The sequence below is a fragment of the Equus quagga genome, chromosome 4 (assembly GCF_021613505.1).
Source record: "Equus quagga isolate Etosha38 chromosome 4, UCLA_HA_Equagga_1.0, whole genome shotgun sequence".
NCBI lineage: Eukaryota > Metazoa > Chordata > Mammalia > Perissodactyla > Equidae > Equus > Equus quagga.
In genome coordinates this window covers 57,169,298-57,236,210 of record NC_060270.1, presented here as the reverse complement: position 1 = coordinate 57,236,210, position 66,913 = coordinate 57,169,298, and the positions used below count along the sequence as shown (strand labels likewise).

At 43.6% G+C, this 66,913-nt stretch overlaps 2 protein-coding genes across 13 annotated transcripts in view; one reads left to right on the top strand and one right to left on the bottom strand.

Moving 5' to 3' along the window:
* The first annotated feature begins 24,555 nt into the window (after positions 1-24,555).
* PPM1L (protein phosphatase, Mg2+/Mn2+ dependent 1L) lies at positions 24,556-34,199 on the top strand. Its single transcript, XM_046659842.1, has 3 exons — positions 24,556-24,643; positions 27,506-27,709; positions 30,867-34,199. The coding sequence occupies exons 1-3, from the start codon at positions 24,556-24,558 to the stop codon at positions 31,211-31,213; spliced, it is 639 nt and encodes a 212-aa protein (XP_046515798.1). The 3' UTR covers positions 31,214-34,199.
* A 19,001-nt stretch (positions 34,200-53,200) lies between these two features.
* B3GALNT1 (beta-1,3-N-acetylgalactosaminyltransferase 1 (globoside blood group)) overlaps positions 53,201-66,913 on the bottom strand; it is a 20,131-nt gene continuing 6,418 nt past the window's right edge. For 7 of the 12 annotated variants that reach the window (XM_046659313.1, XM_046659316.1, XM_046659311.1 and 4 more), the window contains exons 3-6: positions 61,179-61,244; positions 58,565-58,627; positions 58,271-58,361; positions 53,201-55,661 (exon numbers count right to left, since the gene is read on the bottom strand). In XM_046659313.1, coding sequence (XP_046515269.1) covers positions 54,625-55,661; positions 58,271-58,361; positions 58,565-58,573 — 1,137 coding nt within the window. In that variant the 5' untranslated portion in view covers positions 58,574-58,627; positions 61,179-61,244 and the 3' untranslated portion in view covers positions 53,201-54,624. Of the gene's footprint in view, positions 55,662-58,270; positions 58,362-58,564; positions 58,628-61,178; positions 61,245-66,031; positions 66,175-66,913 lie in introns of those variants that run through there. The other 5 variants (XM_046659318.1, XM_046659322.1, XM_046659323.1 and 2 more) reach the window with 5 other exon arrangements.

Here is a 66,913-nt window from a genome sequence, read left to right as displayed (position 1 = left end):
ATAAGTGGCACCTAGGTCCACGCCTGGGATCTGAACCAGTGAACCCCGGGCCACCAAAGCAAAGCATGCAAACTTAACTGCTATCCCACTGAGCTGGCTCCTGATTACTGTAGCTTTCTAGTAAGTTTTGAAATTGGGAGGTCTGAGTCCTCTAACTTACTCATTTTTTAAGATGACATTGGCTATTCTGGGTCCCTTGCATTACCATATGAATTTTAGGAGCAACTTGTCAATTTCTGCCCCCAAAACACAGCTGTCATTTTGGCAGGGATTGAGTTGAATCTGTAGATCAATTTTGAAAATATTGCCATGTTAGCAATGTTAAGTCTTCTAATCTATGAACATGGAATATCTTTCCATTTATTTAGATCTCAAAATTTCTTTCAACAGTGTTTTGTAGTTTTCAGTGTACAAATCTTATACTTCTTTTGTTAAATATGTTCTCATGTATTTTACTTTTTTAATACTATTATATATGGAATGAATTGCTCTTTAGCATAAGATATAATCCTTTTCATATGTTGTTGGATTATGTTTGCTAGGATTTTGTTGAGGATTTTTACACTATTTTCATAGAAGATTATGGTCTGTGGTTTTCTTTCTTACGATATCTTTGTCCGGTTTTGTTAATCATGGTGACACTAGCCTCAGAATGAACTAGAAATGTTCTTTCCTCTTCTCTTTTTTGGAAGAGTTTGTGAAGGATAGTATTAATTCTTGGCATGTTTCTTAGAATTCACCAGTGAATCCATCTAGACCTGGGCTTTTCTTTGTGAGAAGTTTTTTGATTACTAATTCAATTTCTTACTTAGTACTTATCTTTCCTTATTTACTTCTTTATTTATTTAGGCAGTTTGTATTAGGAGTTTGTTAATTTTATCTGGGTTATCTAATTTGTTGGCATACAATTGTTCATAGTATTCCCTTATAATGTTTTTTATTTCTGTAAGATTGTTAATTATGTCTCTTCTTTCATTCCTGATCCTAGTAATTTGCGTCTTTTCTCTTTTTTTTCCTTCATCAGTCTTCCTAAAGTTTTGTCAATTTTGGTGATCTTTTCAAAGAACCAACTTTAGTTTTTGTTGATTTTCTATACTGGTTTTCTATTCTCTACTTTTGCTCTAATCTTTATTGTTTTCTTTCTTCTTTTGGGTTTAGTCTGCTCTTCTTTTTCTAGTTTCTTAGGCTGGGAACTTAGATTTTTGGTTTGAGAACTTTCTTCTTTTTTAATATAGGCATTTATAGCTATAGCACTCTTTAGCTGCATCCCCTAGACTTTGGTGTGTTGTGTTTCATTTTAATATATATCAAAATATTTTTAATTTCTGTTGTGATTTCTTCTTTGATTATAGGATATTTGGTCATTGGTCATTTAGAATTGTCTTCATTACTCTTTTATTATTGAGGTAACATTGGTTTATAACATTATATAAATTTCAGATGTTACATCATTATATTTCAAATTCTGTGTAGACTACATCATGTTTACCACCCAAAGAGTAATTACCATCCATCACCATACACATGTGCCCTTTTACCCTTTCACCCTCCCCCCCGCTGCCCCTCATCATTTCTTTTTAATATGTGTTGAATTTCCCAAATTTATTCCTACTATTGATTTCTAATTTCATCCCTTTGTGGTCAGAGAAGATACTTTGTTGATTCCCACCCTTTTAAATGCATTGATGTTTGTTTTATAGTCTAATATATGGTCTATCCTGAAGAATGTTTCATGCACAGTTGATAAGAATGTGCATTCTGCTGTTGTGGGGTAGAGTTTTCTATAGATATTTGTTAGGTGTAGTGGTTTACATGTTATTCGGGTCTTCTGTTTTCTTGTTAATCTTCTGCCTAGTTGTTCTATATGTTATTTAAAGTGGGATTTTGAAGTCTCCATCTATTATTGTTGAGTTTTCTATTTCTCCCTTCTGTTGTGTCAGTTTTTGCTTCATGTATTTTAGAGCTCTGTTGTTACATGCATATATATAATTGTTATATATCCCTGGTGAATTCACCCTTGTCATTTTAAAACATGCTTTTTTGTCTCTAGTAATAATCTTTGTCTGAAGTCTCTTTTGTATGATATTAATAATATAGCCACTCCAGTTCTCTTTTCATTATTTTTGTATGCTATACTTTTTCCCCTTCTTACTTTCAACCTATTTGTATCTTTAAGTCTAAACTATTTTCTAGACAGCATTTAGTTGGACCATTTTTAAAATGCATTCTATCAATCTCTGCCTTGTGATTAGAGTATTTAATTCATTTATGTTTAATGTAATTACTGATAAGGTAGGATTTATGTCTGCCATTTGCTATTTGTGTTCCGTATGTCTTTTTGTTCCTGTTTCATCATTATTACATTCTTTTGCATTAACTAGGTATTTTCTCTTTTAATTCCTCTGTTGTTTCTTTTACTATATATTTTTAGTTATTTTCTTAGTGATTGCTTTAGAGATTACAGTTAACATCTTAAAAGTATATAGTTCATATTAATTTCAATTTTATACAAAAACTTTGCTTTAGTATAGCTCATTCCCTCCCCCATTCTCTGTGCTATTATTGTCAAATTACATTTTATGCATTATAAGCCCAACACAGTTTTATAATTATTGCTTTATGTAGTTGTCTTTCAAATTAGAAGAAAAAAAAGTTACAAACAAAAATACATTTATATTGTCTATTATATTTACCTATTTAGTTATCCTTATCAGTGTTTTTCATTTATTTGTGTGGATTCAAATTACTGTCTGTGTCCTTTCATTTTAGCCTGAAAGAGTCTCTTTAGTATTTTTTGTTTGTTCAGGGTCTCAGGTGGCAAATTTTCTTAGTTTTTATTTGGGAATTTCGTAATTTCTCCTTCATTTTGAAGGATGGTTTTGATGGATGTAGAATTCTTGGTTAACAATCTTTTCCTTTCAACACTTTGAATGTGTCATCCCATGGCCTCCTCACCCCCATTGTTTCTGGTGAGAATCAGCTGTTGATCTCTCTGAAGATGCCTTGTACATGATGAGTTGTGTCTCTCTTTCTGCTCTCACAATTCTCTTTTGGTCTTTGGCTTTTGACAGTTTGATTATGATGTGTCTTGGTGTCAGTGTCTTTGTTTTTATCCTACCGGGAGGTCATTAAGCTTCTATGATGTGTACATTAATGTTTTTAATCAAATTGGTAAGGTTGGGCCATTATTTCTTCAAACATTCTTTCTGTCCCTTTCTCTCTCTCATCTGCTTCAGTGACACCCATTGCACATATGTTGTTACATTTAATAATGTCCCACAGGTCTCTAAGGCTCTATTTTTTTTTCCATTCTTTTTTCTTTCTGTTCTTCAGACTGGATCATTTCAATTGGCCTGTCCTCAAATTTTCTGATTCTTCTGCCTGCTCAAACTTGTTATTGAATTTTTCTTTTACTATGCTTTCCATTCCAGAATTTCTATTTGGGTTTTCATAATTTCTCTTTATTGATATTCCTATGTGATGAGATATCATTCTCATACTTTCTTTTAATTCTTTAGACATAGTTTCCTTTATTTCTTTAAAGATATTTATGATAGCAGATGGAGTCTTTTTCTACAAAGTCCAACATCTGAGCTTCCTCAGGGACGGTTTTTTATTTTTATTTTGACTGATTTTCTCCCTGTGTATGGGCCATACTTTCCTGTTTCTTTGTATGTATCATAATGGTTTTTCAGTTCTTGCTTGTGTAGGGTCTTAGGATCAGGTAGAGGTAATACATTTTCAGGTCTTTCCTGGACACATAGTCCTACACATGCATGTGGTTTTCTACACCCCCAGGAATGTGTTGGAATTTCTCAAAGCCCACTATGGAGATCTCATTCCCCAAATCTTCCTCTTAAGTTTTTTGGCTAGTCCCTTGTTTGTCCCTCAGATAACTGTGATGTTAAACAGCTGCCACTGTTTTTAACTGATGCCCTGGGGATGGTGCTTTCCCACTGAGGGAGCTCTGAATCAGGTCAAATAACATCAAGTCTTGCAAACGGGCTTTTCCAGGGAGCTGCCAGACAGTTTTCTGGGGAGGAAGCTTTTTTAGAAGCTCCAAACTTGCTCTGCCCCTTCTAGTGGCTGTTAGGCTGCTAATTTTCACAGCTACCGTGGTTGCAAGCTTGCTCGTTTTCAAGGCTAACTACAGAGCTGGGGGGAGAGGAATGGAAATAGGGTGAGTTAAAATACACAAAGTTCATTGTTCTTACCAAGATTCAGCCTTTCATTTTTTGCCTTCAACAGAAACACTCCTTAGATTATTGAAAGCCTTGTTAACTTGTAGAATTCTGAAAAAGTTGATTTTGACAGTTTTTGCAAGTGTTCTCATTGCTTCATGGAAGAGCAGATTTTTGGAAGTCCTTACTCCACAATTCCAGAAATTCCCCATGTGTAGATTTTTTAAAATATAATTTAAATCTAACTGAAATCTCTTGAGATTAAGTTTCTTTTCTAATTCATTAGGAAATTGGTAGTTGCAGGTGTTTTTCTGCAATGTGATATTTTAAAGATCAAAAACAAAGTAAAAATTTAAAAGTTATTAAATGCATGGTAGGTATATAGACTTTTTAAATATTTTGCACTTATTGATGGAAATTCTCAATAATAAACATAAATAAAATATTTTTTAAAGAAATCGAATCAAGACTGGTTCTGCATATAGTCCTGAAGGAGCCCAAAGAAGGAACCCGGTGAGGAGGTAAGAGGAGAGGGCCTAAAAGTGCCATTAGATGTGCTTTACATTCGCTCATTAACAGATGGTCATTAACTGCCTCCCAGATGCAGTGGCCAGAGTCTACACCGTCCTGAAAGGAGTGGTCACCATTTGATGAAGGGTTGGACAACTAAGCTGGTGTGCATGGTATAGCTCCAAGAGACAGCTAGGTCCTATTTGCTAGGGGAACTTCCACAAAAGGAGGACCCTTAATCCACAGTTGGTGGGGAAGAGCTTGGAGGACTTCTCAAAAGAGGTGACATCTTAGCCAAGCTTTATAAAAGATGAATAGGAGTTGGCAGGAAGATGTTTCATGCAGAGAAAAGTGTACTTGACACAGCAGTTTGTAATGGATGGAGCTCAGGGGACAAAGGAGTAAGTGGTGAGAAAGGAGGCTGGAGGGTCACATAATTCATATTAAGGGTTGAGCTTAAATCCTGGAGTTGTGTTGCTCTTTGGAGAATTTTTGTTGCTGTTGTTTCTTTTTTTGTTTTTTGGGTTTTTTTTTAAATTTTATTTATTTATTTTTAATTGCAGTAACATTGGATTATAAGATTATATAGCTTTTGGATGTACATCATAATATATTTCGAATTCTCTGTAGATTACATCATGTTCACCACCCAAAAACTATTTATAGTCCATCCCCTCACATGTGAGCCTAATCACCCCTTTTGCCCTCACCCCCTTCCCCCACGGTAACCACCAATCCAATCTCCATTGCTATGTGTGTGTTTGTCATTGTTTTTATCTTGTACTTATGAGTGAGATCATATGGTATTTGACTTTCTCCCTCTGACTTATTTCACTCAGCATAATATCCTCAAGGTCCATCCATGTTGTCATAAATGGCCGGATTTCATCATTTCTTATGGCTGAGTAGTATTCCATTGTGTATAAATACCACATCTTCTTTATCCATTTGTCCCTTGATGGGCACCTGGATTGCTTCCAAGTCTTGGCTATTGTGTATAATGTTGCAATGAACATAGGGGTGCAGGTATCTTTATGCCTTTGTGTTTTCAAGTTCTTTGGATAAATACCCAGCAGTGGGATAGCTGGATCATATGGCAGATCTATTCTTAATTTTCTGAGGATACTCCATACTGCTTTCTATAGTGACTGTACCAGTTTGCACTCCCACCAACTGTGTACGAGGGTTCCCATGTCTCCACATCCTCTCTAAGATTTGTTGTTTCCTGTCTTGTTAATTACAGCCATTCTGACCGGAGTGAGATGATACCTCATTGTAGTTTTGATTTGCATTTCCCTGATAGCTAATGATGTTGAGCATCTTTTCATATGCCTGTTGGCCATTTGTATATCTTCTTTGGAGAAATATCTGTTCAGATCTTTTGCCCATTTTTTAATTGGGTTGCTGGTTTCTTTGTTGTTGCGATGTATGAGTTCTTTATATATTTTGGATATTAACCCCTTATCTGATATATGGTTTGCAAATATCTTCTCCCAATTGTTAGGTTGTCTTTTCATTTTGTTGATGGTTTCCTTTGCTGTGCAGAAGCTTTTTAGTTTGATGTAGTCCCATTTGTACATTTTTTCTTTTGTTTCCCTTGCCTGGTCAGACATGGGACTTGAAAATATGCTGCTCAGACCGATGTCAAAGAGTGTACTGCCTATGTTTTCTTCTGGAAGTTTCATGGTTTCAGGTCTTACATTCAAGTCTTTAATCCATTGTGAGTTGATTTTTGTGCATGGTGTAAGGGAATGGTCTACTTTCATTCTTTTGCATGTGGCTGTCCAGTTTTTCCAACACCATTTATTGAAGAGACTCTCCTTTCTCTTTGGAGAATTTTAAGATGAGGAAAGGGCAGCGTGGAAGGGCCATGAGCACAGTAGTTAAGATCCTGGGCTTTGGAGCCAAGGGCTGGGATCCTGTCTCAAATTCTGGCTCTGAAACTTACTATTTTTGTGATCTTGGATAAGTTGCTTAAGCTCTCTATGCTTCAGTTTCGCCATCTGTAAAATGGAGATAATATTATCTGCCTCATAAGCTGTTCTCAGCTTTAAATAAGTTCACTCATGTTAAACATTTAGAACTATGTCTGACCACATAGTAAGTGCTTAGCAATTACTAGGAAATTCAAGCAGTTTTTAATGTAAAGGTTAAATAATGTCTCAGAAAGATGGCTTTGGCAGCATTGTGGAGAGGGCATGGGGTGGGGGCCAACAGGTCTTTAGGCTGTGGGTGCAATCAAGGTGTAGGCCTAGGAGCAGCAGTCAGCATCTCCTGGGAACTTGTTAGAAATGCACATTTTCTGGGATGGTGCCCAGGAATCTACCGTTCAGCAAGCCCTCCAGGTGAATCTTATGTGCAGTCAAGTTTACAAATCACTGGTCTAGCTGAGAAGAAATGAGAAATTAAATAAAACATATGAAGGGCTCCCCATGCCCCAAGTATGAAACATGAACTGGTTTAAATAAGAAATCAGATGTTATTCCCATTTTACAGATGAAGAAACCAAGGCTTAGAAAGAGTAAGGTCCTTGCTCATTACCACACGGCTAATAAATGGTAACACTAGGAATCAGACCCAAAGCCGATGATTTTAACCACTCTGCTCTTCTTCTCCTAATCAGAACATAACAGAGAGGAAAGTGGGAATTTCACAGATGGTAAATTCCTGGAATTAGCAAGACTTACTGGATGATTAGCTATGGGCATAGAGGGAGGTGTCCATGTTGATTCCCAGGTCTTTGGATTTGGATTAGTGTTGATGCCATTCTCTGATTCAGGCTACAGGATTGAAGAAGCAAGTGTAAAGCAAAGACAGTTTTTTTTAGTATATTGAGTTTGACATCCTATAGGGAAAACAGAATGGGGGCAGGGGGCGATAGTTTGGACACTCAGGCTGGAAACAGAGATCTGCATAAGTATACAGGTGGGTGTGGCTGAAGATGTGGATCAAGTGAGACCATCCTGGGCAAGTACATCAGGAGGCAAGAAAGGGGACCAAGGGCAGAACCCAGGGGAACAGGTGGAGGAAGAAGCTTCTGCAAAGTAGACTGTAAAAAGACACTGAGCAAAAATAAAGGAGAAAAGGAAAAGAGGAAGGGCCTGGAAGTCCAGTAGAAAATCAGCTCAAAGTGCATGAAGGGAACTGGGTGAGCATCAGCAGTTGCTGAGAATTGCAGCCGTACTGCAAGACAGAATCTGATAACCATCCCTTCAACAGGGATACTTGACACCACAGACAAAAAGGCTCTCCCCAACGGCTGAATGTTAGGAGAGAGTGCCCCAGGCCTGAGGCAGTCATTAATAAAAACTTATCAGGATGCTGACAGAATGCCAGTGTGCATGCCCCATGGAATTTTAATTGGTGAGATTGTACTCCTTAACATGCAGCTCTGTGTAATAGCAGTAATCTTGATGAACTCTGGTCAGTGTGGATTCAGGGAAGTCATCTGTACTAATAGAAGCCTGGTGCATCACAGTTAATGGACTTGAGGTTTGTTATCACCCTCACAGTGCCGTTAAGCACTTACAGTGTTCATGATGCTTATTGCTTTCTCATCTCAGTTCTAGTGTCAGAGCCAGCATATACGCAAACAAAAAACCCTAACTGCATAGTTGACTGGCAGGTCGTGTGTGAAAGGGCAGGTGTGGATCAGAAGTCTCACACAGAGGAAATAGCACTTACTGAGTGTTCATTATGACCATCATCTTACATAGGTTATCTCATTTTATCCTCTGAGGCAATTATTGGAAAGAGCCAGACTTAGTGAACAAATAAAGTTGAGTTTCAGAGCACTAATAACTTTCCAGGGTCATACAACTGGTATGTATGAAGCTAAGATCTGAAACCCCTGCCCATCTTGCTCCAAAGCTCATTATTTCCATTGATGATACCAGATACCAAAATGGAATCAGTATTAAATCAGCCTGCATACCTTATAAGTATGTCATAAAATTCAAATAAATAAGCTATGTGAAAGCACTTTTAAACTTTGAGAAGAAAGCTATATGCAGACAGGATATTTTTAATTTCCACTATTAATATCAGAAGTGGTATCTGAAAATATAAAAGATGCTTCAAAATTATCTCTAAAAGTACATTCTTGTTAGTCCCCAAAAAGAGAATTTTAATATATTACCATTTTCTCTTGACTTTGCTGTTTGTCACTGTCTCCAAGAGCTCATTCTATACATACCACTTTGTGGAACCATCTTCCCCTCTCCCATCACCCTTAATATACACACCCCGTAGAATTTCTCCCTTCCTTGCTTTTCTGCTAAGATATAGAGCAGTACTGGTGAGACGAGCCAAAAGAGAGCGAGCCTTTAACCTCTCTGCCTGGGTGGCTATTTTATAAAAGGATGTGACTTGATTATATTCTTGATATCAGAGCCCCCTGCCACCACCCTATGGCCTCCCTGAGGTTCTGGGCAGCCACAGAGAAAAGACTGGGCCCAAGCTGCCCATAGGAACTTGGGAAACTTTCTTGACCTCATGACTGCCAATGCTAGGGGAGCAGACTGGGCTGTTTCATGCTGAGCTCAGACAAAATGTTATAGGCTCTCTCCTGTTTTCCATTTTACAGTCACCTCTCCATCATTTCCCTGTCAGCAGACTCCTCCTGTCACCCATACAGTCACATCTATTAAGAGGTGCAAAAGTGGGAACTTGGATATTTAGAGGACCACCAGTTAAAGTCAGACTTCTAGATGGGCCCCGGCTCCTAATACTTTTGTTTCCAAATGTGTTTTTCAAAGATACATATGTCCTTCTGCATATATAGCATCCATACCTCAAAATCCTAAGTTATATGAAATAAGAGAAAGGAGTCTCTGATGTACCTACTATATTCTAATCACAACACAAGTCTTAGAAACAACTTCCCTTAAGCTAAAAAGGAAGTTTTCCGGAGGCCATTCCCTTGGTATAATCCACTAGACCTTAGAAAAGGAACAGGAGGTCAGACCAGACTTCTAAGTAAGAGAACAAAAGGAGAAAGAAATCTTAGGCAAGTAGGCTTGACCCTAAAGACTGCTCCCCACCCTCCATCTTAAAATGGAGACCCCAAATGATTCACCCCATGCTGTTTTATTACCTTTATAAGCTGCCACCACAGGCTAGATGACAGCTAAGGTCTCTTCCTCCAGAAATGCAGGCAGGTCAGAAGATTGTATTGCTGATAATTATGAAGGAAGCATCAGATGACCTTTATCTGTCTAAGCAGGCAAGAGGTCAGGTGTAGTTAAGGTAGAAAGTTCAGGAAGATAACACAGGTACAAGCTGGCTGTAGGGGTTATAGTGACTTTGTACTGATCCGGAAAGAAAACCACAGGGAACAAACAATCCTGGAGCAATGACTATGTGGCAGATAATTTCTTAGGCCTTAATATATATTGCTGAAAGCAACAGAGCTTAGGTTATTTGCCTAAGACGTGTAGCTAGACTGTGTGGCTAGATAGTTTGATCTAAAGCTCCTGTTCTTTCCATCACACTCTGGCGGAACAGCTCTTCCCTTCTGGATGGCAGCTGTGTGTTCCGAATCCTGAAGCAGCAACAGCAATAGTCTATGGGTGATATGGGTGCAGCCGATTTAGCTCACCTGCTGATGGTGCTTTTTAATCCCAAACAGCTTTTCTGTAGGGCCACAGGACATGAAATGAGGCAACAAGGGTGCTTCAGTGGCATCTTCCTCTGCCTAGGGGGAGAAATGGGAAGGAGAGAGTGAAGTCTAACAGAGCTGACCTTTCCTCCTCTGTCTCCTTCCCCCCTCCTATTTTCTCCCAGACCACTTTATTTTAGGACTTGAACACAAGAGGCCAATTTTTAAAGTACTTCCTTGTAATAGTATTAAGTATAGTAGATTTAACCAGATGGTTAAAGTGGAGCCAGTTCTTTTCCCCATAAGTGGCAGCAATGAAACTGCCTCCATTGTATCCTGTTAGGGCTGGGTATTCTAGTATTTCAAAGAGAGATCCTACCCTAACCTTAGTTCATTGCTCCATCATTCAATAGGTCACCCCTGAGTAATGTGTGAACACTCAAAGTGACTCAAAAATTTATTACAAGGGCTATCCTTACACATGAATGAAGTTAGTCATCACCTACCTGATAACTCTGAAAAGCTTAGGAAAGACTTCCTTACTCAAATATATATCTCCTACTTGCGTGGGACATTCCTACCATTGCGGAATACTGACCTTGTGTTAATAGATCAAGTTGCTGTTATTGTGTTCACCAAACACCTAGGATCCTCAAACCAGGGAAATAGGAATCCTAATGAGGGGGTGGTGGTAGAGAGGGAAGGGGTAGAAGTGGGAGATTTGGGAGGCTTGGAGCATTGTTTGTGAAGATCAGACACAAGTAGAGTGCCTCAGTAGACAGAAAAGCCTTAAAGTATTGGATGCTAAGGGATGGAGTCAGCCCCCTAGCCCACTCCCCAGGACGAGATAGAGTATGAGATTCTTTGAGACAAAATGGGGCCATTGCACAGTTTTGCCTAAGCTTGCTTCTGCTTATTAAATAGGTAATTGACCTAAGTAAAGGAAGTGGCAAGCAATGCAGGAAGCTCTCAAACCTGATGTAAAATATGTAGTTTTCATGGTTTATGTGGTACAGGGCTCGTTGGCCAAAGAGGAAAGACCTAATTTTGAGAGCAGTAACCATTGCTTTTAAGTCTCTAGAAAGTGGTTTGGAATGTATTCAAAAGTGTGGAGGGCTTGTGTAACAATATTTGAAGGCGAGATACAGCTTCTCTTTGTTCTTGATATAGAAGTACTTGCTGAAAGAATGAATAAAAAGAATAGGAGATGCAAGATTAAAATGACATAAATGGGAGAAGTATAAGGCTAAAACCTACCTCATGTCAGAATGATTGGTCTGTTTCCCAACTAAATAAAATCATGTTATGGATGAGTATAAATGGTGAGTCTTGTTAGGAATACTAGAGTTAAAGTGACATGACAGATTGTTCCAATTTTCCCAGTTCCAAGCCATTCCTAATAGAGGATTTTGTGATCTTCAGAACAGCCTTCAGGTTGGAACACGTCAGATCTTTCTTGCAGTGCTTTTTGATTTATAACCTAACATACTCAGAAAGGGTCCTGGTAGTCCAGCTAGCTTGCCGATTTCAACATTTCATGGTTCTCCAGTTCTTAGTGTCCAGTTCATAGGCTGTATGTGTGATGTCCTCTTTTATTTTCAGCACAAGACACCAAAGATATAAAGAGGAAACAGTATACCAGCAAGTCTGAATCAAGCTGTGGCTCAGATTTCCTAAGAAAGAGAAGATCAGAATCTACTTTGACCTATTCTATCTTAAATACAGAACCACTTTGGGGGCAGCATTAATTATCCAAGTCAGTGGAGATAGCATAGATCTTCCCTGATCATCCTTTGTATAGGTTATACTTACTGATTTGACATATCTTTATTTCACCTCTGGGGAATGGCCGATTGTAAGTGTATTTATGGAATAGTATAGGGAGAAACCAGAATCTAAAGTTTTGGGGTTAAGTACAGAAGATCAGGCCCTGTAGAAGTTAATAGCCTGGACCTTGGATCCAGGGTGCCTGGGTTCAAGTCTCATCTTCTCTCTTTAATACCTATGTGACCTTGGGCAAATTACTCAACCCCTTTGTGTCTTAGTTCCTCCATCTGTAAGATGGGAATAATGGGAGTATTATTAATAGAGTTGCTGTGAGGATTCTATGAATTAATGTGTGTAAAGCACTTAGAACAATGCCTGGTACAGAGTAGGTGCTCAAAAATGTATTGTGGTTATGTTTCAGTAAATGGAGAGTTTGACATATAGTGTCATAGAGTTTGGTTAAGCCAAGTCAGGTGCTCTTCACAACATGGCAGAGCTGTGGGAGAGTTTTTGTTGCAGAGTACACATTCTTTCATATTTATCTATTTTTTCTTCCTTTTTAATGTTACCTTCAGTCTCCTGGCTAGTCATCATCAACCTCTGGTCACCAGTCAGGGAATTCCACTTGTATTTAATACTTCAAATTCAAGGGCACTTCAAGATCAGAGATCCATGATTTTAAGGGATTCCCATTAAGGCTAAAAAGATATGTGACAAGCCCATTTTTCCTGCCAAGAATTAAAGTTGCCACCATGAAATCCCCTGTGACTATATTTCTTCATCTAATGAAGATTAGTTCTCTAGGAAGCTCCCCAGTTTTGAATCCTAAAAGGACAGTATTCAAAAATCATTGATATTCTGATCTGTGCTTTGCTAGCCCAGATTATCTGACTCTGGTAACCATTAGCAAACATTTACTGAGATGGCTTTAAAGATATGTCCACGTATTCTTTGATACTTCTTCCATCAAGAGGTAGAGCTTAATTCCTCTCCCTTTGAGTGTGGCCTGAACTTGGTGACACCATTCTAGTGAGTGAAGATTGCAGAAGTGACAGGATGTCACTTCTGATATTAGGTCATAAAAAGACTGTGGCTGCTGTTTCGGTTGTGCTCTCTTGCTCTCCCTTTGTCTCTTGAATCACTTGCTCCGGGGGAAGCCAGCTGCTATTGTGAGGCAGCCCTGGGGAGCGGGAACTCAGCTGCCTTGTCATCAGGTCACTTGAACACCCAGTGGAGAGACCAAGGCGGAGGAACTGAAGCCTGCCAAAAGCCATGTGAATGAGCTTGGAAGCATACCCTCCCCTAGTAGAGTTTTGAGGTGACTGAACAGCTTGACTGCAACCTCATGAGAGACCCTGAGGTACAACCAGCCAGCTGAGCTGTTGCAGGATTCTTGACCCTTAGAAATTATGTGCGATAATAAATGTTTGTTGTTTTAAGCTGCAGTTATGATGAATTTATCTTATGTCCATTTCTTCATTAAGAGATGAGGTCACATTGCCTCATAGAAATATACAGCAGAGGGCTAGTTATAGGTTGCATATAACAATAAGTGTAGTCAATAGTGTTATTTTTCTTTAAAAAGCAAAGTTGACTCCATCCTGACATGTTTTTCATTTGTTGTTGTAAGCATATCTCCTTGGCTTATATTATAATCCAGTCTCTCCTCTTCAGTAGTCTGAAAATCACGTGAAAATTCTCCCGTTTTCTTCAGTGGTTCTGCCTCTCACCAATTAAGGAAGAAATAGCCCTGGGGACTCTCCTTCTGGAAAAATGACCCAGGTTCTCAGTGCTCTGCCCCGTTAGAAAGCAGGCTGACTGCTGGGGCAGCGTGTATTTTTTTTGTCCGAAGCTATTCTAGTATTGGAATGTCCAATGTTCAATTTCTCTGGTATTTTATGAAACTCACACCTCAACATATTTTAAATTATAATCCCTAGCTTCTACCATTTAGCAAATTTAAGTAGAAAGCATTGGATGAACCTGCTTCCCATCTGCTGATCAAAGTGGAGCCTGACGTAAGTAAACTTCTCCAATATAAATGCTAAAGTCTCATTTCCACAGGCCTTTGGATCTTTCAAAGTTGACTTCTGGAAAGGTAGTGCTGGATCGCAGGCAGCATACACGCCCTATGGAAATCTACCAGGGTTGGGTCTAAGATGGGTTATTCCATTTGTATACCCTCTTTAAGGCCACAGGAGTTTGCCAGATTCATAGTCATGCTTTGAAAAGGATTAGCTGGCCAATTGCTTGGTCTTAATGAAATAGTACACTCTTTTATCTCTGAATAACCCTTTACTTTCTTCTTTACATTAAGATATTTCTTTCAAGGAGTGAAAGTTCAGCATTTTTAATCAGAATTTTTAAGTACCATACATAATTTTATAATTATTTCTAAATTGTAGCCTTAGAGATTTAATTCTTAAGTAGTTCTAAAACACTCCTTCCCATCTTCTAAACTCCTCAGCTGGATGTCAGTCAGCCATTGGAACAAGGGACTGATGTAACACGTGAACATGTGTTAATTTAAGAGCCTTAAGGCTGGGGATTTCCCTTTGCACTTTAGTCTAAATTTGCTAGCAGGCAAGAGCACTGTTCACTAACTCCCTGTAAGGTTAAACATGAGAACTGAAGATAGAGCAAGAGAAAATCAAGTACAATAATTTACTCTCTACAGTGCTGCAGTTCAGTGCTGCAGCATGTGGTCAAAGCACTTACTGTTAATTAAGCAAGAAGATTTCATGTGGACGATTTGTGAACATTCTAAAGTCGGGTTAGGAATTTGGTTCTTTTTCATGTTTTCTTTCTTGGCACAATTTTCTTAAATAGTGTGTGAATCTGTATTCATATTTGCAACTCAGTAGTGTTTAAGAGCTTTGACATTTCTTAATGTCAGTAATTTCTATATTGAGGTTTGGCATATATTTGGACTCATGGTAAATCAGATGTTGTAGTTATCATCAAATTAAAAGAATATCTTTAAAGATCTTTCTCAGGGGGCCAGCCCAGTGGTGCAGCTGTTAAGTTCACACATTCTGCTTCGGTGGCCCAGGGTTCACCAGTTCGGATCCCAGGTGTGGACCTAACACCCCTTGTCAGGCCATGCTGCAGCAGACATCCCACATATACAGTAGAGGAGGATGGGCACAGATGTTAGCTCAGGGCCAGTCTTCCTCAGCAAAAAAAGGAGGATTGGTGGCAGATGTTAGCTCAGGGCTAATCGTCCTCAAAAAAAAAAAATCTTTCTCAGGGCCTGCCTGGTGACATAGTGGTTAAGTTTGCATGCTCCACTTTGGTGACCCAGGATATGTGGGTTCAGATCCTGGGCACAAACCTACACACCACTCATCAAGCCATGCTGTGGCAGCATCCCATATACAAAGTGGAGGAAGATAGGCACAGATGTTAGCCCAGGGCCAATCTTCCTCACCAAAAATTTAAAAAAATCTTTCTCAAGTATGGAACAGAAAAAATAATCCCCTTTCATTCATATATTTATTCAACTCCCCCCAATACACACACACACACACACACACACGCAATCCAAGCCTTTCTCCTCACCAACTTTGTTTGGCTAACTCATATTCATCAGTCAAAACTCAGCTCAGATATCTCCTCCTCATACCACGGCTTGCCTCTCTCAACTTTAACCACAATAGAATTGTTTTTCTATTCTCTCCCCTCTGGCACCCCATTAAAACTGTGACTTCTTCACTTAGGGACTACACCTTTTGTTTCTGAGTCCCTAGCTCCTATTAGAATGCCTAGCATAGCAGAAAGTGCTTATTAAAAGCCTGCTAAACGAGTGACTAACTTTAGCCTCCAGACTAGCTAGCGATGAGTTCAGAGGCTATATAAGCATCATGAATAGCTCAGGCAGAACCTTTTTGTGGCCAGAATGGCAGGAGCCCAGCAAGTCAAGGACAGTGCTGCCCTGGGGGTTGTAGCTCCCTCAGGGGCTGTGTGAGGCCAGACCAACACGGAAATGATGTGCTGAGGTGCCCTCCCACCCCGGATCCCTGCTGCCTAGCACTTTTGCCCTGTCTGTAGCCCAGTACCAGCTCTGTGTGAGTGAGGCTGCTGCAAACTTTTAGCTTATTCAGGAACAGAACTCCAAGAAGTAAAATAGGTAGAGAGAAACATTCTCCTGGTGGAGCCCTGAACAAAATTCATTTATGTGAATTATCCTTAATGTTTAAAAACCTTGTTTCCTATTCAAGTTGGAGGTTGACTTCATTACGTTTGCCAGGAAAATAGACTGCTGACAAGTGAAATAACTACCTTCAGAGGTCAGTTCAACTTGGGGTAGCTCCACAAGGGCAGCGGGGCTTTGAGAAGCTTCACTTCTCACCTGTCGCCCAGAGGAGTACTTCCGGGGATCCTCAGAGCGGCGTTGAGTGGAGCGTCTGCCCCTTCAAGTGTTCTTATTTTTCAGGTCGAAAGATGTCTCCTGCAGGTCACAGATGAAACAGTTGGGGGTCAAGAGGGGATTTAGACCTACTTAGAGCACAGTGGTCCCCATTTAATTATAGAGTCCCCTTCATTCTTAACTAACCTGGCAGCTCCTTTATCAGTATGTGCAGGAAGCTCATGCCTTAAGTGTCCATTTAAACCCTTGGGCCTCTAACAGCTAAGGCTTTCTTTCCCACTTGGAAAATATGAGCGTTTAGGTTGTATTCAGCAGAGGCTCAGGCTAGCAGCCTGGAATATGCCCGAGTTCTAGGGAGGTGCAGCTCAAGTCTTGGTTCCACTGCAGGTCTTAGTCCCTGTGCCTGTTGCCTTATCTGATAAATGGAAATTAATAATATCCCTCACGGTCATTGGAAGAAGTATTTGCTAGCACTTTTCAAATTCTGAAGACTATTGAACTCTCTCCAGTGCACTCCGCACATTACCTTCTGGATGCCCAGAGCTCCTTCCAAAGTGACTCAGCATCGGGAGCCTGGGAGAGGGTGTGTCTGAGGCTGTTTCCAAGCTGATCAGCTCCTCTCCCTCACTTATTTCTTGGGCTTTTTACTTTCTTATTGTTCCTGGCCTAGAAGAAAATCATATATTTATCTTCCAAGTCAGCTATGACTTAAAAAGCAATTCTTAAAAACTCTTTATATATTATGTGCACACTGTACCAGAAAGATTTCTCTGACTATCTAGATTGTATGTTGTCCTCCATTGTTCTTTAGTGGAAGCAAATATAAACTTTAAAGAATCCTTAAATAAAGCAATTTGCTGCCAAAGCTGACTGCTTCCTTGCCACAGATTTTAAAAGCCTGATTGAGGGTGTCAGACCTGGTTTCAAATTCCAGCTTTCCCACTCAAAAGCTATGTGACCTTGAGGAGTTTCTTGTTCCTTACCTGTAGAATGGAGGGATGATGATGATGATGATAACGATAATAATAATAATATACACCTTGCAGGATTTCTGTGAAACTAACAGAGGTCAGGTATTTGTGAGCAGCAAGCAGTGTGCAGAGTGCCTGGCCCATTGTAGCTTGTTTAGTTAATGACATTTCCCTTCGTGGCTTGAGATACTGGCATCCTGTAATTCTTCCTGCTTTGTCTCCTGCCCCTGCCCCCATCACACTCACCTCCTACAATGTGACACCCACTCAGCAATGGCCTGTAGCAGGAAGAGACTCACCACCTGCTGCCTTAGAGAACTGGCTTTCCCTGGTCAAGGCTTCCTGTGCAGCAAGTGTGTCGGAATCAGCCTGTTCCTGGTGGCTTCCACCCTCTGTCATCATCCCTTACTGCTTTCTGGGCAGCAGCATCAAATTGTGTGGTGTTATGGTGACACTGAAGTGTGGTGTCAGCAAACCCAGAGCTTTCTGAGTCCTACTAATGATGAGCCTGGCACCTAGCATTCCCCCTGACACTGTTCCCTCTCTCTGGAACTGCATTGGCCAAAATGGAAACAGGGGAGGCAGTAAGGTTTATCAGTATTTCACTTGCATAGCCTCAGTCTTGTTATTGAAATGGCAAGTTGGTTCAGTGAGGAAAGTAAAACAAGTCAGTGAAAAATCTAGTCATCATTGTAGACCATGGCAGAAGACCCTGAGTAAGAAGGAAAAAGATGCCTGACATCAAGGAACATGAAAGTAAAAAGCACTGAATTTGGTAAAAGTGAAATAATTACTATAAATGAGTCACATGAAATGTAGGAAATTTGGGAAAATTCAGAAAAATCTTTTTCAAAAAATTTAAATTAGAGGCCAGCCTGGTGGCACAGTGGTTAAGTTTGCACGTTCCACTTCGGCAGCCTGGGGTTCACCAGTTCAGATCCCGGGTGCAGACCTACACACCGCTTGTCAAGCCATGCTGTGGCAGGCATCCCACATGTAAAGTAGAGGAAGATGGGCACAGATGTTAGCTCAGGGCCAGTCTTCCTCAGCAAAAAGAGGAGGATTGGCACTAGTTAGCTCAGGGCTAATCTTCCTCGAAATAAATAAATTAATTAAATATATTTAAAAAATTTTATGTACAGTTTTATTCCATTTTTCACTTATGAGCACTTTCCCATGACAATATATATTCTCCAGAAACACTGTATTTAATACTCATATAATGCCTTATTATTTGGATATTTCATGATGCATATTATATCTACTCCATCTTGGTTATTTCCGTTGTCTTGCTGTTTTAATTAGTTCTGTGAGGTCAATCCTTGTTCATGAAGGAACATCTGATTGTTTCCTTTGGAAGAAATTCCAAGGATTGGTATTACTGAGTCAAAGAGTATTAACAAGTGTTTGTTCTATTCTTTGTTTTGCAAGTGAAATATAAAGAAATCCCTTTTAAAAAGCTGCTGCTTTCGTTCATTTTTATTCTACAGAGTCTTTATTTACCTCCTCCTTTGTGCCAAGAACCATATTAGGCTGTGCGAATTTCTTACCCTATTGTATCTTCAAGAGAGTTGCGGTCTCACTTCCTCCCAGTGGTCCTCCCCACCACCCACCATCTCCCTCTCCCTAGACTGAGCCCAGCCCCCTCTCTGCCATCATCCCCATCCGCACACCCAGGCTCTCAGTGCTGTCATAGCTTTTACCACGCTGGACTCGTAAGTGTCTGGTTCCATCTCGCCATTAGGCAGTAAGCACCTTGGGGCTGAGGACTCTATCTTCTTCATCTTTATTGTCCCAGCACCAAGCCTAGTAATTTGCACACAGTAGGCACTAAGTGAGGGAATGAAAAACATAAGACTGTTTAGTCAGCCTGCGCGCGCACATGCGCACACACACACCACCCCTAATCTTACATTATTATTAAGTACAGGAGATAGAGGTATGAGATGGAGAGAGGAGAAAATGTTATTCATTTTCATGAAGTAACATGGTTGTATTTTCTCAGCTGTAGATGTATAGATAGGATATCACTTTTCGGTATGTTTCCAGATGGGCCAGATGGAATTAAAGTCAGAATTTTATCAGATCCTTGGGGCAGCAGTCTTCCTGAAGACATAGCTTTAGAGTGAGTTTTGTAGTCCACTGAGCCCAAATCAAGCTGAAGAGTTAATGATTATTGGATCAAATGGCCCCAAAATCAGATTTGGTTTTATTTATTTATCCCAAATGAATGTAATTGTACAACCTTTATTTTGTTCCTTTAAATGAGGATATAAATGACTGTGTTCTGTTTGGATGGAGAAGATCATCTGGAAATAATTTGTGTGTAACTGTAGAACCTGCCAGTGGCATGCTTCGCAAGGGCAAATTTGGCTTTGGAAATTATTTCTCCTTCCAGCTGGAATTCTTCAGTAATATGGATGTGCTAACTAACTCAGCGGCCAGGGAAGTCACGTTTAGTTATCAAACAGTATTGGTACTGGCTATAGCATTTTTAAAATTAAATTTCATAGTTTCTAGGCCAGGGTAAAATTTAAAATGTGCAACATGCAATAGATAGATGGATAGATAGACAGACAGACAGACACACACACACATTTCATAGCTACAAAATGAACACATGTAGAAATGTAACTTAATTTATTTCTCTAGAACTGAATGTAACTTAGATTTTGAGTTCATATTGGACCTGATACTAAAATCTTGCTGTATTCTCTTCCAAGTATATTCCATAATTTTCTGATTTTTCTCAGATTTTTATGTGTAAATACCAAGTTGAGTTTATGTTTTCATCTCCCTTTTCTCCAGGGTGAGTGTTACTGTCCTGGCATCTGCTGGCATGACGCAAGGTCTCCAGGACCTGAGGTTGGAAGGCTCGCAAGCCCCTGAGTTGCCATTCCTCTCTCAGGGAAGCCCAGCAGTTGTCTGCTGTTCTCTTTGCTTCACAGTAGGCTGTCCGAGTGAGCTTCTCTTTCATCCATGGCTTCTCCAGACTGGGGCAAAGGTTTATGGTCTTTTGGGCTGTGCCCTGGAAAGCGAGGTCTGGGTCTTCTGTGCTTTGAGCTCCATATAATTCTTGGAGATCCACACATCAAAGACTCCCTCTTGTTTTCCTGTTTGTCTTCCCTCCATCTCGCCCACCCCACAACACGGCCTGCCTGGCCAGCCTCACTTGTCAGGGGGAGCAGGAAGAGAAGACTCATGGGCAGGAAAACTCGCTGCTCCATCTTCATGTGCCTGTGGTTCAGTGCAGAACTGGGCTGATGAATGCTCAAAAAGACTTTTCTCTTGAGAGCATTGTTTTTGTGAGTTTCCACAGTCTCCTTGCATCTCAAAAGGTAAACATGACTACTTCTTTCTCTTTGCTCTTCAGCCAGAGCAATCCTAGTCTTCCCTGGGACAGCGAGGGCCTCAGACTGAGTGACGGAGAGTTATGTACACTCGAGGGGCAGGAACTTCAATTAATATCTCCACAGGTCGTCCTTCCAACACGTGCATATGTAAATAGGTTTATAGCTGTATGGTAATTTAAATAAAGATAACTTAATAACCTCAGAGACTAGGTTTGTTTTTAATTGAAACAATAGGGAAGAGGGTTGATTCTACCCTGAGAAAAAAGGTCGAAGAAAGTGTAATTCTTTGTTAAGCACCAAATGCATCAGGCTGCGCCTCTTGTTTCCAGCCTTCTTCCCTTTTCTCTCTCTTTCTTTCTCCTCTGAGCCTTTTATTAAAAAGCAAATGCCCCTTTTAATAGAGCTCAATTTTAGAAGTTCCTATTATACCCCACTCCCATAGCATTCATAAAGAAGCAGAGACTGTACTTGTAATTTGCTGGGAACCCTAAAGAGAAGTAAAATATCTCACTGAAGAATTCTCGAATAGTATGAAGACATGAAAAATTATACCCAGTGCATCCCTGGTTTATGTAGAAAGAATCAAAGAACCATGAAATTAATTTTATTTACCACTAAAAGATACTGGCCTTAGAATCCAGGTTGTAATTATGTAATTATAAATTAATTTCAGTAGCATGCTACCATCTGAACTAAATGTCAGCAATAGTTATAAGTCTGTTAATGAGCATCACAAAAGCTTGTCTGCTTCCTTGTACCTCAAAGTCGTCATGCCCCGAGTACAGATGGCGGCTCCTGCACCAAGGACCTGCTGTGGTTTTCTGAGACTCCCCAGTGCGTGTGACCAGTTCAGTAGGAGGTGACTCTCTTTAACGTGTTCATTCTTAACTGAAAAAAGATTAGAAGGGTGTCCACAGGCCACAATCAAGTGTGAAATAAATGTTGTTATTATAGCAGTTGAAATGTGAAGTTGAAGAACATTTCAATTTCAAAATGGTGTTCAATAGCATTAGAGGACACATCTTAACTCTGGTGAAGTGGGAAAATTAAATGAATACTTCATCACATTCTAAAAGCCTGAATTATGACCTCACCCCCCACCCCCCATTAATTGATTGTTTTTCTTATTTAGGGTGGCACACTTCGTTTGTGGAGAAGACCTTTCTGGCACTCATGCACTGTTTGTGATTTCTTCTAGTCATTTTATTAATTTCTATATGTGTGCCGAGGAAGAGCCCAAGGATACCTAAATCTAGAATTAAACTACATAGCATCAGGGTTTAAGATAATAGAATTTGTCATCAAGTTTGACTATCTTACGTTCAGCTAATGTCAAACTCAGTGGCTGATATTTTTGCTTATGCAAATATCTGAGAGAGGAAAAGAAAATTATAATTTTTAAAGACCTTCTTCTCACAAAATGTTTTTCCTCCCACTCTGCCCTCCAGCATGTGGTGAGGGGAAATTGAGGCAGCTTCGGTTGCGAAGGAAGACCGAAAGAGGTGCCATTTGTGGGGGGCCGTCTGTCCGTGCCCAGTCTGGGGAACTCACGTAAGCCTGCCTGTGTCCATGGGAGTGCCCCACCCTGCTCCTCTGTCAGTAAGCCCACAAAGAGAGGCCGTCCCAGGCCTTCAGGTCTTGATGGAAGAAGGCTCTGATGTGTTATCGGTCACACTCACATGGGGCCTCTGGTGTGTTGCTGTCGCTATCTCACTCTTCCGGCAAGGGCTTGAGAGCTGCCACCAGTCTCTGTGTGCAGTAGAAACCCTCCAGTGTGCTGTTGGGCTGAAGTTCCTCATTGAGTGACCCTCTCTGTGGCATCTTTCTTCCTGGGGCGGGTGGGGGCAGGGTAGGGCCTCCAAGCAGGGTTGCCGGTATCGTGCACGTTTGATCGCACAGCTCTAGGAGGCACCATTCACACTGCGGTCACTGCCAATTTGAGTACGTATCGTGGCCACTTTGTGGAGGTGGTAGTGAAGTATCCTAAGGAAGAGATACCTTTCTCTGATTTGCACAAAAACATTAAATACAGGCCAGTGACAACCTGCTGCAAGGTTGAAAGCCACGCTCTGGCAACCCACTGGGTGGGTCTGCCCTCACTAGCTGCGAGACCTTGGGCTAATCCCTTAATCTCAGTTTTATCATCTGTAAAATGGGGATAATAGTACCTCAGAGGCTGTCAGGATTAAAGAAAGTACATATGCCAAGGACTGAGCATAGTGCCTGACACATAGTGAATGGTCAGCATATCGTAGCTCCCCTAATTTGGCCCGTGCTTGTCTCTGTGCACACATAGATCTCTTTCCAGTCACTTTCCATTCAAGGCGCTCATAGCATAAAATAACTTTGAAACTCTTACTACAAGACTCGTTACTGTGGAGCTGTTGATTCATGGTAGGAATGGTTCATTAGTATTAATTCACTAGCTTGCACACAGTTAGACTAGTGTGTCAGGTAACTCTCCTTTCTCCCAGCCCAGCCACGCTCGCTGACATAACTCTGAGGAGGGCCTGCCTCCAGGAAAATGTACAGCAGGAGGTGCACGGACTCGGGCAATAGATGAGTGAAAAGGAATAAAGAAGGAAAGCTCACTCTAGTTTTCCAGACAACGGATCGTCCCTGACAGGTCTGCCCCACAGTGGCATTACCTATTACAAGACTGGTGAACACTCTAAGGAGGTCAGACTTGGGCGAACTTAGAGATTGTGCCGACAGGGGATGGGGGCTGGGGAGCCTTATCTGCCGGCTGCCTGGCTCTTTGGCTGTGTTTCAGGCTCCTCACAGCGCTGGGGCTGGGGGTGGGCTGGCAGCCCTGCTGACAGGGATCCTATCATCCCCGTGATCCTTGCCTTAATGACTGGCTGTGCCTGCTCTTTTTCCAATATGTTGCACACCAATATAATTTCTGTCAGTTACCAGGCCCTGATGTCATCTAGGCCCTGAAATTGTGTTATTGAACTAACATTCATTGTCAAACCTTTACAAGATAAACCTGTTTCTCCTCATCCTATAAATGTGTTGAGTCTCCTATGCTGTGTATAAGGAATGGCCTTTAGGCTGTTGTAACACCTTCACTGAAATCCTGTCTCTCTGTCTCTCTTTGTCTGTGTGTGTGCTTTTCCCCCATGTCCCTCTTCCCTTCCTTATCCTTTGTCACCCCTTCTCTCCCCACCCCCAATTTCTTTCTCTCTTTCCTAAAGAAAAAAAACCGGCACCTTCCCTTACTCTCTCTTTTTATTTTTTCCTTCTTCTTCTTCCCAAAGCCCCCCAGTACATAGTTGTATATTCTAGTTGTAGGCCTTCTATTTGTGCAATGTGGGACGCCGCCTCAACATGGCCTGACGAGCGGCGCCATGTCCGCGCCCAGGATCTGAACCAGCGAACCCCTGGGCCACCGCAGCAGAGCGCCCGAGCTTAACCACTCGGCCACGGGGCCGGCACCTCCCTTACTCTCTTACAAAAGACTGTATGTCACAGAGGGAGTCACTGTTAGCACGAGAAGTGTGACACGGATGGGAGGGTGTCCACGTGCGGTATGAAGCAAGGCACCTCAGATGTTCATTCCACCCAGCTCTCTCCACTCTGCCCAGCTTGCCACCTCCACCCCAAGAAAACAGGGAGCTGCAGGGTCACTTATAAGAAAATGCTGCAGTAGGGTGAACTCTCATACAATAAGGATTCTCGTGACTCCCGCTTTTAAATCATGGCTGTGTGCCTGCAGAAAAGGGGGCAGTGGGTGTGAGGGTGCAGGGTGTGTTTTGATGGCTCCCAGGGCAGGGTGTTCTGCTGCGAGTAGGCATTGTGGATGGTCCTGCTCAGGGATGAGGTGAGGCTGTGCAGCGGGAGCCTAAAGGCAGCTGAAGCTCACTTGTCTGTCACCGAGTCACTGATGGGTAAATGGTCGCTGATGGTCGAGTCTGAATCTTCCACTGTGGACAGTGCTGCTGTGATCATTGTCACTGCTGTTCCTCTGGGCCTTTTTTCTACCTGTGCCGTCCTACTACTACGATTGTCGATTCTGTTTTTCTGTTTTATATCTTGCATACTTTGCTTCATGCAGTAGATGTGCTCCAGAAATGTTGTGAATAAATTGTGGTTTTAAATAACATGTTAAATTCATCTTAATACTGAAAAGCATAAAGAAGAAAATAAAGTGGTCTAAAATCCCATCACCTAGATAACCCTGTTAATATTTTTTTAAAAAATAAGTGTCTCTTTAGTTACACGGTTAGAGTATATATATTTGCACAGTACAAAGGTGTGACTTGTCCAGATACTACAATTAGTACAAGTTGTAAATTGAAAAGCACCCCCACTTTTCTCACCGCCACCCCAATCCTTACCCCTCCCCAGCATAAGGAGTCTGTGCCGTGTGCAAAGCACTATTATAAGAATATAGCAATGAGTATTAATAAGAAGTACTTTGTTTTAAAGGACTTTCTAATAAAAACAAAAAACAGCAATGAGTAAGGCATCACCCTGGCCCTAAAAGAAGCTATTAGTCTAATGGGTCAAAGATTATTTAACCTACAGTAGGTTCGTGTGCTCCGCTTCGGTGGCCCAGGTTCACAGTTCCGGATCCTGGGTGTGGGCCTACTCCACTCGTCAGCCGTGTGCAGCATCCCACATATAAAGTAGAGGAAGACTGGCACAGATGTTAGCTCAGGGCTAACCTTCCTCAAGCAAAAAAAACTTACATGCAGTTCAATACTGCTAACCATGGATGTAGAGGTGCCATGGCTGAAATGGGAGTAGGGCAGGGGCCTATAGCTCAGCCAGGTAGATCCCTCCACTTCCCTCACATGGGACCCCAAAGCCTTTCCCTGGATCCCATGCAGTACAGGCAAATGGAAACACCTACTAGACAGCAATATGGACCTCAGGCGTGCCAGTCAGCTAGTGGCGTAGACTTAGAGGGTGGTGGGAGCCAAGGTCAGGAACGTGTTCTGGCAGAGTGTGCAGAGTGAGAGGGAAGAGGGCCCCACAGAGAGACAGCTCCAAGAGTTATCTAGAGATACGCCCCTGTTTCACCTTTCATTCACACTCTAAGAATGTGCCTTGTAGGAGAAGTTGTGCTCTGTGTTAGCCGAGTTCACCCAATCAGATGCTTGAGGACACAGTGAGGTGGTTGAAGATCAAAATGCAACTAATACCGAGAACAGAATAATTTCTAATCATATGAATGTTCTTGTATTAACATTGTCATTCTTACAGATTTTTTTTAGGTAAAAGATCTGTGATTTGCTTTGGTAATCTCTAAGATGTCTTTTTCTTTTTCTTTCACAAGACTTTACGTATCAGAAATCTTAAGTTAACCAACATTTCATGTGTTTCCATTTCTGATCAAGGCAATTTTGAGTTAAACAGGTTTAAGTTTTTGTCTTAATTTCAAACAAAATTACAAGAACTGAGGGCTGGCCTGGTGGTGCAGCAGTTACGTTCACACACTCTACTTCAGCAGTCCGGGGTTCCCCGGTTCAGATCCTGGGTGCAGACCTACGCACTGCTCATCAAGCCATGCTGTGGCAGATGTCCCACATATAAAGTAGAGGAAGATGGGCATGGATAGTAACTCAGGACCAATCTTCCTCAGCAAAAAAAATGAGGAGAATTGGTGGCAGATGTTAGGTCAGGGCTAATCTTCCTCAAAGAAGAAAAACTATAATAACTGAGTATGCTAATTATTCTCCTTGCTCATGATATTGACCTGTATTTATTCTTTGTGTCTGTTTAAGAATTCAGTCTTTTTTGTTTTCTGTGAAGATTAAAGAGCTGTTTAGGTGCAGTTTACATTCTGTTACGGAACATGACCTTCTTAATGAGGAGGGAAATATTAAAGAAGACTAACTGATAAATAGTTTTAGCAAGTAAAAGTGTTGTCAGTTTGAAGCAGGAGTGTAAGGTGCATTTCAGCGGGTATTTGTGTACTCAGTGGCTCTGTTGGGGTGGGGATGGGGGGACACGGTGGACAGAGGGCACGAGGCGGGTCCTGAGGGCAGTCTCCACATAGAGCGGCCGGCCCACTCTGCGTGCTTGTGTGCACTCTCACTCCAGGGAGGGTTTGAGGAGCGCGTGTCCTTTTGGGTCTCGTGTAGGTTCCAGGCAAGCAGGTCTTCGTCTTGCTCCCCTCCTGACTCTGACCTCCCAGCCCCACCTCCTGTCTACCTAGGCCTCATTTCTGTCTTCCAGGTAGGTTTCTCTGCTTCTATGTTTGTAGTCCCCCCCTGCCACCCTGGAGCTGAGCTGGTTGTGACCAGTCTTTGCTGTCAGACGTTACGTAGGCAAGTTTGTATAACAGCCCCTTCACGGCTCCCAGTGGCTCCATAGGGTCTGGCTGTTGGCATCTGTCATTTACTGGCTTTTCCAGGCTCTGCAGCTGAGGTGCCCACCCAACTCCCATCCTTCCCACTTTCACCTTCGACTTCCCAGAAACTCAGCACCGACGAGAAGCAGAAAATATGTATCAGTTGTCTGAAGCTTCAAACTGATTTTGATTCTCTCCTAATCCTTTTAAATGTGATATGTGTTTAAATTAAGAGCAGCAGAGACAAAATGATTTGGGAAATGATGGTGTTATCCTAGCCTATTTCAGTGACACTGTAACATGGTTAAGAAAATTGTCTGTCGGATTCGATCAGTGTCGTTGAAGTGAACAGCCGTCATTCCCGGGGCGGCTGCAGTCAGATTCTCACCCAGCAGGAGTGGTTTTAATGACTGAAGAAACCAGTAACCACAGACGCAGCCTAACCTCAAAGCATTGCTGACCTCCCACATTGCCTCTTTCTTCGATTTTTCAGGTACAACATGTTTGATTGCCCTCCTATCAGATAAAGACCTCACCGTGGCCAACGTGGGTGACTCGAGAGGGGTCCTGTGTGACAAGGACGGGAATGCCATTCCTTTGTCTCACGATCACAAGCCTTACCAACTGAAGGAAAGAAAGAGGATCAAGAGAGCTGGTGAGCTTGTGAAGGCCTCTGAGGATGGGCTGTCGTCCTGTTCTGTGCCAGGCTGCTCGTCTGGATGACCCTAGGGGGCAGAGGGCAGGGGGTGCAGTTACCCAGTGATTAGCAGATGCATCACTGGGTGCTGCTGAGGGGGCTGAGACCGCGCTTCGTAACATCTCCTGTCAAATCAGGGGCCACTGAATTTGCCCTTCTTCCTAGCCAAAGATTCCAGAAGGGCTAAAAATAGCCCTTTATTAGTTTGAAGGCTAATGAGACTTTTGGGCCCCTGCCTTCTGCCTCATTCCTGCCTCTTGCCATACTCTGCTTCCCTCAAGCCACACCACACTCCTAACCAGTCCCCAGAAAGACCCATGTCTCTGATACTGGTGTGCCTTTGCAAGTGCATCCCCACTGTCTAGTGGCTAACAATTACTTGGTCTTTAAGACTCAGTTTAAGGGAGTCCTTTTTTGGAAGGCTTTCCTGTCACCCTGTGCAAAGGCTCCCCAGTCTGGGTTAGGCACCCCTTTAGTCTTTCCCTAGCACCCTAGTGGGCCTCTTGAGTCCTCTTTCACAACATATGGACATACCTGGCTCTCTCATCTGCCTTGCCTTCCCGACTGTGAGCTCTTTGAGGGCAGGCACTTGGTCTGTTCATATCTCTACTCGCAGCACCTGACTCAGAGCCTGGCATAAATTAATATTCCAGAGGGTAGAGGGTGCCTTTTTCATTCGTTTTTTCAACATCCAGGGGCTTGGGGATACAAAGTTACATTCTGGAATTGGGATGGGGGTGGGGAATGGAGTAGACAGACATTAACAATAAAATAAATAAGTGAATTATCCAGTATATTCCGAGGTGGTAACTGCTGTGGAGCTACGTAAAGCAGGTAAAGGAACGGGGAGTGTCGGGTGCCATTATAATTAGGGTGGTGAGTGCGGGCCTCATTAAGGCGCATTGGGAGAGGACTTGAAGGAAGGTTAACAGTTGATGATTACATTTGCACGATCCTCTGGGGGGGTCGTTTCTAGGACCCTCCTGCCCCTCCCCAGACTGAAGGCTGCAGCCTGGAGGCTCCGTACACCCACCACGCACCAGGCCCAGCTGCCAGGGGAGCTCGTGCCCCTGGGGCTCTGACCAGGCTGGGTCCCTGCCACCTGTTGACTCAGTCTCTATGGTCAGCTTCCGTCCTAATCAACATTGCCTTTTCGCAATAGAAAGCTGGACTTTTGAGTCAAAAAGTGTTGAATTTTATTATAACCTCCTGCTTCAGTGACTGCTTGAGATGCAGAATAATTTTTGGTGAAAGCTTTGGTCAGGTTTTTGGTTGATGGGATGAGACAAATGATGTTTTAGGAACATCCGTCAAGCTTTGATGGGCAGCAAGCAGGATGAGCAAAATCCCCTGGCTGCTTCTGTGCGAAGTCACCGTGTCCCCGTGAGTCAGCTGTGGGCCTGGACTTCAGATACAGTTAGCCTGCTCTGTGTGAGCGTAGGCAGGGATGAGTCTGTGATACACCTGCAAGTGTCGTCTGAGCATCCAGCACTCTCTTCTGGAATGTCACTCCCATCTCAGCCTCCCTTCTCTTCCCTGCCACACCCTGCCCTGCAGTCATTCTTTGCAGAAGCAAATTTGAACTCCCTCTCCGAGGAGGTCAACCTAACCTGCTGTGTCAAGGCTGTATTTTATAGCAAAGCTTAAGGGACAAAGATTGATTTTATTTTTTATGTGTATTTTCTCTGACCTCAGCCTTCCTTTCAGGATTTCTTTCCCCTTCCTACTCAGCATGACAATACACTGCAACCAGTCTGGGCCACATACACATTGGTCCTGCCTCCACCCCTTTTGCTGTTTCCAACAACAGTGATATCAGCTGCCATACACTGTGTGCTCACTCTGTGCTGGGAGCCAAGCCTCGCGCTTTACAAGTATGCTTTCTCTTTACCTTCCTTCTGAGGTTGGTAATGTTATCCTCATTTTACACCCAACAAAATGGTGCCTCAGAGAGGCCTGTGTGCCCAAAGACACACAGCTAGTGAATGATGAGACCAGAACTGAGACGCAGGACAGCCTGGCTCCAGAGCCTTGCTCTTGCCACCAGACCACATTCCTGGAATGTTCTCATACATCTCTGCCCATGGAAGTGCTCCCCGTCATTCAAAGCCCAGCTTCAATGCTCACTCCTCCCTGATCATCACAGCCAGAAATCATCCCTGCTCTCCACCCACAGCATTTAGGGGTACCAGTCTCCCCGGAAGCAGACTGCTTTGTGCCCGCAGCTGTTAGTACATGTGGTTTCTCCCTCCTGCCAGACTGTCTGCTTCTTTAGAGAAAGGTCTGGATCTTGTATAACTTTATAGCCTACAAATGGCCTTACATGGAGTATATATTTAATAAATATCTGACAAATAATATGTGAATGATGGAAGTTCTAGCTCCCTTAAAGAAAAAAATAATAATAGATAATGTTGCAAGTGCATATTATAGTCAGGCACTGTGCTAAGTTTTTATTTGGAATAACTTTTTTTTCTTGCAACGACTCAGCGGAATAGGTGCTATTGTTATCCCCATTTTGCAGCCAGGGAAACCCAGGATGAGAGAGAGTTTCTCCTCCAAAGTCACACCTAGCTACAAGTGACAGAGCCGAGAATCAAATCCAAGCAGTCTGACCCAGAGCCTGAGCCTTTAACCGCTGTGCTAAAATACGCCGTTCTTTAATCTGATCCTATTTGGGGAGCGGTTTTGGGATCTACATGGTCACACCCAGGGGCAGCCTCCAGCTAAATGAGGTACCCTGGTGGTTGTCTCCAGTGCCCATCCCCCTGCCTTTCAGCACTCCTTTGCCACTCTCCTCGAACTCCCACCCTAGTGCCCCCCACTGTCCGTCACTGAGCTGCCAAGGTATTGTTGAGTTAGAACTGATGCCCTCACCCATACGTGTCTCCTAGCCTCAATATTCTTATTGATATATTCTTGAAGCTCTTTAAGATGCCAAGGATAAGGACATGAGGATCTGTTGCTGTCGCTTGAGGCCCCCAGCCATGCGGCTGGCATGCTGCTCCTTCTTGCAGTGTGCGGGTGGGCTCAGGCTTTTGTACACACACTGGAACTCTACCAGGTGGGTGAGATCTCAGTTGGTCAAGCTAATAGGTTCATTTTCTCTTTCCAGGAGGTTTCATCAGTTTCAATGGCTCCTGGAGGGTCCAGGGAATCCTGGCCATGTCTCGATCCCTGGGGGATTATCCACTGAAAAACCTCAACGTGGTCATCCCAGACCCAGATATCCTAACCTTTGACCTGGACAAGCTCCAGCCTGAGTTCATGATCTTGGCATCAGATGGCCTCTGGGATGCTTTCAGCAATGAAGAAGCTGTCCGATTCATCAAGGAGCGCTTGGATGAACCTCACTTTGGGGCCAAGAGCATAGTTTTGCAGTCATTTTACAGAGGCTGCCCTGACAATATAACAGTCATGGTGGTGAAGTTCAGGAATAGCAGCAAAACAGAAGAGCAGTGAACCCTTTGGGGTCTCAGCTGCCTTAGACTAAAGGACTTTCAACACACTGATCTCTTTTAATGTAGTGCAAGGTGTGGGAGTTGCAGTAGGATCATCCATCCCAGACATGGGCCCCCTCCCTGGCAGCCTTAGGTCTGTATGCAGTGATGAACAGAGGGTGCTCTTGGCCAATGTAGTTGAGAGGCTGGAAAATGGTTTCTTCATATTTTCCCAGCTCTTTCATCCAATGTTCCAAATATATAAATATCTAGCTGTAGATGCACACGTATGAAGTGAATGGCATGTGTGCCATATAGTCTCTATTTGAAGATTCTGTTCAAGATCCCTTACAGGGCCTTCTCGGCAGCAGACTTTGTGTCCTCTCTTTGGAGCAGTGAGCAGGGCAGGCTCCCAGAGCTGTGGGAGACAGGCCACAGGTCACCTGTGAGTTGGGGCCTGTGTGGCAGCGCCCTTGCCGAGAGGCAGCTGTCTGAGGATGCTCTATCTGCCTGAGCCCAGGTTTTCTGCTCAGCAGCAGCCCAGACAGATTTGGGATGGTTTATTATTCCGCAGCCTCTCTTGGAGACTGAAGGAAGTGGGGAGGATGAGAGCTGCCTGCACAGCAGAAATAACCTTTTTCCCTCCCTCCCTTTATTAGTTAAATAGACTTTGTGTACCACCCGACCAGTCTTTGCGCGTTTATCCTAACTGTGCATGACCTTAACCTTTGGCTTACCCTCACCTTAGACGAGGCTGCTGTTAACTTCACCTCCAGACACCATGAGTTTTGTCTTTCGTTACCAAGAAACCTATTAGAGGAAATGAAAAAAGCAAATCACTATACCACAATCCCTTCCATCTTTAAGGGCAGATAGAGGAAAATAATGGCTGAATAAGTCCCAGTGCCCCTTGGGAAGTCTGCTCTTTGCACTGGGATAGAAAGCTGGTGAGGTGACCCCTGCGCCGAGCTCCAGCTGCCAGTTTTCGTGCAGGGTGTTTTCTCCTAGCCCAGCAGCTTTCGAGTGTCTCTTGAGCAGTGATCTGGGGAGCAGTGGCCGGGAGCTGTAGGTTTGTTCCTTGCCGCCGAGGCCAGTGCCCAGCGCCCAGCGCAGGTTGGAATTTAGTGGTGAACTGCTGGGATGTGCTGCTCTTGCAGCGGACGGGCCGCAGCCTTTAACTGTTGGTCGCAGATTTCCCGCCGCCCCGGGCAGCTTCCCCCGCTCCTGCCCTGCGCTCAGTGCGGCAGAGTGGGTTGGAACTCAAGCTTGAACCTGTATTGTTAAGCCCCCCAGAGTTATCTTGGGGCCAGGCTTGCTGCTCTCCATTTCCTATCAACAAAGTCATGTTTCCAATCTCAGTATTTTAGCAGTTAATTGACAGAAATGCTGGGTCAGCCTGTTTGCCTGACTGAAGTGGCTCAAACAGCCAAACAAGATTTTCTTTGCATTCCCAGCTCCCTTGTCTGAAATGCCAGGGTGTCCTCCTGGTTTTGTTTTTTTGGGGTGGGCATTTGTCGCTAGACCTTCTTGAAGGCCCCATTCACTGGCCGCCTCCTGCCCATGCTGTCCCTCCCCTGCCCTTCTTCAGCTGTGGAGCTTTCCAGAAGCAGCTTCCAGGAGAGAACGCGAGAGGATGAAAAGCTTCCGTTGTGGCTGCCGAGGACCGCAGTCTGTTTAGATTCCTCCAAGCACTTAATTTTGTTTGATTGTAATGAGAGTTAACAATGATTTCCCAAGAACTTTGCTTACTTTTGTAAACTGTGACATTAGGATTTCCAATATTAGAATTAGAACCCTGGTTATTTATTTTTTTAGCCATAGAATGTTCTAGACAAGATATCTGCCACCATTTTAGATTGAAGTGTTTGTCGAAAGACACTGAACATTGGGATGTGTCATTTGGGGTGGGGGTTGGGAGGGAATGTGGGGAACATAGGGGTTGTGATCAGTAATGGGACAGTCAAGCCTGGTGGCCTGAGTGTTCCTGGGGATTCAGGACATCCTGACTCGGGGAGTTACCAAACCCCACATCTAACTGACGTTCAGGACTAAGCAGCCTCAGCATTTCATGGTACACAGTCATTTTCCTTCTTCATTTTTAACTTAACCCCAAAATCCATAAGAAGGGAAAGACATTTTTAAATTCCTGTGATGAATGTTATTGTCTAAAATGAAAATAGTAATGTTCTGGTGAAGTTGAAAAAGCAAAGCTACTAAATTAGTAAATTAGTGTTTATTTACCCTGCAAAATGTCTTAACAGACGGTGCTGAGTGCAGGGGCGCGTGACTTTCCCTCTAGTTCAGGTTCACAGGCATCTTCTAAATTTTGCTTTGTAGAATTAATCCATTTCTGACTTTAACCAAGTACTGTGGGTATTTCCTAGTCCCTTTCTGCCTCTTTTCCTCCCGCTTTGGCTTGTAGATTTTTTGAAGATAGAAGTTTGAGAAGTAGAGTTGATTAGTAGTTAGGTCTACAGTCCGAGTCCTCTGCTGCCTTCCCCTGTCCCCTGGGCCTTCTCCCTGCCCCTCATCCAGCTGTCGGTCTGCAGGCCTCAGCTCAGTGCCCTGAGCGCAGGCCACTGCCCTGTTCTGTGGCCTCGGGCAGGTGGAGTCTGGCTGTAGGGACAATGATTTGAGAAGACTGCCTCTGAGGCTTCCCTAGACAGCACTGCCAAAGCTTTGGAATTGTCGCCCGAGGCTGCCTAGACTCCCTCACCTGAGTTCAAGTTGCCAATAGCCCCCATGGTGCCAAATTTGGGGATGATTTTACAGTCTTTTAGAAGCGAAGCTGGGAAAGAACAGGCCGTGCTCATGAGCCCCCAGCAGGATGCCAGCCCAGGTCCTCATAATGCACTGCGCTGCTGCTACTGCTCCCCGGTAATGTGGACTCTTAAAATAGGTTGGGATTTAGCGGGGAGGGGGGGAGGCAGGAAAATCTTTTAAAAAATTCATTGTATTTGCAATTCTCTAATCAAAGGAATAAACAGTACTTATGTGGAAACTCCAAAGCTAGTTCCCAAGACCTGCATTTATTTTATGTGGCCAACTTGCCCAAGGCACTTAACTCTGAAGTCCTGTTCTAATATGGCGTGACTGACCCGTGTGAAGACGTTACTGGTCACCAGTGGCTACTGGTGATTCCTCGCTGTGAATCAAGGTTCTGGCCTCTTGAATCTTGTCTATGGAACAAGAATATTACAGAGAGCGTTTTATAGAGTGAAGGAGCTTATGAAATCTGGGTAGTTTAAAACAGGCCTAATCTCATACACCTGTAACGAACATTCAACCCGCGTACATTTTGTGCAAACAGCATTGCGTTTCAGTTCTATCTGAAGTGATTCTAGGAAATTGATTACACTGTTGAATTGATCCCTGAGGAATCTGGTTATTAATACATGAGGGATTCACAAAGGCAGGGCTCCCTTTTTCCTTTGCCAGGCACACCTGGATCTTCTGGATTGTTTTCCTCTCAGCTGCCAAGTCTAACTCTTGCAACTGTGTCAATGCAGAAGGTTTAGAAAGGGCAACATTTCATTTGAAAGTATAGGAATACATACTCTGGGTAAAGCTTTATTTTCCAATGGTTTCAGAAATTTTCTTCCTCCTTTTGACCCATCATTAAACTGATCTTCCCTTAATATTCCCCCAAAACTGCCTTAGCTTGTCACACCAGCATTCTTGACCCAGCTCTGCAGAAATGACGTGACTGTTAGATGCCATGCTGGGGCCTATTTAATTGCCTCTGGATTAAATTGTTGATATCTAGACTTTTTGAGCTAGTTGGCTGAACACCGCAGGAGTGATAGAATCCAGTGTTCCCCAAAGTGTGTTCCACAGAACACAAGTTCTAAAGATGCTCTTTCCTCCAAATATAGAGTTCCAGGGTCAATGACTTTGGGAAACATATTATCTTAGAAAGTTCATGCATATAAGCACAGTGAAAATTCTAATTTAAAGGTCCTAAAGAGGGAAAAAACACATCACAAATGTCATTTCAGTTAGCTCAGTGTTTTCCAGATTAATATGACCACAGAAACTTTTTTGAGTGACACCTAGTGACAGGAGCTCGTGTTCCATCCGCCCCACTTTGGGAAATTCTGGCGTATGGCAACGTTACTGTTTTCTCATTCACTGTGACTCTTGATAGTAGCAGCACAGCGTGCAAGTGAGAAGCACTGAGCCTTTCACTAAGAGGCCGATTGCTGTGAAAGCCGTGGTGGGAAAGAGTATGATTTAGTTTGCCCATCGGCCTCACGTGGACGCAGGAGCCCAGCAATCCAGCTTGAAGCTCTAAACGCCGTCTCCCCTCTTATGTGAGTAATAATAAGCAAGAGCCGTGCCATAGCTAGGGCTTTCTCAAATTCATTCCAAGATTGAATCGAAGTAAATATTTTTACATTTCATCACTATGTGAGAGTGAAGAAAAAAATTGAAAATAATAGGAAAGAGGGAAAAGGCATATTTGGTTTTAATTCATTTTTTAAATTTTAAGTAGATTTTTAAAATTATGTATCCATTGTATAATAATGGAAATGTAAACTATTAACACTTACTCTCTTTCCTCTGTCATTCTTTCCAGATTCAATGAAATGATTTGAAATCAAAGCTCTTTCATTCTAAACTCCCATCCCGCGTGGTCCCACCTTTCACATTTTATGGACTAATTGAGTTTGGCAAGTTACCTCTTGCCTGACATGCGAGGCTTGACTCCCGCTCCCTGCTCATCACTCAGCCTGGGGGGTTGTTTGGGAAGCTGTGAGCGAGAACCCCAAAATAACGAATGAAACAAATCTAGTTGAAAACATGGTACAAAGGGAATTTAGAGTAAAATCATTAACTTAAAATCCTATTTAATATATACTTGCCCTCTGGACATTATCCAAAATAGTAAAAAACTGAAAGTAAAGTCACTTAGGCTAGGTGGCAGATTTTGAAGGGCAAGCAACCGTTGACACCACAGGGCTTCCGTTAGGTATGTGCTTCTGAAGTGTTTTCTAATATGTAAACTTCTTTGCTAATTCTTAATAACGTTGATGCTTTGTCCATTATTTTTTATTTTTACCACTGTTAAGCTGCAAACTATTTAACCAAGGGTTGATTATGATGATTTTTATGTGTTTGGTAATAACCACCCCACCATCTGTACCATCATTTTAATAAATCCAAGCTAAGGACCTTGAAGAGAGCACGTAGTAGCTGTTCATTTTAACAAACCGTCACAGGCATTTTCACAATTCAAAACTCCACCTAAAAGCAAGCAAGCCGCAAAGGTGTAGATTCTGTTTAGAGATGGTGGTTCCCTGTAAGTTCTCTAGTCTGGCAGTATTTAACCACAAAGTCCCCTCTGACATTTGCCAAATCCAAATTCATCTCAGAAACCTCAAGGGACCAGTGTCCCCAGCTCTGGGCACAGGCGGGTTCCTGGGAAGGCTCTGGTGGCAGATGGTGATCAGGGACGGGGGCAGGACGATCTGCTCTGGTGGCTCACTGCCTCTGGAGGGACCGGCCACCCTCTCACATCGCCTTCTGTCATGGGGAAGTTCAGAGGTTACATGCGGCATCATGCATTGTCTCAGCATATTTCTGTATCAGTCAGACAAGGCATAGTTGAAACTGCGTTCATGCGGAAGCAGAGGTAGAAGATAGTCAAGGAATTGCGGGGGAGGAGCTCTGGGGATGCTGCCACGTGAAAAATGAAAACTTAGGTTATCAGAATTGGCGGGTCAGACCTTTCGCATGCCCACGTCTATTTAACGGCGGTCGCTGACGCCAGCACAGATCAGTGGAAGGTGGCTGCCCCCGCCTTTCCCCTATTCAGACACGGGCTGCCCCTCTGGAGTAGTGCTTACATGTTACTGAAGGCAGAATTTTAAAGCTTCCTTTTCATAGGGCTGATGGCACAGGCGGAACCACATTTAAGAAAAATAGTTTAGAACATTTTTTAATAACAAAATGCAGAATTTGGGGCCGGCCCCATGGCTGAGGGTTAAGTTGGTGCGCTCCGCTTCCTCGGCCAGGGGTCACCGGTTCGGATCCTGGGCGCAGACCTGTGTGCTGATCATCAAGCCACGTGGCAGCATCCCACGCAGAGGAACTAGAATGATCTACAATTAGGACATACAACTATGTACCGGGGCTCTGGGGAGGGAAAAAGGAAGATTGGCAACAGGTGTTAACGCAGGCCAATCTCCTCACCAAAAACTGCAAAATTAATTTCCAGTGTGGTGTAAGTCAGAATGTAAAGAAAAGCATTTTTAAGAAATGATAAAGTCAAAGGAGAATATAAAATGAAATGTTTTACATTAAGAAAAGTGACATTATATTACATCATGAATCATGCTTTCTGATATTTGTGCTCTTTCTGAAGTGGAGTAACACTGAAGTAAGAAAATGAACATTCTGCGTTATTTGTAAAGTTAGTAAAATTACAGTCCCTATTCCATTCTTTCCCAAAGAAAATGGACACATGTGGCCTTATTTACTGCTGTCCTGAACGCCTTTACTGTCCTGGTTCTGTTCACTTTCCAGAGCCTAGACATGGTTTTACCCTGAATCCTTAGAATTTTTGCATTTTTGAGGAGGAAATACCCCTTTTTAGAATTGTAAAAAATAATAAGATGGGCTAAATAACAGACCTTCATTTTAGAGTGCCCAAATAAAACTGAAGTCAGATAAAGAGAGTCACAGCTACAAGGAGAGGGAGTTTTAAGATGCTGGTAATTTTCCCAATGCCAGTGTGAACGCAGTGAGTATTCAGTTTAAAACAGTTTCATGAGAACAGACTCCAGGGTGATTTCCTGCTCTTGCTTCTTGGAGGGTTTTCTGATCCATAGAATGCCAAGGGTCATGTTTGCCCATATAATAAAGAAAACACATCCTGGGCCGGCCCCGTGGCCGAGTGGTGGGGTTCGCGAGCTGTGCTTCGGCGGCCCAGGGTTTCATTGGTTCAAATCCCGGGCGCTGACCTAGCATCACTCATTAGGGCATGCTGAGGCAGCGTCCCACATGCCACAACTAGAAGGACCCACAAGTAAAAATACACAGCTATGTACCAGGGGGCTTTGGGGAGAAAAAGGAAAAATAAAATCTTGAAAAAAAAAAAATCCTGTAGGAATGACGTCATTAGCCATCTCTAACCCAAGAGAATGGTGTCTTGTGCAAATTTTAAATTCCCATCCGTCTTAGCACGTGCAAGGACAACCAGTGACTGGTTAGTATGATAACGAAAAGGTGTAAATCCTGCCACATGGGTTAAAACCAGAACCGTGGGACATGAAGCAAGAATACTCCCTCTCTTCAGGCTCCAAGACGACAACCAAACGGTCTTTATGTGTTGACCACCTTGATTCCCCTTTTATCTCAGGCATGTATTCCGAAAATGGAGTAATAACAAAAATGGAGAAAATCCAATAACTGTTGCTTCTATTTTCACAAGCAGTGTTTGCCCTTTCTAATGTATCTGAAGCATGTTCAGACTGCAGCAGTCACACCCCAGCATCGTCGTCAGTCTGCAGTCGCCACAGCAAGTGGTTTTGGTTTGTGGCAACTTCAGGTCGCAGAGTTGGAATCTTTTGCAATGCCTCAACATTCCCAGCAGCCAGAAAAAAGAAAACAAAAAGAAAAAAGGAGAAATTTTAATGAGTTCAGAAGAATGATTATTCTGACAAGCCTGGAAAATAGTAAAGAATTAATTCCGGAACACCCCAATGTGGACTATATTCACATACGTAATTTCTATATGCCAAATGCACAAAGTGTTTCTTTGATTATAAGCATGATCGAATTTATAACACTGGTCTACCTTATGAACAGATTTCACTGGGAACGTCTCTATTTTTGCTATAAGGACATCTGCTGTGTGTTTTATTCTTTCCTGTATTAATGCTTTTTCCTGACACCCGCCACGTGCCGAGCAGACAGAGTCTAACCGAGTGCATCTAGTGGTGAGCACTGAGCACTCAGGCTTCATCCCTGCCTTTTTGGCACTTGCGGCCCAGTGGAGGCTTCGCAGACACTATAACCTCAGTATTGGCAGAAGGAGGTGAAAATTGGCATCTTTTATTCCCCCAATGGGCTTAGATTTGTGAGAACAGGGCAGAATTAGAGTAATTCTTTCCTGCACGCAATAGAGAGGGAGTGGTAAAAGATGGGGAACATCCAGGCAGATTGCGTCAGCTAATTACTCCGTGTGAGGTCACCTAAAGTTCCCAAGGCTGGAGTGGGGAGGTGAGACTGGGAGCCTCTGCCCACGGGGGACAGCAGCAGTGCAAGCGCTCAGCAGTAGCACAGTCAAAGCCAGGGTGTCTCTGTCTCCAGGATTCTTCTGGAAGAAGAGAGGATTACAGAAAAAGAGGACAGGGAACAGAGAGAACTTCTCTCCATGGCCTGCTTTTATTTGTGTTCCCAAGAGGCCATATAGTGTGACAACCTCATGCCCTCAGATTGAACCCAGAACTGAGAGTGTTTATCATCAGTGACCCTGAGTGTATAAACTAGCGGATTTGTTATATAGAAATTAACATATTTCAGGAATACAATTATTTCTTGATTTTAAATATGAACAGAAGACTAAATGCCAGATTTTGTTTTTTAATCATAAATCTGGTATCCATAGTTACTTTACACATTCCAGAGCCCGGGCATGGAATTTAAGTTTTCTATGTTGAACAAGAATAGCAACATCCATTTTCGGTATGGCAAAGCAAAACTAAATGCCAGACTTTTATTTTTAACCACAGAAGCCATCACTTCTTTCTAAATTCTTTGCCTGGTTATCTTACCTAAACATCTCTTTCTTTATCCAAGTAATATTAGCTATTGCCAAGTAGCATTAGAATCCTACTGAATTAAAATAATAGAGAATGAGTGATAGGAGACAGAATATCTCACTGTGATCACAAGTGGGGGAGTTATTGTTTCTAATCATATAAAAGGAAATCCAAATTAAGTCAAACCAATTTCTGATTAGGTACGATTAAAACCATAGGTGGAGCCCAGTTATTAAGGAAGGAAAGGAGGTTGGAGAGAATAAGAGAAAACAACACTTAAACATGTAGTCTTTTTCATGAGTGGTGTATTTCAGAGGCTCTGATCGCGTTCCCTGCCGCGTTTGGAAAGCGTGACTTTGTATAAGCTTTTAGCGCACCTATTTCAACATCTTGAAAAAGCTTCCATCAGCATTTTCTTGCTATTTTCAAGATCAGAATAGGTTGTTTGTTTATAAAAAGATACCAGGATCCATAATTTTCAGACAATGCTTTCTGTTAGGACTTCAGGATGTGTTTAGTGATCAAATCACAGGTCAAAAGGACTGCTCAGATCAGATAGGCTTTCTGGTAAGTTCATGCCTGAAAACTATCCGTAATAAACACACCAAACTTTGGCAAAATCATTACTCCTGGTGCTCTTCAGAGGTCTTTCTATCCACTATTCTATATTTGTCTCTAAGAGATGTTTCAAATAAAGTTAAAATGTCGGTTTGGTGTAGAGCTCAGAGTAGATGGCAGTGCACGGTCACTCAAGACACATGGCATGTCCTTCAGGTCCCTTTGACGTGTGCTGGGGGTAGATTCGAGCCTTGTAGACACTCCTGTGTTCGTGCAATCACTGATTCTCTGTTGTACAAAATGAGCAGCTAAAAATTCACCCTTGATGACAAGATCAAAGCAAAAATAAACACATTAAAGTTAATGGACTTTATACATGGGACTGCTGCCATTCTTTTCTTTTGGTTAAACTCATTTTCCATTCTAATGTCTGTTCTGGAATTCCGTAACTTCTCAATGCTTTTGGGTTGGAGTGGCTGTTGAGTTGGGATTCCACATAGAAAGCAAAAGAACAATTCACGGGCGGAGGCTAAGACCAAAGCATAATGGACGCAAGAGAACAGGACATAATTGAGACTTTCGGTGCTTTCATTTGGAACAGGAATAAGCCTGCCTCTGGTTCAAAACAAGGTAACTTTAAAAAATGTATACAAATGGGGCGCTGGCCAAATGGTGCATGGTTAAGTGCACACGTTCCACTTCGGCGGCCTGGGGTTCACTGGTTCGGATCCCGGGTGCGGACATCTCACCACTTGGCAAGTCATGCCGTGGCAGCATCCCACATATAAAGTAGAGGAAGATGGGCACAGATGTTAGCTCAGGGCCAGTCTTCCTCAGCAAAAAGAGGAGGATTGGTGGCAGATGTTAGCTCAGGGCTAATCTTCCTCAAAAAGAAAAAATAGTATACAAATGTACACAACAAAAATTGTTCATTGTTAGCATAACACACCTTTTACCCAGCTTTAGACTTCACCAACAAAGTTTATATAGTGTAACCAGTATTAGGCGGTCAGGGTTGGATTTGCTACACGCATGTGTGAACTCCAGCAACGTGCCATGACACACCTCTGAGAAGAGTGTTCAGAAGAGAATGGCCATCGCAGAGGTTTTCACAAGACACAGGAACACGGTGGAATTTGGAGACAGAGTGAACTAGATAGAGAGACAGACCCAGCGGCACACAGGTAGCACTATTTTTAGGTATTCTAAAGATGAAACGCCCACATGTGAACAGAGCCTGAGACCAGATGAAGAACAATAAACGTGAATCACCAGGTGGCTGAATTTGGAATTGGGGGTAACAAAGCAGAAAAATGTGGCCTTAGATTATTTTTCTCCTTTTCTTTAAAAATAATATTTGATATCCAATATAAAATCAAGAAATTACCAGACATGCAAAGAAACGAAAATGTGACCAATAGTCAAGAAAACAGCAGTCAATAGTAACCGACCCTGAGAGGCCTAGATATTGATCTTAGCAGACTTCACAGCAGCTGTATTAATATGTTCAAGGAACTAAAGGCAGCTGTGGTCTTAACGAGAAAATAGATAAGGAATCTCAACAGAGAAATGGAAAGCTGAAAATTCTAGAACAGAAAAGTAAATAACTGAAATGAAAAATGCACTGGCTTGGCTTAACAGAACTTGGAGATGGCCAAAGAAGGAAGCAGTGAGCTTGATCAGCACCAGTTACTTGATCTGAAGAAAAGACGAGAAAGAAGATTGATGGGAAATTAATGGAAACTCAGGGACATGTAGGACACTGTGAAACAGTATAAGATACATAGTACTGAAACGCCAGAAAGAGACAAGAGTGACAATGGGGCAGAAACATATTTGAAGAAATAATGACTATAAGCTTCTCAAATTTTATGAAAAACACAAACATATAGAACCAGGAAGATCAGCAAACCACAAGGAAGCTAAATAGAAAGAAAGTACACCCCACAAAGACCTATCTGACCCAAAATGTCAATACTGCCAAGGTCGAGAGGCCCTCCTCTAAAGCAATCAATTAAAAAAATAATTTAAGGGGCCCACCCAGTGGTGCGGTGGTTAAGTTCTCGGGCTCCGCTGCGGCAGCCTGGGGTTCACTGGTTCAGATCCCAGGCACAGACCTATGCACCACTTATCAAGCCATGCTGTGGCAGGTGTCTCACATATAAAATAGAAGATGGGCACAGATGTTAGCTCAGGGCCAATCTTCCTCAGCAAAAAGAGGAGGATTGGTGGCAGACGTTAGCTTAGGGCTAATCTTCCTCAGGAAAAAGAAAAATTTTTTTAAAGAGAAAAAGGCAGAGAGAGCTAAGAAGGCAATCAAATAAATTAAATGGAATACTAGTGATTAGTCAGTTAAAAGAAAGCAGAGGAGGAGCCACAAAGGTGCAAAATGGAGAGTAGGTAACAGGATGGCACATTTAAACCCAATCATATCAATAACTACATTAAATATAAATGGACCAAACAGTCTCTAATGGGGAAAGTCTTTTTGTTAATGTTGCTGAGACAACTGGATATTTGTATGGAAAAAATGAATTTCAAACCCTTTCTCACTCTGAATAAACTTTTTTTTTTTTTTTGAGGAAGATTAGCCCTGAGCTAACTGCTGCCAAGCTCCCTCCTTTTGCTGAGGAAGACTGGCCCTGAGCTAACATCTGTGCCGATCTCCGTCTACTTTATATGTGGGACACCTACCACAGCATGGCTTGCCAAGTGGTGCCATGTCCGCACCTGGGATCCGAACCAGTGAACCCCAGGCCACTGAAGCGGAACATGCACACCTAACCACTGTGCCACTGGGCCAGCCCCTGAATAAAAATTTAAATTGGAGATGGATTATAGACCTAAATGTAAAACCTAAAACCACAAAGCTTCTGAAAGAAAATATAGGAGACAATCTCTCTGACCTTGGTGTAGGGAAAGATTTTTCTGGCAGGGCACAGAAAGCATGAACCATAAAAGAAAAAATGTGTAGGGATATACAATGGTAAAAACAATGTTGAGAACTGTTGGCGTTTGCAATAGGGTTACACATATATCTACCCCATGGCCCAGCAATTCTGTTCCTAGGTGTTTACACAAGAGAAACAACAACATAAATATACAAAACAACTTGGACGCGGATCTGCATAGCAGTCTCATACATAACAGCCCCAAACTAGAAACAACCCACACAGAAAACCAAGTCATTGTTTACTCATATGACGGTATAATACTCAGCAATAAAAAGAACAAACTTTTGACACACAAAATAACATGGATTAGTCTCAAATACATTATGTTAGGTCAAAGAAACAAGATTCAAAGTAAGACATCCTGCGTGAATATGTTTACGTGAAATCCCAAACATGCAAAGCTGAGCCCACAGTGATGGAGATCAGGAAGTGCTTGCTCTGTAGTGGGCTGGGGGAGGGGGACTGACTGGAAAGCAGCATTAGGCGCCTTTCTGACGTGATGGAAACGTTCTGCATCTTATTTCAGGCGATGGTCCTACAGCTCTATAAAACTGCCCAAGCTCGCTGGACTGCGCACGTAAGTTCTGTGCATTTTATTGTATGTTACTTACACTTCAGTATAAAATGCCATTGACAAGAGCATCAAAAAATATAAAATACTTAAGAATAAATCTAATGAAAGATGTGCAAGACCACTCCATTGCAAACTTCAGAACACTGCTGAGAGAAATTAAAGAAGATCTAAATAAATGGAGAGAAAGTCCACATTCATAAATTGGAAGGCTTGATATTGTGAAGATATCCTTTTCTCCTAGTTTTTAGATTTAATGCAATCCCAATCAAAAGCCCAGAGGACTCTTTTATAGAAACTGACTAGATGATTCCAAACTTTTCATGGAAATTCCAAGGACATGTAATAGCCAAAACAATATTGCAAAAGAAGAACAAAGTTGGCGAACTTATATTACCAGATTTCAAGACTCAGTATAAAGCCAGAGTAGTCAAGATGCTATGGCATTGATGGAAAGACAAACTTAAAGAGCCATGGAGAGTTCAGAAAAATACCAGTGTGTGTACACACACCCAATTCATTCTTCGCCCTTGTTTCTCTGCTTAGCATACACTACCGGCTCCAACCTCTCTCCTCCTGCCTGCTGGTGACCCTTGTCAGCTTCGGGCCTGGGAGCAGCAGCGACGTCCACCGCATCGTGCCCTTCACTCTGTTCACCATCCTTGAGAACAAAAGGGTGATTAACGACATTTCCCAAGGGCTGAATGCGTCCTGCCTACTGGCTCCTTCATATCTCCCACTGCCCTGAATGCCCACAGGAGCCCTCCAGGCAGACACTCACGGCCTCCCTGCCACGGGAGAGGCAAATGAGGCTCGGAGAGGAGGAGGGCAGCCCAGCTGCTAAGAGGTGGTGCGAGGCTTTGAACTCAATCTCAAAGCTCGTGCTGGTACTTCTCTCAGAGCTAGACTTTTCAAGCCCAAAGCCTGTTTATTCTCAACTCCTAGCTTCTTTGCCAGAGGACTCTCCAGCTTCTCTCCCCTCCTTAGGATTGGAATTCAGTTTCCTGAAGCAGCCTGTCCGGTCTCTGCTTTTCTCTGCTCTTCACTAAAATCTCTCTCCCTGTCACTCTCCCCACTGCTCTGGGTCCTGCCTTCCAGAGTCACTCTGGCCGAGACTGTTTCCTCTGCCACAGGCCTCGTCTTCCCCAGGCGGATACCCCCGCCACCTTCAAGTAATCATCTGACTCTTGGAATCGGATGAGAATGACAGAAGTCCCCCCTTATCCACCATGGATCTGTTCCAAGACCCCCAGGGGATGCCTGAAGCCACTGATAGCACTGACCCCTACAGATTCTAGGTTTTCTCCTATACATAAGTACCTGTGAGGAAGTTTCATTTATAAATTAGGCACAGTAAGAGATTAACAAAAATAACTAATAATAAAATAGAACAATTATAACAATAGTTATACTAAAAGTTACCACAAAGCTTAGCAACATCAGCTACAGTTTTTTTTCTTTCCTTATTAGGTTCAGAATTTTCACTTAGAGGAAGCATGTTACGGCTTCTCTTTGGTATATCCAAACTGCCAGCATCACTACTCCTGCACATTGGGGTCATTCAGTTATTAAGTAAAATCAGGGTGACTTGAACACCAGCACTGTGATACCGCGACAGTGGCTCTGATAACCCAGAGACTACCAAGTGACTGACGGGCGGGGGTCATGTACAGCGTGGGGCCTCGGGACAAAGGGAGGATTCACCTCTCAGGCCTGACCGCTCAAGATTTCATCACGCTACTCAGAATGGCATACAATTTAAAACTTAACGATTGGTTTATTTCTGGAATTTTCCATTTAATATTTTTGGACCGTGGTTGACCACGGGTAACTGAAACTGTGGAAAACAAAACCGTGCATAAAGGGGGACTGCTGAACTATCCCTCTTTATAGACAAGGAAATGGAGATCCAGGAAAAGCCAAGCACGTTCCAGGTAGAGGAAAGAGCTTAGGCAGGCAGGCAGGCCAGGCAAGGGTCTGGGTGCCTGAGAAACGATGGGCAGAACGGAGAAGGCTGGCGTGCAAGGTGTGGGGCAGAGGTTGGGGGGCCCTGGGCTTCATCTGTAGTTTGGAACAGTAAACCCCCTGAAAGTGCTGGTCCCCCATCGAAGCGTTGTGACGCCAAATGTAAAGTCAACTCTATGCTTACCCTCCCAGCTCCTACCTGGCCTGCCCAGTAAGGAGGCCAGTCTGGGGGTGGCATCCATGGGAGTCCTCGCCATCTCTGTGGGGTCTGAATGGAGGAGAAGCTTGTAGAGCCTCAGGCCCAGAGCCTGGCCCCAGGCCCGCCAGGGAGAAGGAAAACTGGCCCCAGCTAAGGGCGTATTTGAACGTGGGCATTTTGTCCGTCTCTGTGAGTGACTGCCCTTCCGGGAGCCCCAGTCTCCGGCCCCAGTGCTTTCCAGGGATTACAAACTCAGCCTCGCTGACAGTCCACCAAGAGTCCAGCGGAAACTACGGACTTTGGGTGATAATGCTGTGTCCCTGTGGTGCCATCCAGTACAATAAACAGGTGCTCCCGTGAGAAATGTTGATCGTGGGAGGCTGTGCCTGCCTGTGTCGGGGCGGGGAGTATGTGGGAAATCTCTGCCCCTTCCTCTCAGTTTTGCTGAGAATCTAAAACTGCTCTAAACAATGAAATCTATTTTGAAAAAATAGCGCAGTTTCCCAGATTTGCATCTCCTTAGTGGAGAGAGTGCTCAGATTTAGCTTGGAGTGCTCGGCCCTGCTTCTAAATTGAGACGGACTGCAGTGGCCCGGGTAGAGGGCTGTCTCCAGGGTGCTGGATTCTAGGAGGGGGCTCCTCCTGGCTCGAGTCACACAGTACCAACATGGTGACTTGTACTAACTATGCAGATGGAGTGGTGGATGAGACAATTCTCAAAGGAGAAGTCTCTAGAAAAGGAGGTTGTTCAGCAAGCAAAACAATAATCCCCCACTCTGCTTTCAGATTGAAGGCTGAGAAACATACGGGTTCATTTCTACAGATGTACGCTTCCTAAAGATTTACTCTTTCTATGTTAGGGTTCACTAAAGGAGAAAGAAACAAGGTGCCAAATTTTTAAAAGGTACATGTAAGAAGAGGGTCAATAACCAAAGTGAACACAGATCACTCTCCTGGTCCCACTGTTCATGGAGCTATGAGGCACGGGGGATGACCGCTTGATCTTTGAACACCAAATTAGCCGCTATTTGAACCACTTTGAACCCCATTAACCACTTTGAACACCAAATTAACCTTTATAGCTTTTCACATGTTCCTGTCCTGAAACCCTAAGACACGTCATTCTGAATAAAGGAATTACAGGGGCCTGGAGGCAGAGAAGGACTGCGGGAGCTGTGTCCGGAGCAGCCATTTCCCTGTGCATTTGCCAAAGCCAGAGATTTCCCAGCTTCTCGTTGATGAAGAGGGCATGGCGGACTTGTCACCACCAGGCCCCGAAATTTTGTGCCAAGTTCATGAAACGTGATATTCAGTGAGTCAACCGTAAAAGGCAGACAAATGTGGCCCCGGCCTGGCCTCTCTTCTCCTCCTGGACCGGAAGACCCAGTTCCACTGGTGAGAGACAGAGGACCCTTCAGGGCTGCCCCTACCCGGCTCCCTCCCAGCTGATGAGCTGCAGTACATGCAGGGTGGGCCCACCGGGAGGAGAGGCAGAGCGAGAGCGGGAGAGGGAGCAGGGAGCCATGCCCTCCAGCGGCATCCTCCCGGCCCTCAGAGCCCCCCCTTTGCCCCAGAGGGGAGTCACCTTCTCTCTTACCACCTCCCCGCTGCCACGGGGACCAGCCTCCTGGAGGGAAACTGTTCTCACGCCCACCCTCAGGATGCCCTCAGCTGTCACAGACCACTGGACACACCTCAGTGGTTCCATCACTTCCGAGGGTCTCAAAGGATGAGGCCCCAGGGTTGGGCCCGGATCACCACCTCAGCCCACTGATGGGACCTGTAGGCTTGTGCCTCAGGGCATCAACCTGTTAGCTGTGGACCTGCATGGGCATCATAGACAGAAGACAGAACATCTGACCAGAGAAAAGGAGCCTTTCTCCCTCATCTTTATTAGGGAGGAACAGCCCCAGGGGCCCCCAGCAGGCATCCCCCGGGGTCCCGCTGGCTGGGACTGGGTCACACCTGAGCCTCTGGGGTGGGGGCAGATGAGGGGGCCCGGGCTGGGGGCTCCTCGCCCTCAGGACATTCCTGACCCTGCTCTTTCCGTCGCCTGCGTTAATAGAGTTGTTAAAACATCTCTTATAAACGTTTCCCCATTGTTGAGAATGAAGTAATAGGTGCTTTAAACGCAGGACCAGAGAGGGTTCCTGTTCCCATCTGGCCTGTCCCCTTCGGCTGTCTCCGTGCAGCGTCTACATTCCTGGCGAGAAGGGGCAGAGTGGCATTTAAATCCGTCACCGCAGCTGCCGCGACCTTTTAGGAGAATGTCATAATTCATCTGGAGGGAAGTGATTTCTTTTCATCTGGGAAATGTCTTGAATGGGCTTCTCTGGGGGAAATGCAAGCAGCACTCACCTCCCCCGCCTGCCCTGCGTCTGAAAGGCCACACGGAAAGAGCGCTGAATTGGAGGACATTCTAGAAACAATTCCTTGATAACCTAAAACGGGGCAGGGCTTGCAAGTACGGGGTAAGGGCGAGCCGGGAGGTGGGAGGGCCGGCGGGAGGTGGGAGGGCCGGGGAGCTGTGGAGGGTCCTGGTCCTTTTGGACTGGGCGGCAGTGAGGCTTGGGAGGGAAAAAAGGAGAGTGGGTTGTGATCCTCCACGAGGAGGCGGGAGAGGGCACGTGGCCACAGGCCCCAAGGACCACAGCCAGGAAGGGGCAACGGAAGGTAGCAGGCGGAGGCATGGACCGATTCGTGGGAATCAGAAGCCGCTGCCCCATCCTGAGTCCTCGGAGCGCTGCGGCCGGGCGCGCGTCCCACAGCAGTGACCGGGACGCAAAGGCTCCGTCTGGCTCTGGACGGGAGAGGAAGGCCCGAGAATGTGGCGGTTTCGGGGCACATGCAGTTCAGAACAGTTACACACACACATTTGGATCTCAGACTTTTTATTTTAAATAAATTTAGGCTCATGACAAAAAAACTTCTCATAAACATCATTCTTAAGATGTTTAATTCAAACTTATGACAACACTGAAATCTAATCAATGTTCTCAATGTTGAACACTGAAAAAAATTTTAATTCAAAAAAACAACACTGCAATGAACATCTCTGATCAAGTCCTCAGGAAGACTCCTAGCTTCTCTGCCGAGGCAGCGGGATTGTCGGAAAGGCAAAGGGCCAGGCCGCCTGTCGGAAACATGACCCTCAGCCGCCCCCAGCGAAGGAAAGGCCCTCGTACCCCAGGCGGGCGACGTAAGGCCACGCCGTCCCCTTGCTCCCGCGTTCTGCTCGGGCAGGCCCCTGCGGGCACACCCCATCCTCCGCGTCACCGCCGAGCGCCCTCCCCACGAAGCACGCTGCGGGCGCGCGGGAGCTCGGGCCCTCGGTGCAGCGTCCCCGCCCGGCGCGGGCTGGGGCAGCTCCCCACCCGGGAAGGGGCCGAAACGAGCGGGCTGGAGTCGGGCCCTCCGCGTCGGGAGACGGGAGAGCCCTCCTGAAGCCCGCAGCCGCGCAGGGCGCCGGGACCCGAACGCGCGTGTCCTAACGGGGCCGCAGGAGTCCTCATGGGATGGCCCCGTGGCCTCCTCTAGGCAGGGGACGGGCCAGTTACCCCCTCACGATGCCAGAGGCCTGATCCGACTCCCCCCCGGCAGGGCCTTTTCCACGGAGGCCCCAGATGTCCTGCGCCGCCTCCTGCTCCTCCCTCCATTCTCCCAGCCCGAGTGCTGCGTTCAGACTCCGCCAGGGAGCCAGGGAGCAGGGGACGTGAGGGAGGAGGCAGGAGAGCTGTGGGGGGCCCGGGAGGGAGAGGCCGCAGCCTGATTCTGCGTTTGCCAGAGAAATGCCTTCTCCAACCAGCATGAAGTGTGGGTACTCTGTGACAGATCCTGAAATAGGACTTCCGAGGCCCAAGTGCAGCTTTTCATTAATAACAATAATAACTAGCAGTTACATAGCATTCGCTCTGTGCCCTGTTGAAACCGGCTCAACACAAGGTTGACATAAGGGAAGCCATATTGTATAAAAGAAACCATGTTGTAACTTTGAATGACCTCTGACTAGCCCAGCTGGATTTGCACCCTCCAGGAGATCCACCCGTTCTGTAGATTCTGTGACCCCTGCTAGGGCACATCCCTCCCAGCTGCGATAAGACGAGAACTTCATCCTTTTGAGTTCCTGAGGAATGTGATGACCCGCGGACAGAGAGTCCATGCTGATAGCCATCATCAATGACAACTGAAGGATCTGGTGTGGCGACTCCCATCTGCCACACCAGAAGGTCAACATTCCTAACCCCTCCCCTGTAACCCACTGGCCTATATGACTGCTTCACGCTTCTGTGCTCCCTTAAGATGGTTCTTTCAGACAGTAGTCGGCCATCTTTCCTCTTGTTGGCAAGCTGCAGTAAAATGCTCTTTCTCTGCCGCCATCTTGACTCCCGACTGTTGGCTTGTCTCATGGTGAGCACATCGTGCCCTTTGTGCCATAACACTATGAGGTACATCATTGCCCTCTTTTTTGTGGGTAAAGAAACTGAGGCACAAAAAGGGTAAAGTAACTTGCTAAAGGTCACAGAGCTGGTATTCAGCGTAGCCTGCTCACACTCAGGCAGCCTGGCTTGGGCTTGGAGAGCCCATTTTAGTGTTCCTGGCATTGGGGTCTGAAATGGCAAATAAAATACATTCCCTATTACAGGCAGCCGCAGGGTTGCAAGAATCAGTCATTGGAAAATTGTAAAGTTACTGTGTTCTTTTCTTCTGGGCAATGGATACCCTTTCCTTGAAATTGTAGGAAATGAAGCAGGCCTGCAGCACAGAGACCCTGGTCCCGTCTGGAGCCGTCTCACTGGTCGGCCAGTGCCGGCTCCCAGCACCCTGGACTCCACGAGCCCGTCTCCCACACGGGCCAAGGCACTTCTGCACGCTGCGCCCGACCTGTGGGGAGGACACACCTTACTCTGGAACGCGCGTGCAGCATGCTTGGTGTGGTGTCGTCAGAGATCCCTGAGGCTCTCGCTGGGGCCTGGCTCCAGGAACTTGTCCCACAGGGACCCTACCGCAGGGGCAGCACTGTGGAGCCCCTGCCCCACGCCCCACTCGCTGCTGCCCACTGGCATCTTCCGACTCCTGTCTGTCGCTGTGACTCCCCCAAGATGTCTGGCGGCCACACCTTTCCTTAAATCCTTTGGAGAGTGCAGCCTGGCACCTCAAAGTTCCCCTCATCCCTGGTCAGGGGTAATCCTTTCTGGAAATCTCTGCAGCTCCACTGAGGGAGCTCCTTCCGAGCCCCTCCAACGTAACTCAAGGGCAGCAAGGGAACAGCAGAGGAGCTGAGCCTGGAACATTCTGGTCCTGACTTGACGATGACCTTCGACAAGTTACATGACCCCAGTGAACTTCGGTGCTCTCATATCAAAGAACAGGAGTTCCAAGCCTTTTCTTGGCAAAGGTCCCTTCCACTGTCCCTCCCCTTCCTTAATGAACCACCGTTTATGACTCTGTACTTAGTAAATTTAGTTTGTCCACTTTATTAATCACACCAAAATAACCCCAAACCAAGCTTCTGTTTAGCTTTAGCGGACCGCGGCTCCTGCGTTGATTCAATTCTAGCCAGCAGGAACACTTCTCTCAGCTGGGGCACCCTTCTCTCAGGTCAATGTGTGGATTCCTCTCCCTTTGGAAATGGTGACAACTGTGCATGAACTCCATTAACTGCGACCCCTAGCTGTGTTCAGCACACCCAGGTCTCAAAGCCCATCCGAGTGCAAGCTTTGCGCCTCTCTCACTCACCTTAAATACAGCGGGATGGCATGCACCCTTGCTGGGCCCTTCTCTGTCCTTACAAGACCCACGAGCCAGCCTTCTCCGGGCGCGCATCCTGTCGAGGGACGGACTGCTCCCTCCAGCGGCCCCTTGGCTCTCAGGGCGTTTCCCACGGTGCGTCTCTCCTGCCAGCACCCGCCGGCACAGGCCCTCTACCGTGATGGGGTCCTCGACGGTCTGGGCCCATGTTAACCAGGCGTGGGATAATCAAGCAGTTGACTTGATGTAAAGATTAACTCTGGCGAATTAAAGGCTAGAAGGACGGGCCTGCCACATCCTTCCCATCCCCCGCCCCCTCAGAGCTGGCCCCCTTCCAGTTCCTCTCTCCCCGTGTCTCCTGCAATAACTGTCCTCCCGACCCCAAGAGAAACGTTTATCCCCGACCTCCTACTCAGAAGTACTTGGTTAGAAATAGCTCAGTTCGGGCCGCTCTGCGTCTGGAGAGCGGACTGGGCGCGAGGATGCCAGGACCCCGTAGGGTGGAGCCAGGGAACAGCCGGAGACCCCCGATCCCCAGCCGCCTTCTCTGTCCCGCACGCACGAGGGGTGGCGGACGACATCCCCGCCCCCAGCCGCTCGCCGCCGTCCTGGAGAACCACACATCCTGCGCCAACACGACCCGCGCCGCTTCCCCTGGGAGGGAACTCGCCCCGCACCGGCGCGCGCGGGCCCCGCTCGGGTCAGCGGATCCACCGGCACCGCCTCCTCCCCGGGGAGGCGCCGCGGCCCACAGGCCCTCGGCCGGCGCGGGGGCAGCGGGACCAGGGGCGCAGCGCGGGCGGCCGGCGGCCAAGACCGCGCCACCACAGGCAGCATCTCCCACCCGCCAGCCTAGACTGCAAGAAACAGAGTTAAAAACAAAACACACACTGACCCAACCTTGTAATGTTCTTCATAATCGTTCAACTTTTCAGGTCTTTAAGGCACCAATCTCTGGTTGAAAAGAAACACTCTTCTGAAACTTGGCAATTATTCTTACTTTACTTCTGGTAGAGTTTTTTGGGGTCTTATGTTAAACTGAAGGAAAATTATATATTATTTTAAAAGTCCTCTCTAAAATTGAGTTAGCTTCCCAAAGATCAATATAAACTTCTGCAAAATCGATCAAAGCAAATCATACCATAAAAATAACCACCATCTGTCTTAAAGAAAACGCCTTCTACATGAATGGGGACTAGTGAGGGCAGAGACTGATCCACAGTGTTTCATCTAATTGGTTTTATTGTCACTGGATCAGGTCTGAGACCAGGGAAATGGATAGAGCCTTGTTACAGAGTCACACACTGTAATAGTTCTAAGTGAAATTAAGTTTTTCTTGTGGGAAAATTATAAATATTTAAGTATCACAAGAGCTGACTACATACTTTCAAGTTTCTATTTTCTGCCAAAGGATCTGATCTTTTGCCATCATGTAATCCGACACAATAGCCACAGGAGGAAATTGCACCATCCCAGAACATCCCCTGGGGGCAAGGAGCGTCCTCTCTGACCCACCAGTGGGTCCAGCAACAGATCACACTCGCTTTTAAACCACAAACGGAGCTTTCCTCCTGATGTGAAACTAATAGCAGCAGCAGCAGAATGGTTTTTTTTCTCTTTATTCTCAAACTGACCGTGAAGGAGAAAACACATGGAACAGGTTAACAATGTGACTCGAATCTTTACTCTTTTCTTTCCGTCTCAGGGACTGAAACTGACACGCTTTTCATGATATCCTGGTCACCAGGTCCTCTTGTCTTTTTCCCTTCAGTCCTTTCCAAGAGGAGACGCGCTGCCTGGCATCCTGTATTATTCCTAACTTCCAGGTAGAAAAATGAGACAGACGAAGCGACATCTACAAACACCAGGGATTATGTTTTTTAAAAACAAGACAGATCTTCTTGCTTTAATTCTTCTCTACATTACCACGGCAAAATATTTATCAAAGTCCAAGAGATTACTGATACACAATAATGACCAACGACTTCGCATTAACGGAGCTATCGATAACTAATTCCCCAGTGAAGTAACTGGAAAGAGATTCAGATGTACAGGGTGACTCACTATTCTGTTTATACAGTTTTGAAACAACCATAACATTCAAACACCCAGAAAGTTCTAAGTAATATTAAATAATAATAACTCTGAAATACTGCAACATCTTGAGGTACTCTCTGAATGACCAAAAACAGATGAAATTTTGCTTGGTATCACTTAAGAGTTTTTTTACACAGAATTATTTTTAAAAATTGGTAATCCATGTAAGACATACACAAACCCCTTAACTGACTAGATTGTTCAATAAATAGAACTCCACGTTGCTTTGCTGTATGAACTAGCAAGCTTATAACTCAACAAAACCCTTTTAAGAAGTTCTAGTCTATAGAAGGACATGTTCAAATGGTTTGGTCCTATTACTTTTATTAACAAAACCCCCCAAATTCCTTTCTATTTCATTTCTCTGAACATTCTTTAAAGGGCCTGACTTGATTTCTGTCAAAATGAACCACAAGCGGAAGCCTCCAGTCTCCAGTTCTGCATGAGTCTCAGCTCAGCGTCAGCCAGCACGGCGACTGCTCGTGAATTTCCCATTGGAGATTTTTCAGTACCAACTTTAAGACTTTCCACAAAGTATCCTGTCCTTCTCTATGATTTTGGTAGAATGTCAAATTAATAATGACACGTGGTGTTCCTCAGCATAACCTGCCAAAATGTGATAATTTCCTTGGAAGAAAAGCCATGGGCTGCAATGACACGTCTGAGTTGACAAACATCCAAATGGATCCTATATAAAAAGAAAAGGTTTGTGTCTTCTGGAATATGAATGTCCACTTTTAATAAATTCAAACAGATGCCAACATAAACATCTTCAAACTTGATGGGTTTTACGTGACTCATCATTTCATAGATCCTGGGCACCAAATCTCTGGACATTATGTAACCCAGCCCACTGCAGTAGGGAGGGAACACCTTGAAGGGATACTCCTGGTATGAAATATGAGATTTTTGGTAAAATCCTCTATAGGAGTAATTATCAATGAGGGGATAACCTGTGAAAAATTTCTCTGACTGGTTTAAATTTAAAAGATACTTCACTAAATTGCCAGTGTTGATGAAAACATCAGTGTCTGTCTTCATGATGTACTTGGCATTGGGGCAAAACTCAGTTACCCACCTGAATGCCATAATTGTTTTCAAGGTCAGGTTATTATATGTGTCTAAAAAATCCTGTCGTATTATGTCGCCATAAAGAAGGTGTTCGTCCTCTAAGGACAATGCCAACACTTTGTCTTCCCTTTCAGCCTGTCGGCCTAGTAAGAAAAACGTAAGAACCTCATATCCCCACCAAGACTTTTTTTCACCCCAGGTAACTCTAATAGCCTGCCTGGCTTTCACATCTGAGGGGTGTGAGGTCACCAGGATGACAAGAAATGGGTTTTGAAGAGAGCAGTTTGAATGCTCTCGAAGCGTGAAGTGGAAGTCTTGTCTGTAAATGGGCTCATACTCGTAGAAGTACATCCAGTTGACGCGCTCGATCACGTTGTAGTGGGGCAGGCTGAGGTACCACATCACGAGGAAACTCAGGAGTGACAGCAGCAGGAGGCTCCACTTCAGGGATCTCAGCGACATCCTGCTCGGAAGGGTGGTCCCCGGAGCCAGGGCCACGCACGGTAGCTCAAAGGATGCGAGCCTCAGCTGCTGGAAAACTTACCAAAGACCCAGTCAGTGTTTGACCACCCAGGAAACATTTCCAAAGGGTACCTGATGATCAGCTGAAGGAGAGAGTCCAAGAACACACTCTCCACAGCAAACCAAACTCCTGACCTGGATCTATGGCACTTCCCTCAACTACAGGAGAACGGACACCAACAAGCAAGCATGTGCTTTAGCTTTTCAATCAAGACCAAGCTTAAAAACATCTCTTTATTTGGGGAAAATTAATATTTACTGTTTGACCTAAAATAACTGTTGAAATATGATTTTGTCCCCAAAGACCAGAGGGACGGAAAGAGATGAGTAATGGAGGGGCTAGAAGATGTCTCTAATAAATCCCCCTACATAAAAGCCCTGCTTCCCCTCTTTACCGCTAAGAAAACAAAGGCCCGTGAAGGATGAGGCAAGAGGCCCAATAAACCAAGGGTCTTTCTCAGCTGTGTAATCTGACACGGATTCCAGAAAATCAAGAGTAAGAAAAACCCAGTAGCTACAACTATCCATGGCGACCTGCTGGTGTGGGGTGAGACAAAGGTGGGGCCTCCTCACCCAGAGGCGAATCCTCTAGACGCCAACGGGGTAACCAGGTCGGGGCGTTTAAATCTGACATGACATAGCTTCTACTTGCCCTAAACACCACCCCGGCCCATCTGACCTCACTGGCTGCACTCAACACTCAGTCTGCAGGGTGGGTGCTTAGAAAGGCCTGTCTGTAGTATTGTGCTGTTTTGTGTTTCCCATTCCAATCTATTCAGAAACCATGCACCAGATCAGAATCACAAGATAGAATCTCCTAAAACACTTTTATACAGAACCTCCAGCTGAGACAAGACAACAGCTGGGAGACACAGAGCGGTCACTGTGGAGTGACGGCCACGGCCTCAGCTCTGCTCCAGATCCTGAGGACAAGGGTGGGTTACAACGTGGGATCCCACAGTGCTCTCCTGGCCCTATGATCACAGGCCTCAGTCTAAAGACACTCACGCACTAAGTATTTTCTAGACATCTTCCCCATCCACACACTACACCAGGCACCAGGGAGACCCCAGGAGGCAGGAAGTGGGAGGAGAAGACAGTCCCCAGGTGACATGTAAACACGGCATGCAGTGTAGCACAGACTGTTCCTATCGGCTGCTCAGGACTTCAGAGCAGGGGACACACCAACGCCATGAGGGGCCGGCTAAGGAGTTTCTGAAGGCGGCCTTTCATCCGGTCATCTGGGAACCTAGAATCTGATCTGGGGGGCGCATGTTAATGTCGTCATATGGGAAGGCTGGCCTGTACAGGTTCAACCCAGGGTCAATCTTAGGTCTGGCACACAGCTCTTCCACCTGTTGACACGTGAAAATGACAGCATCTCAAGACTCCTCATCCTCTCATCTGGCCAGGTCTTACTTGCCCTGATTACTTCTGGCCACAGTAACCTTTCTTATGTCTTGCTTTCTGTATGTGAAGTCATGCAAAGCAATGGAATATTTCAGCAAACTCTCTCCCGTATACGTGGTTTCATGTATATGTGTCTTGCTTCTCCACGTACATTCTATGACCTTCTTAGCAAAGAACATTTTTCTCACAATAGTCAAAGTGCAAGACAGAGGGCAGCCTACAGCAGGAGTGCAAGGAACACTGACTTGATATGCTATTTCCATTTGTGTAAGGAAAAAATGTAGGTGGGTCCATCCCACCCCCTACTCACCCTTCCCCTGCTCACTAGCCATACACAGCCAGCCCCTGGAAAAACCGCAAACGGAAGAGATCCAGAACAAGAATGATGGAATAAATTAACCCCTTCTTACACTTTCTCCTCAGCTGGCTACTAGACACTGCACAACCCTAGGAGCTCGCTTACCTGCCAGCCGTCGACAACCTGCACATTCATTACACCAGCTGTCAGATGGCAGTTTTACATCTCATTCTAACAAATCAGCCCATGATAACAAATTTCAGACAAATGGAAGGAAGGTGTCCCGAGAAAAGGGCACCATTTATAACTGCGTGTGACAATGGAGGCCGTGCTGCTCTTCAATACTGGGAAGAACTCAAAACAGCAAATCTTACTGTAAAAGCTGTCTCTGTAAGTCATGGTTTCTAAATGTGAAAATGTGACTGTGGTTATGATGTCTACTGCTTATGCGCCCATGAAGAAAATTAAAAAGCAGCAAAAAGAAGAGGAACTATCTAGTCCAAGAGGAGGAAAAGGCCTTTGAAGGATGGGCCAGAAGAGACTCCAGGTGGCACCCAACTCAGGCGGCTCTAAGGCAGAGACCAGAGTCCACACTCAGCTCCACCTTCTAACAACCAGGGTGAGCAAGTGTGTTATTTAATCTCTCCGAGCCTCAGTTTCCCCATCTCTACACTGAAGATGTTAACACAGTGCAAATTAGTGATAATGTACGCAAAGCATCTGGCCGGTGCGGGGTGATCAACAAACAGGCTGTCATCAACAGCTGTGGTCGATCCTTAGCATCTTTCCCAACCTGTTTGTGTCTCTAAATTGACTTTTATTCTCAAAAGGGATTATTCTAAACAAATAATCTTGATGAATTCTTACTACTTGAAGAAAAGTATATTTCAGAGCCATAAATATATTTCTATTTCTTACCTTCTTGATTTATTTCTCCTGTGTGAAAGACCTTCAATTTCCTCAATTGAACATTCAGTAGTAAGGAGTCGTCAAATAATGCCTGGAATTTCTGTAAGATATATAAGAAACTTAACATCATTTACTTACGGGTCAGGGAATTAGAGATCAGAGGGGAAGAGAACATCCCCCAATTCCTTTCTGAACTAGGAACATAAGTGGAAATAAAAAATTTTTTAAAATACCACTAGTCTACAGAACTCAGAGAGCTCATGCTTCATCACGGTAAAAGGGCCCTCGGTATGCACGACTTACAATGTGCATGTGAGTTCTCCTGCCAGCGGGCGTCTCACGTCAGCCTACCACAGTTCCACTTCCCTGCAGAAAGAACTCAGGGGTCACGGGCAGAAGTGAAACACGGAACTTCTACGAGACACCCTGCTGGTGTCCTCTCTCTAGTTCTCTGTTCCACACACACACACACACACACACACACACACACGCACATGCAGCAGGCAACCCTGATGTGCGATTACCAACTGGCACTTCCCAACCCAGCCCTTCCCGTCTGCACCTCCATCTCTACTCACAAATACCCGAGACACCTTAACAAATGGAAAGGCAGTGAGGCACCTCTCACTTCCGGTCATAGTTCGGAAGGCTCATATCTTGGTTTTCACTAGCCATGTTTAAAAGCCAGAGTAGGATGTGAAAAACCTCCAGAGGTATTGAGACATATCACTCCTTATACCAAAAAATACTCCAAATGGATTAAAGATTCAAATGGGAGAAAAATGAACCTGGAAAAACACTGAAATAAAATATGGACGAACATTTCAATTATTTTGAAGTGGGGAAAACCTTCCAGTCACTCCACTATAAGGAAACAATCTAGAAACCATAAAGGAAATTTTGATCAAATGAAAATTTCAAGGAGTTCTTGAATAAGGCTGAAATGCAAAAAAACCCAAAACCAGAACAAAGCACAAACAAGGCTGAAAGAGAAAAAAAGGAAAAAAATGCCTGAGATATTTATGACACAGAATTTATAAGCCCAATAAAAAAAGAGTTCATACAGATTAAAAATTTAAAAAGATGAACCCTACAAGAAAATAAATGGCCAAAAGGGAAATTCTCAAGAACTAAAAATGATCCATAAAATAGATGTTCAAACTCACAAGTAAGCAGTGATACTGACAAAAATCACAAACTGGCAAATTAAAGGAAAAAAGAGTGACAATACTCAGTATGTGTGAGGGGAAAAGGCATTCTTGTGTACTTTCTGGAGTGAAATTTGAAAACATCAAAATTTTAAATAGACACATACTTTGACCAAGCAATTTAGCTTAGAGAAATAATCAGGCAACTGTGCATAATTTATAATACGGAAAATTTGATTTAAATGCTCCCAATAGGGAACTGGTAAAACAGAACTATGATACATCCATACCACAGCATATACTTACTCATTCTATGCGATGAGGCTTGTCTATGTTCCCCTGACATATTAATAAGTGAAAAATGCAGATGCAAAACTGATATGTGATATGATTCCTTTTGAACGATGGAAAGATAAGATTCTATAAAGCCAAAGTGCCACCCGTGCAAAGCAAGGGGTCTGGAAGGAAGCGCCCCCATATGTCAATGGTTTCTATTCCGTGGGCTTTCATTCTTTTTTCTTTTTGTGTCACTTGGATTTGTATTGCCTTTGTCCCCCTGAACGGCAGTCACCCATCGCTAGCATGAGGATCCTGAGTTTGATCTTATCCCAGCTCTTCCCCCCAAAGTGCGACCATGTACAATTCATCACATTTCTATTAAGTATTATTCTTTATTATTTCAGCAAATATTATCTCATTATAGTAAGGAATGCTTTTTAAAATCCATTGAAAATACAGTAATTCTAATATAAATCTAACAGGATTTACATTAGCTACTAATAGCATTATACACACACACATATAAATAGATAAAACAATTTATATATAAAGTGTTTACAACAAATGTTATTAGTCCCCCAGTAACCCTAAGTAGTGGGTAAGGTGGCTTTATTGTACCTATTTACAGATGAATTTTAGGGAATTCCAATAAAATGAAGGTGAAATAAAGACGCTTTTAAACAGACTAGGACTTATAAAGTCCACAAACTCTAGCAAAAACAAGTAGCAAAGGAATGTATTTTATGAAGAAAAATGAGCTCTAGAGGAAGGAATGCAATGCAAGGCACAAAAGTAAGCAAGGAGACTATTAAAAGATAACGAAAACTAGTAAAAATAGACAGTAATAAAAAAGGAGAGCAATAACAAAAACAGTATTTTTTTCACATGATTAAAAAAAGTGATGGGGCCGGCTTCGTGGCCGAGGGGTTAAGTTCGCGCGCTCTGCTTCGGTGGCCCAGGGTTTCGCCGGCTCAGATCCTGGGTGCAGACATGGCACCGCTCGTCAAGCCATGCTGAGGTGGCGTCCCACATGCCACAGCTAGAAGGACCCACAACTAAAAAATACACAACTATGTACGGGGCAGCTTTGGGGAGAAAAAGGAAAAATAAAATCTTCAAAAAAAAAAAGTGAAACTAAAATACTATATAAAATTGACATGGTGGTTGTAAAAAAATTTTCGGAGGATAATTAAAATATGTTAACATTCTTATCTAGTTCACGAGGAACAGAAAATAGTGATAAACTTTAGCATTTTGCAGAAAAATTCATTTCAGGATACGTTAACCTAAGAGTGACCATTGAAAGAACAGATATGGAACATGTACCTTCCAAACTGATTGAGAAATGAAAGAAACAAAGCAAGCTACAACTGAATAGACGGTTGCAGCAGAGGGAAAACAGAGATGATGCAGGGCAAACAGAAAACACAAAGGCAGGGGGCAGAAGGACATCTAAAGGTGTTCTTGGAGTAAATGTGCACGGGACTCACCTACTGAAGAACAGGGCCTCTCAGACTGGCTGACAATTCTGCAGGTCCCGCTCCTCAGACGCATGCCTAAAGCAACACACACAGATAAAAACGAGGAAAAGAAAGCATGTATCAGGAGCATGCCAATCAAAAGGCTGCTGTAGCTAATTATTAAGATCACACATTCTAAATAAACAGTGCTTAAAAAGAAATTTTGCTAGTCATAAAATGAACCATCCAACAAGATAATTTAACAATCATGAAGCTAGATAACCATAAAAACATAGTCTCTACATATATAAAGCAAAACCTGAGAAGTATGAGTACAAATGAAAAAATTTATAATCCTAATGGGAGATTTCTAACAAATTTCTCTAAATAACTAATATATAAAGCAGGAAAAAAAAAGATACAAATGATTCAAATACTATTATTGCTATGTTGATCGAAACACTTAGCACCTTTCGTTCAATAAAAAGAACAGGAATATTCGAGACCACATGAAACATTTATTAAAAATTGATGCTATTAGGTGGCCTAGGCCATCTCAACAGTGTTTTTGTAAAGATTGGCATCTGAGCTGCTAACAACTGTTGCCAATCTTTTTTTTGCTTTTCTGCTTTTTCTCCCCAAATCCTCCGAGTACATAGTTGTGAGTGCCTCTGGTTGTGCTATGTGGGACACCGCCTCAGTGTGGCCCGACGAGCGGTGCCATGTCTGCACCCAGGATCTGAACCAGTGAAACCCAGGGCCACTGAAGCGGAGCACGCGAACTCAACCACTCGGCCACAGGGCCAGCCCCTCAACAGTTTTAAAAACTCAACTTAACACAGGCCACATTCTCTGACCACAATATAACTCGACCACAAAAACATAACTTGAAAAATAAACAAAAAATCTGTTTAGAAACTCAAAACCCTCACACAATTTGTTTAATCCATACATTTAAAGAGAACACTATATTGGACATTATAAGTGAATACCAGCAAAATATGTTTCAATGAGGCAGCTATTGCACTAACTCCTTACTTGAAAATTATTGAGGGGAAGTGGGAGACAAGCTATTTTTTCCTGCTTTAAATAATGATCTATAGTTCAAGGGTGGCAAATAGCTCCAAATGAAAAGGAAATGCTCTTCTTTATAGAAAAATGCCAATTATAAATGCAGGTGGAATGTCAGATTAAGAAAACTATCATTTTGCAACCTCTACAAAATTATTCATTCAGGCAATAATTATCAATAAGTGTTTTGATCATAAAATGAAAGATTGATTGAGAACTGGACATCTGTATGGTGCCAAAGTAATACTACTAAGATTACTTTCCACTTGCAAGGACTGAAAAAATATAAACTTCATACTGGAGGAATCAGAGTGCCACCACCCTCACCCGATCGTCAATCTTAGTATTACAAATGGTGCAACAAACACACACTGTGTCTCTCCTAATGAGATACAACGTGCAGTGTACAATATCATCTCTGAGGCATCCTAGCCAAAACGTTTAACTGGAATCTACTCAAGTTTTACAAGAAATACAGCGGATACAAGAACAAGCTAAGGAACATCACAAGGAAGCAATCAGACAAATCCAGGAGTGGGGTGCTCTATGGGGCAACCAGCATGGTGTCTTCAGCCAGTCAATACCCTGAAAAAGGGATGGCTCTAGATTAAAAGAGATTAAGGGACATGCACAATTGCAGAGTATGGTCCTGGACTGGATCCTGGAGAAGTCTGAAGACAATCCAGATATTAGGTGATCTGGAGGATTATTAATTTTGTTAGGTGTGATAACATTAACTGGGTACAAAATAAAATGTTCCCAGATAAATAAATGTAGTCTATTCACACCTGGAATATTATTCAGGTATAAAAAGAAACAAAGCACCAGTACAGGCCATAACCAGCATCAGTTGTAAGAATTCAGATCAAGGATGAACCTCAAACACACTATGCTAAGGAAAACAAGCCGAACACAAAGACCATACATGGTAAGACTCCACGAACACGCAATGTCCAGGAGAGGCAAGTCTACACACAGTAGGCTAGTGGTCGCCTGGGGGTGGGACCAAGGACTGTCTGCAAATGAACATGAAGGACATTTTTGGGGTGACAGAAATATTTTAAAATTTGATTGTGGTGATGCTCGCACAACTCTGTAAATTTAGTAAAAATCTTTGAACTGTACAATTAAAACGAAATAACTTTTCAGTATGTAAATTATACCTCAATAAAGCTGTTAAAAACAATTTAAAAAGTTTTTTAATTTTCCTATTTTTAAGAGTCATACACTGATATATTTGGAATGGAATGTCAAATATCTGTATTTACTTTAAAATATTTCAGTAATTGAAAGTAAAGAGAATTGAGAAAAGAAAAAAGTTCCCTCACACATTTTTGGTGGAGTATAAAATGACAACACCTCTCTGGAGGGCGATTTGGAAATACTTACACAAACCACAAACATATCCACTCTTTTATCAGTAATTTTGTTCCTGGAATGTATTTTAGACATAGCTACATATGTGTAAAATGATGAATGTATATAAGGGTATTGGCTGAAACATTGTTTGTTATAGCAAACAATTAGGAATAACCCAAGGGATCATTAATGAGGGATTCCTTACATAAACCATGAAACATCCACACAATGGAATACTATGCAGCTGTTAAAAAGAGAATGAGGACATTCTTTATGTAGCGACGTAGAAAGATTTCTAGAATATAGTAAGTGAAGGAGATACAGAACAATGTTCATAATGTGCTAACTTTTGTGTTAGAAAGGAAGAGGAAATAAAAATATATATTTGTATATGCATGAAAAAAACAATGGAAAGACACACAAGTGTAGTAGGCAGTGAGGAATGGGGAGGGTCAAAAAAGGGGTGAGAGCACCCCTTTTGATATTATTGTTATATTACTTAATATTACTTAAGTAATATTACTTTCTCACATATATTATTTTTTATATTATTTTGATTTTTAAAACACTTGAATATATTAAAATTCAAAACAAAAAACTTTTTCCCTATTAAAAAAAGTGCTACATGCAAAAATGCACTGGCCGTAACTACAGCAAGTCCTTGCAGAAAATTAATAACCTTTTAAAAATAATCTACCTTTTTAATTACCTTTATATACATTTTTTTCCTTTTTTTTTTTTTTTTGAGGAAGATTAGCCCTCAGCTGATATCTACAGCCAATCCTCCTCTTTTTGCTGAGGAAGATTGGCCCTGAGAGAACCTCCATGCCCATCTTCCTCCATTTTGTTTTTGTGGGACACTGCCACAGCATGGCTTGATAAGTGGTGCATAGGTCCATGCCCGGGATCTGAACTGGTGAACCCTGGGCCACTGAAGCTGAGCATCTGAACTTAATCACTGTGCCACCAGGCCAGTTCCCCTTTATACACACTTTTTGTATCCACTTGACTTTTTTTACTGGCATATAACTTACATACAGTACAACTCACTCTTTTTATTGCATTGTTCTGTAAGTTATGACACTCATGTAACCACTGGCACAATCAACATATAAAACAGCATCATCACAATAAAAATTTTACTAGCATCCCTTTAACGTCAACCCTTCCCCCTTCTGCCAGACAACCACTGGTCAGTTTTTTCTCTCTATAGTTTTGCCTTTACCAGAATGGTACATAAATGGAATGATACAGAATGCAGATATTTGAGTCTGGCTTCTTTCATTTAGTATAACAAATAATACGTTTTAAAAAAATAAGTTGAAAATAAACGCGATGAGTACTTAGCTCAAGAAGTTAAAAAAAAAATTCCAATGTTATTACAAAGAAAATAGAGAGAATAATAAAGCAGACACTAGTGAAAAGCAAAAAAACCCAATAAGGATGATTATTAAAACACAAATATTAAGAATAGAAGGGAAGTTCTTTAACCTGTTGAAGAAATTACAGCAAACTCAATGATGAAACTTCAGAAGCATTCCCATTAAAGTCAGAAAGAAGACAAGGTCGCCAGCTACGGCCTCTACCACTCAGCATGGTCCCAGACAGCCTCACCAGCCACTGGATCGGGAAGAGGAGGTGAGACGCAGAAATGGCTAAGGAAGAGGAAAAAGCACCACTGTTTTCCAGTATACAATCGCCTACATAGAAATCTCAAGGGGAAAAGGACAATGTGTAAAAACTAATAAGTTTACCGAGGTGCTGGATAGGAGCTCACCGACAAATCAGAAACAATAAAAAAAAACAAATAAAAATCTAACAGGAAAAACACAACAGCAACAAAAACTACAGTGTCAAATAAAGCTAACAAAATGATGTGGAAAACTCAAAAACTTTTCTGAAGAATATAAAAAAAGATGTGAATACACAGGAGAGATAACGGGTTCAGGGCTAAGAAAACGTACATGGAAAGATTCCACTTGCACGAGTTAGTCAATACATTCACAGGGTTACGAAAGGCACTTAATCATCTGGGAATAACCAACACAATTTGGAAAACATAGAATGAAGCTGGGGGGTGGGCACGGATTGGGTTTAAATCCTCCGTAATTAAAACAGAGTCGCAGATCAAACAACTGAAGAGCAAGGCCAGAGAGAGAGCCACGCACACAAAGACTTGACACATGGCCATGGGGAAAGGACTCAACGAAAGGTTTCAGAATAAATGTGGAATAAGTAAAACTGTATTCATGTTTATTTCCAAAATGAAATTCCAGGTGTATAAAATAACTAAATGTAAAAAAAAGCAAAACTAAAATTACTGCAGGAAAATATAGCACAATGTATTTGTGACCTTTGTGTGGGAAAAGCCTTTGCAAACAAGTCACAAAAAGCATATCCCATACAAGAAAGGAGAAATACACTGGGTCACATTAAAATATAAAAGTACTTACAGGACAAGGCACCAAAACACACCGCTCAAAAATGAGCCACAGGGGCTGGCCCCGTGGCCGAGTGGTTAAGTTCGCGCGCTCCGCTGCAGGCGGCCCAGTGTTTCGTCGGTTCGAGTCCTGGGCGCGGACATGGCACTGCTCATCAGACCACGCTGAGGCAGCGTCCCACATGCCACAACTGGAGGAACCCACAACGAAGAATACACAACTATGTACCGGGGGGCTTTGGGGAGAAAAAGGAAAAAATAAAATCTTTAAAAAAAAAAAAAAAAAAAGAGCCACAGACTCAGAGAAGATAATACAACAGATAAAGGACTGGCGCCCAGAATCTCTTCTGGATACACAGTATCCATTGTTACATAGGATATATTTGTAATAATCTGCTATTGTAGTTGACCCACAAGAGCTGAAGAAACATCCCAATAACAGAAGAGCCCAGAAACCTCCACAGACAAAACAGGCTGTCAGCTTCCAGATTATCAAGTGTGCCAATGCTCTAACCATCAAATAGAACTGCCATCCTCGGAGAAGTGACGAGCAGCTCAATTACTAAGCCCCAGAACTGACTGAAGCCCCGGACGGCTGCCTCACGGGCCGCCAACCACAGGCTGCATCTGGGGCTTATCTACGGGGGTTCCAGCCTCACAAGGGCTCTGTGGACCAAAAAAATTGGAAATCATTCAAACAAACAAACTACTCTATTTTTAATGGAAGGCTTTTCACAGTTTTTAATATATTAATGTGCATTCTCTGAGAAGAAGATACATAATGCAACGTTTCTCAAATTTATCTGAACAAAGAACCTATTTTAATTTTCAGAGCCTCTGGTAGGACTGGAATTCCTCATTTTGGAAATCGTGTTCTAGAATATTTTTGTGTTCA

Bases quoted from the DNA above. Each gene is read 5' to 3' on its own strand.
- PPM1L (XM_046659842.1), top strand. From the start codon at position 24,556: ATGGTCCTGCTCAGGGATGAGGTGAGGCTGTGCAGCGGGAGCCTAAAG. The intron at 24,644-27,505 runs GTAAATGGTCGC...CTAACCTCAAAG, and splicing joins TGTCACCGAGTCACTGATGG to CATTGCTGACCTCCCACATT. The intron at 27,710-30,866 runs GTGAGCTTGTGA...TTCTCTTTCCAG, and splicing joins AAAGAGGATCAAGAGAGCTG to GAGGTTTCATCAGTTTCAAT.